We start from the raw sequence: 60,948 nt of genomic DNA, 5'->3' as shown, positions 1-60,948 counted from the left end.
GACCTGAAAATAGCTGTGCAGCGATGCTCCCCATCCAACATGACAGAGCTTGATAGGATCTTCAGAGAAGATTGGGAGAATCTCCCCAATTACAGGTGTGCCAAGCTTGTAGCAACATACCAAAGAGGCTGTAATCGCTGCCAAAGGTGCTTCAAGAAAGTACTGAGTAAAGGGTCTGAATACTTATGTAAATGTGATATTTCCAGGTTTAAAAATAAATAAAATTGCTAAAAATCTCAACCTGTTTTTCCTTTGTCATTGGGGTATTGTGTGTAGGTTGAGGGGAAAAAAACGATTTGATCAATTTTCGATTAAGCCTGTAACAAAAATGTGGGAAAAGTCAAGGGGTCTGAATACTTTCCAAATGCGCTGTATATACAGTATATTACAAATTGCTCTCATTAATGAAAACCTTGTGTCCATGGAAATGTTCCTACCCATACATAATTATTACAATCTAGTTTCTAACCTACGATTTGTCTGCAGGACTGTAGCTCATTGACTTTTGCAAACCAAATCATTGTGTTACATTTGGTATGTTTTTCATCCGAGCACTAGTGTCATACCCTTACTTGGTAACAATTACTTTGCAGATAGCGCTCAACAATTCTGCATTTTGGTTAGCTACAGTATATTTGACTATTGGCTACAATGCAGAACATATACTGTACTTTGTGGTTGTGGTCATGACGGGATGCGGAAACATAACAGGAACATGAGAAATGTTTTGAGTGGTTTTATAAATGGGGAAGATTTACACTTACTTGTAGTGTGTTCTGTGAAATAATTATAGACAAGACCTTGAGGTACAGCAATAATCTGTTACTATTGAATGGGCTACTGCTTTATCTTGGCCAGGTCGCAGTTGTAAATGAGAACTTCTTCTCAACTGGCCTACCTGGTTAAATAAAGGTGAAATAAAAAAATTACTGTCAGCATGTTCTTTCAAATAAGTTCCTCACAAGGTCAAAGTGGACTGGGTTACTCAAATTTGAAATGTATTCTATAACTAAGACCTAATCCAAGCAAATGTGCAGCCTTGGTTATTGGTCAGTACGAACTGTTATTCCCACTTTAGTGTTGTGTCAACATCCTCAGTGAGTGTTGTGACGTGGGTGACCTGTGGCTTACTGATTACATAGCACAGCCCTCTAAAAGCTAGGTCTCTCTAACCCAGTCAGATGTAGAATAACAAGATCGGTACTACAGAAAAAGATCACACAAAGGAATTCAAATAAGTATTTTTTTGTATAATGCCTTCATTACATAAAACATTTTTGAAATACAGTTCTGGATATTATTTTTTGTACGCATACTCAATTTGTATTTTATACATTTGTACCCACACATTTATAACTATGAGCATTAGAGAATTTAATCTTAACCAAAAAATATATATATTATACAAATTTTTCAAACATTTCAAGTAAGCTTATTGATGTTTGTAGCTAGATATTTACAAATTTGTACAAACTCAGTTTGGAGTATGAATAAAGTTTACAACACTGCACATATTTTACTAATTATTTACAGTCATGATAAAACAGAGCAGATGGTTTTAAAATGCATCTAGCAGACTCTTGGAAGGAACCAGGCCTAGCTGGACATGTGGGGTAGTAAAGCCCAATTGCTGCTTTTGGTTCAGCTCAACCGACAAATGGTCTCTGGCCCCTTTAGACCGGCTGGTGTAGAGGGGGCACTTGTTCTGGGCAGTTTTGAGCTGCGACCACCCCAACCTCCAAAAATAATTTATGTAGAGGGCTTTGTCTCCCTAATCTCCATGGGTCTATTGGCCTTACCCCTATCAGTTGTCAGTCACTGTCTTTCGGCCATGTCATTGGCTGATGCACACATCAGTCAACTCGGAGGCGGGTGTCCCTGAAGGGAGTAAGCGAGCAGGTGGAATCAGATCCCCTGTCACCTCCCCCAACTTGCCCCGCCCCTTAGCCGCCCAACCACCACTCTCTGTGAGGTGGAGATGGGCGACGATTCCAGACGGGTTTTCTTGTCATCAGTGGTGACAGTCTTATACGTCGATGCGGAAGGACAGCAGCTTCTCTGAGTGCATGTTGTTGAGTGTGCGCAGGTCGGGCATCTTGAGCAGCAGCTTGGTGAAGCGAGAGGCGTCGCAGGGGTTGCTCTTGCTGACCAGGGCACGCAGCGCTATGATCATAGACTCCTGAAGCAGCTCCACTGAGTTTAGGCTCTCGATGCCTGAGCGATCTGAAAGAGGTCAGAGAAGAAAGAGAGCACCGTTAGACTACTTTACACTTTAGTACAGACCATTACTATGCCATAATAGTGAGTGATTTTTGAAGTTTCAAGTGTCATCGTCAATGTTCCCCATCTTTTTCGGCGCTGAGCAAATTTCAGGTCCGCTGAGCGCAAACTTCAACATTGTGAAAATTCTGTGCAACTTCCAGCTCGCATTTACTGGGAACACTGAGGCCGTATCCGCTTTAAGTAACAGTGTCAGACAGTGATCAAGTAGGCTACTGTGGCTATTTGATCATAATGTAGGCCTACGAGAATGGCCTCCCATCAAAAACAATGCATTACATAACATTTTAACATGGAAATGGCTGTTCTATCATTCAGCCTAAAGTAGCAGCCAGTGTGTGGTGTTCAATGTAGGCCTACATGCATTGCTTGACTGAAAATGTTGTGTTGTTTGGTGAAACCACTTTACAAAATATTACAGAGAACCAGACAAATGATGCTACTGCCTATAAGGCTACTTAGCTTATTTAAGACTCTCTCAAAATACAACACTGCTCCTTTAAGACAAAAAAATAATATTTAACTCCCTCTTTAAAGATGTCTAGAAATGTACACGGTTTGTGCTCTTGTAGGAAGCATTCCCTCCTCCATTGCTGAATACATATGATCTATAACTGGGCTAATAACTTCTTAACTATCAAAGGATATGAACAAATGTACACACGTGGCTGCATGCAGCTCTTGCTTTGACCTCAAAACAAGCGCATCTACTCATGACCGCTCATGCTGTAAACACAGTCCAGTTCAAAGTGAATGGCACAGATCCATATATGGCAATGGTCTATTTGCATATAGGCCTACTGCAGCTCTGATTGGTTATGCCACACCGGTCTGTGTAGAGTATGGGCTGAGTTGTGCATGTCAATGCAATAGAATCCTACTCCGATGCATTCTGCCTACAACAAAATCTCTTGCATAGTTATTTTTGCATACTAAGTCTTGCATAGTTCGTTTAGTTTCGGTATGTTGCATTTATAATGGCTAATATTGCTTTGATTCCATCACAATTCCCACAGTAAATGGAAACGTTGATAGTGTTAACTAAGGGGGAAAACTCTAGAAAGTTGAGTGAAGTTCAATCTCACGCTTCTCTGCGCGGGCTGTTATTTCTTCTGCGAGGCAGTCCCGTGGGAACGTAGAGGGAACATTGGTCATGGTGATTTACTGGCAGGAGAAGTACAGTACTTGAGCTCTGACTGCTTAGGTAGATTTTAGAGTAATTAATAAGGCTTCTCATTGTTCTTACCTGCAGACACTAGCACTACAGCGGTGAAGAGACCCAGCTCCTCGGCCGTGAGCTCCAGGGAGTTGAGCTTCTCGCTGAATTCAAACATGGTGTCTAGCAGGCCTCCCATGCCCATGCCCTTCAGGGCCTCCAGGCTGTAGGTGGTACCCGAGATGAAGGTGACAGTCTGCTCCTTCACATTGAAGAGGGAGGCAAAGCGCACCATCAAGACCTGTAACAGAAGCAAGGGAAAAGTGAGTGGGTGGTGAGTCATTGTATCTTCTCAATACAGTACAGCTGTGAGTATTTTTGTTTATCACTGTATGACGTTTCTTTGCATATCTGTGTTTGCACAAATTTCACGGATGCCTACCTCAAAGGTGCCGGCCTTGAGCAGGGTGACTTGGTCGTTCTCGGAGAGTGCACTGAACCCTGGAATGTGCTTTGCGAACTCCACCACCTCACGCACAGCCGGCGTGAAGCTGAGCGAGAAGTCCTCCCAGATCTCCTGGGGGGTCTTGTTGGGTTCGGCTTGGGGGTACATGTTCATTGGACATGCCTGGAGGACCGAGGAGAACCGTAATCAGCATTTTCCTATATGCTATGACTACTTGCCACTATTATTGACAATCTTTGACATCAAGATCTTTTCTATGTTGCTGTTCTGTTCAGTGACTCACCAGCACAATGTCCTTGTGGTTTTTCCATGGGAAGTTCTGGCCCTGGGGGACGCTGCTAGTCTCAATGCTTTGGTGGCTCCCGAACAGGTTGCTGTTGTGGAACTGCTTGCCGTTGTTCTGGTGATGTCTGTCAGACATGGCCTGGAAGCCATGGTTCTGGAGGGCCACGTTGTTGTTGTGGTGATAGATTGTGTTGAGGCTGTTCTGGTGGTAGCCAGCAGGACAGTAGTTGGAGCCCCAGTTGTCCACCTCTCCGTTATGCAGTCTCGCGGAATCGCCCAGCTTGTCGTGGGCGTAAACAAAGGTCTCACGGTGCGCCCGGGCAATGGCCGTTATGGTGCAGTCCACCCCAGAGCTGGGGCACAGCGGTGGAGAGCTGGCCAACAGTGGCGGGCTTTGGTTGCATGGTGGGGGCAGAGGGGAAGCAGGGGCTTGTACTGGAGGAGAGGGGGAAGGGGCAAAAGGCAGGGCCTGAGGCTGGGGTGCCACAGTCAGACCCGGGCAGGGAGAAGAGGAAGTGGGAGAAGGGGGAGAGTTGTGAGTCAGGCTGGCCAGCTGGAACTCGTTTTGCATGTTGTTCATGCTGTTCATGGTGCTCTGCATCTCTGCCAGCATGCGCTGCTTCTCACGCTTGGGTATTCTGCCAAAGCGAACAGCTGGGGAGAGAGAAAGAGACATGTGGAGTCAACAGTCCAAACAGGGATGAGAGTGGATTAGAACTATTAAACCTTTTTTGTGGCTGCATGTGTCATGTTTTAGCATGTGAAGCTGTACTTACCATCGCGGGACATGCCCACGGACAGACACTTTTTGAAGCGGCACTGCTGGCAGCGGTTGCGGTTAATCCTCATGATGGTGCAGGTCTCGTTCTTCAGGCACTTTTTGTACTGGATGTTCTGCTGGATACTGCGTCGGAAGAATCCCTTGCAGCCCTCACAGGCATGGACCCCATAGTGGAAGCCTGAGGCGACGTCTCCACACACTTTACACAGCAGCACCATCCCATTCAGTTCTGTTACAACCATAAAGAGGACTTAAAGCTGTAGTTCCAGGAATGACAGATAGGGGTGCACAATCTGGATTCATATAAAGTATTGGGGTTCTGGTATGGGGGTCTACTCACTGGTAAGGTTTGCCAGGGACTTGCTGGGGGAGCAGCGAGAAATGCTGCTGTCATTACGACCCCTAGGCCTCGGGGACCCTCCGGAGCCGGAAGAGGAGTTGCCATCATCACCATTGGAGGAGCTGGAGCTGCCACTGCCGGAGTAGGCATTGGAGAAGCCCTGGGAACCGTTGGGGGAGGGTGGGAAGGAGGCTCCGAAGGAGTTCTCGCTGTACATAGACACTGGGCTGGTGCGGTTCGGTGAGCAGCCACTGGAGCCGATGTAGGAGATTACACCCCCTGGCGACAAGAGAAAGTAGCGAGAGGACTACTTGTTAGAATGGATGCGTGGTTTAAAAACAGTGAGATATTTTAATTTGTGACATTTAGTGCTCTGTTCTTTGACACTCTATCCATGGGACATCAGTCAACTGCCAGTGAGGACTGATGGAAACTAAAACAGAGGAGGTAAAGAGGAAGAGGGTTCAAGAGAGGACGCCCACTGGTTAGGATTGATATTGCGCCCAGTCATGTTCGTTGACAAAAAACGAGGGAGCGGCTGCAACTTTGTATAATTCTGTACATTCCAAATGTTCCCTTAGCTACCCAGGACAATTATGCAAGGAAACCGTGGCAATGTTATGATAACCATAGCAACAGAGTGACTGCAGAGAGTCCAAGAAGACAAGTGGCTGGGAAAAAACACTGCTTTCCAGGAAATGTTGTCAGGAAAGGCTGCCCTGACTGGCTTTCCCTTTATTTTTCTAGTTCAGAGGTGGTCACCACTCTTTCCAAAACAGAGGCCTTGATCACAGAGTACATTTTATAGGAAGCCATTAGGGCAAGATTGACCTGTGTGGGTTGTGCCATGTGAGCAAGCATTACCTACAGAACATTATTTACATTATGGAAGAAGCTATTGCAGCATGGAGAATGAGCACGTTCTTTTTGGATGCTGCCCAATAGCACAGACAGTGCTATTGCTGTTGTGCAGTCTCATTGGCCAGACATAGCCACCCACACGAGTGGATTTAGATACTCTTGCGCTCTCTCTCTTTGTTGGAACTCTCCTGACAACTTTTACTTGCCCTACTTCCCTTTCTCTCCAACTCTCCCTTTACACTCTCCTTGAAACTGTTATTCTCTCTCCACACCACCTGCCCTCTGTACTCTTTTTTTGCTCATACTCTGTTTCTCTTCTCCCTCTCTCACTTTCATTCTCTTTCTCCCTCCTGCTTGTTCTAATCCAGCGGTCTCAGTTTCTCCCGCTGTGAAGGCTAATTCTCACAAGTTCCGTCCAAGGATCACGTTTCACCACAGCTGGCCACCCACACACCAACTCGTGCCCGGTCGCCGGGGGGTGCCATGCACAAGGCTACCGGGAATGGCTAATCGCTTTTTAAATGCCAAATGGTGTGCCCCGCCCTTTGCCACACACAGCGTCCCTGCTGAAACCCGAACCTACAAAGCATGTGCCCAAGACTTTCTGCACTTCCTGTTGACTCCAATTAACCTGTGCTCTAATACCAGATCAACTGTATTGTGTTGTTGTTAGGAGATAATGTGTTGTTGTTAGGAGATTGTGTTTTTGTGAGGAGATAATGTGTTGTTTTAAGGAGTAATTTGCAGGACATTGTATTGTGTTGTTGAGGCTTTAATTGATGATGCCCTTAAACCGTCTTTATGATTTAATTTCCCTGCATTGATGGCAAGCTGCCCACCTACTGTATGTTTGGGTGTGGCCTATTGAAGGATGGGATCATTGTTTTGTGCTTAACAAAACCAAACTCTATACTTCTGTTCTGTGAGCCTGGCATTTAAAACTGGAGGAATTCCAATTTCCTGATTGAACAAACAGTGAGAGAATGTTTGTCTGTTCTGTTCTTTTTGAGACATTCCAATCTCAGAATCCAGCCAGCCAGGCAGCCCAGGAGGAGAAACATAATTCACTGTGGAATGGAACATAAGGTCTTATAGGGTCACTGGGTCAGGAGTCACCACAACACGTGCACTTCCTTGTCCTGCCTGGTGCTATAGTATTAAGGCTCCTCCCTCTCTCTCCACTGCATGTTTTCACTCCCTTTGCTCTGTCTTCCACCTCCTGACTTTCTATCCCCAAATAATGTATTACCCACAATAACCAATCAGTGAGTGGAAGATAAGATTGCTTTTGTATCAAAATCAATAACTTGCCATGTTAAACCAACACTTGTAAAGTCAACGTGAAATGAAGAAAACACATCAATAGATATAGCTCTGAATATTGAACTAGTCTTAGTGAGTAAACATACATTCAGAGTGAGGTATTTGAAAGAAATGTAATAGTACATCGAAAGCTATGCTTGGGAGAGCCATGGAATGAAAACAGGTTGGACTGCAGACTTGTGTTGCTCGAGGAGCAGCACTAGTGTAGGCTGACTGGAATACATTCTAGTCACGCCCTTACTCAACGTGCGCGCCTCCAACAGCAGGTTATTCAACGAGACTGGCAACCAAAAAAAAAAAAAAAAAGAAGACTGGCAAACTGACAGGCTGTGCAATACACCCTCCATGGAACACGCCAACTGTTTCTAGGACAGCCTCACGTTCCCTCCCGCCTGGCGCTATCCATGGTACCTAATAGACAGTCAATTCCCACAATATGCTCCTTAGATAATCTAATGTAATTTACAACATACTTGCTGAATATAACTGAAAAGCTTGGCATCTATGTTTTCACTTTGCTATGTTGTAGCTGTACAATATAATTGTATGTATTGAAAATGTATTTTCTCTGAACCTATATTCAAATGAATGAACCTATAAATGCTTTATTAGACATACTATCGCCTTGCCCTAATAATAATATAATAAAGGTAAACCCATTATTTTGGACATCTTAGATATCGAAAGGGAATATCCCAATCACCTTGCAAGTATTTGGTTATGGCTGTGTAATTATGTCAGCAACAATAAGTTATGATGCCTTACATAAATGTTCGTGTCCCACGTTTCAATCTAACACGTGACTGGATGATGTCCTGATCGAATCGCAATAATTACACCCGCTAGCTATCCAATAGCAGTACACACATGGCATCCAAGACCGCGTCACCCACGGGACTCTGACGAGAAATTATGCAATGAGCTTGCTCTCTATACCAATGGAGATTGGTGGAGAACAGTGGATGAAAACAAAACGCACATGGCTAGCTTGGCGGGCCATGTGAATTGGGAAAAAACATGCGCGGATGTCTGCATCAAAGGGATATCCGTCCACCTTACATGACCTACTTCCACCCGAACTATTTTAGCGCACTGTGTCTCAACCCACGATGTTCTACCTACCACACGTACACCATCAAACAATGTATAGTACTTTAAATATTTCTTTAATGAAATGTAGAGATAACTTATAGGCTATTACAAACTCCACGTTACAACATTTCTTAATTTGGCTTTTACTGAGGCCAGTAATTCGACCTTGACAATGACAATTATGAAGAACGGTTGGGGTAAAATATATAGGCGACAGTAATGATAACACACAATCATCAGTGAATTCAAAATAAACACTATGAGGGATAGGCCTACTTCAAGCCTCATCAGTCATGGCCTGAGGTTTGGCATGAGGAGAACTGTACAGAGACCCATTGAACTTTCCCCCATCTAGTGTTGCATCACAAGGATGATTCCATCAGCCACGTAAATTCCATATACAAAAGTGGCTCTACTTAATCGACAGGTGTACATCAATACAATACAACTCATCATTGATTTACGCATTACGGATTGATAAACAACTAAATGTAAAGAGCTTCAACAGACTTCCAACAAGCCAGGTAGCCAAAACAATATGCGTAAAACACATAACCCCATTACACACGCACAACAATATAATCCTGAATATTTACCTGTATTGTTGTTATTTGTGTCCATTGCTGTTGTTGCCATCCTGAGCTCCAAAACATTCATATAGATATCGGTGAAAATAGAAAACAGTTTAGGAAAGGATAATTTCCCTTCTGGCTAGGTTCTTGGCAAAAAGAAGGTCCTCTTCTATGTTATAACGATGTCATTATGTTCCTCTTTATAATAAAAGCTCTATTTGAGTTCGAATACTCATTACAATACTTAGAACCAAGGTTAATAAACTACCAAAGGATGCATCTGCTATCGAGCAAGTTCCCGCGTAATGTGAATCACTTCTCTGTGAGCACTGCCAGCGAAAACAATTACGAAAAGCGTCTATGCTGTCACTGGCTCTATCCGTGGAGGTCTGACCGCAGTTCCCAAGCCGGTCTGGTTTTTCTCAGTCTCCCTCATCCTTAGGAAAGGAACGAGGACGCACTGCATGCCTGCTCACACGGGGCTGAAAACGGGACCATGTGACCCCCGGGGAGTGCCTCGTGTCCCAGTGACACACTTTTTCTCCGAACACATCAGCTTTTCTTTTAAAACCCCTGCGCACATGGAGATGGTAACTCCTACTAAAATGGCTACAAAAAATGTGGGGAAATAATATTTTAACGCTACCATTTTTAACTATGGGACAGACATATGCACAATATTTAATATAACCAAATGCGCAAAGCCATGGCACAAGTTCCATCCATCATTCAAATGGCGTCTAATTTGGATCTAATTGGACGTGCCATTATATACTGGTTCACAAAGGGCTCCCCTTTTCATGTCTGGTGGGAATGTGGACGTGACCACAGCATTCACTTGATACAATGAAAAGAATAATGAAACCTGTTGTGAAGCGAGAAACATTGCATTTCAAACATCGTAATATGATCAATAACAACGATTAGCTTTTATTCAGCTTTTCTGGCAGCATTGCAAGCGATGGGGATGAGGTGAAGGTGGTATAGAATACAAAAATAAAACTGTCCAAATACTCTCCAGAATAATTGCAGACAGTATCATAACACCTTACTTATTACCATTTTATAACCCGTGTTTTTGTAATAGGAAAACTCTGCAGGATCAAAAGGAATACGATATGCCTGCATATAATGCGCACCATTTCTGCCAGACTGTTTACAGCGCCCCACTCTATTCTACTCTGTGCACATTGTCCTCACGCCCCCACATTGTGCTGCTGTACATGTAAAGATCACCTAGCCCAATTCTGCGACTGCCCCAGAAGATCTAATTTATTTCCCTTTATACGCAACTACAGTAGGACATTTGGTTGGTTGGAAGTTGTGAGAACGTACGTTTGTGGTTTCCAATTGGTTCTGGGAACGAACCCATAAGTTTCCTGCCTGGTAAAATTGAATGTTCAGTAAATATTCTGTGAACTTATTTTTAAGTTGCAGGGAGGTTCAGAGAACGTTTTGCTCTGGTTTCATTAACGGTCTGATAATGGAAGTTATTGGTTATTTATAGTTTTTTTAATAACTTCCTTAAAACTCGTTAGAACCCATAGCAGCCGTCAACTTCCTTTCTTTAAATTACTATAGCGGCCGCGAACGGCCTTGTTTTTCCAACAATAATACACTATATATACAAAAGTATGCGAACACCCCTTGAAATTGGTAGTTTCGGCTATTTCAGCCACACCCGTTGCTGACAGGTGTATAAAATCGAGCACACAGCCATGCAATCATCATAGACAAACATTGGCAGTAGAATACCCTTACTGAAGAGCTCAGTGACTTTCAACGTGGCACCGTCATAGGATACCACCTTTCCAACAAGTCAGTTTGTATAATTTCTGCACTGCTAGAGCTGCCCCGGTCAACCGTAAGTGCTGTTATTGTGAAGTGGAAACGTCTAGGAGCAACAACGGCTCAGCCACAAAGTGGTAGGACACACAAGCTCACAGAATGGGACCACCGAGTGCTGAAGCACGTAGCACGTAAAAATCGCCTGTCCTCGGTTGCAACACTCGCTACCGAGTTGCAAGCTGCTTCTGGAAGAAACATAAGCACAGTGACTTTTTATCAGGGGCTTCATGAAATGGGTTTCCATGGCTGAGCAGCCGCACACAAGCCTAAGATCCCCATCCGCAATGCCAAGCCTCGGTTGGTGTGGTGTAAAGCTCGCCACCATTGGACTCCGGAGCAGTGGAAACTCGTTCTCTGGCCATCACGCTTCACCATCTGGAAGTCTGATGGACGAATCTGAGTTTGGCGGATGCCAGGAGAACGCTACTTGCCCCAATGCATAGTGCCAACTGTAAGGTTTGGTGGAGGAGGAATAATGGTCTGGGGCTGTTTTTCATGGTTCGGGCTAGGCCCCTTCGTTCCACTGAAGGGACATTTTAACTCTACAGCATATGTGGCCGATGTGAAATGGCTAGCTAGTTAGCGGTGGTGCGCGCTAATAGTGTTTCAATCGGTGACGTCACTCGCTCTGAGACCTAGAAGTAGTTGTTCCCCTTGCTCTGCAAGGGCTGTGGCTTTTGTGGCGCGATGGGTAACGATGCTTCGTGAGTGACTGTGGTTGATGTGTGCAGAGGGTCCCTGGTTCGAGCCCAGGTTGGGGCGAGGAGAGGGACGGAAGCTATACTGTCACACATACAATGACATTCTAGACTATTCTGTACTTCCAACTTTGTGGCAACAGTTTGGGGAAAGCCCTGTCCTGTTATGGCATTCCAATTTTTTATTTATTTAACTAGGGAAGTCAGTTAAGAACACATTTTTATTTACAATGATGGCCTACCCCGGCCAAACCCCAACCAAGATGACGCTGGGCCAATTGTGCACCGCCCTATGGGACTCCCAATCACGGCCGGTTGTGATACAGCCTGGAATCAAACCAAGGTCTGTAGTGACGCCTCTAGCATTGAGATGCAGTGCCTTAGACCGCTGCGCCAATCAGGAGCCCCCTACACTGCGCCAATGCCCCGTGCACTAAGTGAGGTCCATATAGAAATGGTTTGTCGAGATTGGTGTGGAAGAACTTGATTGGCCTGTACAGAGTCCTGACCTCAACCCCATTAAACACCTTTGGGTTTAATTGGAATGCAGACTGCGAGCCAGGCCTAATCGCCCAACATCAGCACCCAACCTCACTAATGCTCTTGTGGCTGAATGGAAGCAAGTTGTCCTGCAAATATTTTATTGTCTCTGAACAGTTATGTTTTTAATATTCTCTCTTTATCTCTATCTAATACTTGTTGCATTCACTGAATTGTTGTCGAAGTAGGCTACTATTTCTACATTTTGTGTCAAGCCTGGTCTGTACTAAGTTTTATTGAGACAGGTTACCTACATTTTAAAATAGTCCCTGAATGGTTGTTTGCATTTTTTATTTGTTACAGAAGTAATAATCATTGTCAATCAAATAGCCTACTTTGTGTGGGTTTTGAAATACTTTCTGAATATTGTCCTCTGGTCACATTTAGGATATTTTTGTATTTATATGTAAATAATATTTAAGTATTTACTGAACAAAAATATAAACACAGCATGCAACAATTTCAAAGATTTGACTGAGTTACAGTTCATAGAAGGAAATCAGTCAACTGAAATAAATAAATTAGGACCCAATCTATGGATTTAACATGACTGGGCAGGGGCGCACTGGGGAGCCAGGTCCAGCCAATCGGAATGAGTTTTTTCCCACAAAAGGGCTTTATTATAGACAGAAATACTAATCGGTACCTCCCTCCTCAAACAATCCCGCAGGTAAAGAAGCAGGGTGTAGAGGTCCTGGGCTGGCGTGGTTGCACGTGGTCTGCGGTTGTGAGGCAGGTTGGATGTACTGCCAAATTCTCTAAAATGACTCTGGAGGTGGCTTATGGTAGAGAAATTAACATTAAATTCTCTGGCAACAGCTCTGGTGGACATTCCTGCAGTCAGCATGCCAATTGCACGCTCCCTGAAAATTTGAGACATCTGTGGCATTGTGTTGGGGACAAAACCGCACATTTTAGGGTGGCCTTTTTTTGTCCCCAGCACAAGGAGCACCTGTGTAGTGATCATGCTGTTTAATCATCTTATTGATATGCCACACCTGTCAGGTGGATGGATTATCTTGGCAAAGGAGAAATGCTCACTAACAGGAATGCAAACAAATTTGAGAGAAATAAAATTTCTTGGGTCTTTTATTTCAGCTCATGAAACATGAGACCAACACTATACATGTTGCATTTATATTTTTGTTCAGTATATTATACTTGCTACATTTTGAGTGAGTAATTTAGTCAAATGTATTACAATTTGAATACTCTAGTTTTTTGTTGTGTTGAGTGTTAAAAGTTTTTTTGATAGTGTCTTTACACAATGCAAGACAAAATGAGTGTTATTCCTATCGACATGAATGTGATGTCATATTAAAGAAGAGGTTGTGCTCTTTAAAAGTAAGTTGTAGTTGTCATTTGTTCTTGAGCTATGTCTGTGTTACGTCCGTCGTCAATTGAATGAGACCAAAGCGCAGCGTGGAAAGTGTTCATCGTTCTTTATTAAATGAACACCAAAAACAACAAAAATATAAACGAACGTAAAGCTCTGTAGCGCTAAACAGCAACTATACAAAGACAAGATCCCACAACTGAAGGTGGGAAAAAGGGCTGCCTAAGTATGATCCCCAATCAGAGACAACGATAGACAGCTGTCTCTGATTGGGAACCATACCCGGCCAACAAAGAAATATACAAACTAGAATGCCCACCCAAGTCACACCCTGACCTAACCAAATAGAGAAATAAAAAGGCTCTCTAAGGTCACGGCGTGACAGTCTGTTTGTTTGAAATGTGTGGGAAAATTAGATTTATCTTGTAAGTTCTCAGTAATCTACAGCAGCGTTCTAGAATTCTATTGGGGTATAAAGAGTTAAACGTTTCACGCAATATTTCATTAAGATTCTTATAACACATCTAGCTTATTTTGGGTCCTTTTTTAAAAATATTCCAAACACACATAGGACACATGGAAATATATTTTACTTTAAATAGAACCATAAGGAAACCTGTAGGAAACGTTATGCTGAAGTACTGACATTTCCACAGAAGTATGTTGTTTCTTAATGTTGTCTGAACTATTTGAGAACATTTCCAAAGTCAAGCCATGTTCTGTTAATGTTATGAAATACCAATAAAAATTCAGGTTCCTTAAATGTGCTGAGAATGTGCTAAAGCTAAGTAATTATCTTGCACCATTCCCAGAAAGTTGTGGGAAGGTAGTATGCAAAATAACCATAGGACAACCAGCTCTCATCAAGATCTAAAAAAACACATGGTTCTCAGAACGTTATGTGCTAGCTGGGAACTGTTCTAGACTCTTGATCAAGGGCACTGCTCAGGCTGTTGCCACCTGCAGAGTTATGCTACCTCCACGCATCTAGTAAATGCACTCCCCGTGATAAAAGTATTTAAAACCCAAAATGAGGAGGCCTACGCTACCCGCTGTGCTGCTGCTGCATATAGCGCGGGAGAGAAAGTAAGCCGAAAGCGGTTATCCAAGTTCAATAGACTATCATTAATTTTCAAAGCTAGAATCCCTAATTGAAACAATAACAAAGGGGTCACCCCCCTGTGTTTTGGTAAAAAGCTGAGCCATGAGCCTGAACAAATGTAACCACTCTCAAATTCATAGACAGAGCTATGGATGCAAGGACATACCAAAATCAAGCCTATAGATTTAACCATATTTTGTTTATTTAACCTGTATTTAACCATGTTTTGTTGACATTTAAAACACGCTTGTATTTTGGGTACGATAGTTGAACTAAGCTCATGATGCATTTATAAGTTAAATTCTTCAAGAAATAATGGGTATATATAATTAATTTATAAGTCCAAAAATGTATGTAGCAACTATATAAAGATTCCAGCTTTAACTTCGCTGTACACGTGTCCGAGAGAAATGTGATTTGAAATAGCGCATTACCAAGCAAGGGGAGGAATAACTTGATCATGTGTGCGTGCAAGCCAGTCGAGCGCACTTCTAACTATAAATTGTTAAGGCGTAGGCGTACTTACAAAGCTGTCACTCATTGTCAAATGTAAATGTCTGTTCATTTTGCATCTGTGGAGACATGCGACATAGCCTTAACATCAATATAACCAAGCGAGTCATTCGACTTCATGTATCATATCCGTGATTATTATGGCAGTTCATTAATCACACAAATGTGTGTTTATTATCCGTTTGCATCTGGTCTGTATATACTGTATATGGCCAATGATGCATACCAGGCGCACGTGGCTCCACCGGTGACTATTGTTGTCTTACTTGTCATGGAAAGACTTCATGGGTGTTGGTTTGGAATTCTTAGAAACGGTTTTACTGTATGCAGAAAAACAGATCCAGTAGACTGTTTATTGCCATGGCTCTTTAGACCCATGAGTACATTAGGGAGGTTTCTCTACAGTGGTGCGAATGCTGTGACAAGTTAATGAGCGGATGTAATTCATTCTGCAACTCTGGTAGACAGAGGGTAGATCAAGGCTAACGGATAGACGGGGCTTCGGGCGATTAGAGAAATTGTGTTAAGTTTTCGTCACGTTTACTCATCACGTTACTTATCTGGCCAGCCACCACGAGACAGCAGGGTTGGCGCACGAGTCAATTAGGCCTACAGGCTTGACAGTTTACCACGGATGTAAAATATATATATATATATATATATATTGTATTTATTTAACCTTTATTTAATTAGGCAAGTCAGTTAAAGAACAAATTATTTTTTACAATGATGTCCTACCAAAAGGCAAAAGGCCTCCTGCGGAGACGGGGGCTGGGATAAAAAAAAATATATATATATAGGACAAAACACACATCACGACAAGAGAGACAACACTACATAAAGAGAGACCTAAGGCAACAGCATAGCATGGCAGCAACACATGACAACACAGCATGGTAGAAACACAACATGGTAGAATCTCAACATGGTAGCAGGACAAAACATGGTGCAAACGTTATTGGGCACAGACAACAGCACAAAGGGCAAGAAGGTAGAGACAACAATACATCACGCGAAACAGCAATAACTGTCAGTAAGAGTGTTCATGATTGAGTCTTTGAATGAAGATATGGAGATAAAATGTGCAGTTAGAAGGCACAGATCACTGCGAACTTCTGTTAGAGGAAAGAGCTGTCGAATAAATAAATAAATACAACCTATTCTATCCTGTTATTTGCTGTATGTGTTTACAATATACAGCCTACCATTTCAGACTGTTCCATAAGATACAATAGCTGTATCCAATAGTGTGCGTGGGAACATCATTAGGCTATTAATAATTGGTCAGGCTTATTGAAGCATTCAAAACGGACATTTGGAACAATGTTATAGGAACTTTCTTTGCTCACTGTGTACCGTGCAGACAATTAGATACGTCACTCGATATACGCTATATTAGTGTCTTTACACGCAACTGTGTTTCATGGTCGGCCAGCCTATTATTTGAGTCACAAGCAAGTCTCGAGTCACAAGGTCTTAGTCTCAGTCGAGTCCCAAGTAAAACGTGTCGAGTCTCGAGTCAAATCGAAGTCGTGCATTCTTACGCTTCGAACACACCGACTGTGTAATTGCATCACTGCTGCATAACATTTTGCGCAGCTAGGCAACTATACTGATGCAGGTACCTTTTGCAAATGGTCGCAAAACTGCATTTTGGAGGGAAATTATATTATAGGCTCTCACAATTAATTTGAGGATGTCATCGAATAAATAATATACTTGGCAAATAAATTTATAAAAAATGTAAAGAAATTATGCAATCAAACTGTTTTTATGTAATCACAAATTTTTACTGAATGTGTGTGCAAAAAAAAATCTACATTCATATTTTGCTACTTTCTGTCAAGTCCACTCATACAATTTGATGCATACGTTCGATTTATCGAACGTATGCACCACACAGAACGCACTGCAACTGCCTCTGCAACGCAATGCTGCAAGGCAAATGCAGCGTTCCATTGGAAATGAATGTACTTCTGGTGTATCGAAACGCAATGACTCAGTCAGTGTGTTCGAAGCGTAAGAGCAAGTCAAGTCACACTTTTTTTCAAGTCAAGTCTCAATTCAAGTACTTTTTTGTATGTATTTATGCAACGACTTGTCTATTTTTTGAGGCTACCAGGCAGCCCTTTTCATTATTTTGGCTACAACACATTTCGATGCTGTAATTGTAAAATATGGACTTTGTAGCAGTCCTAAGGGAATTAAATCAGCAGAAGACAATGCAGGTTGAAGTGCAGATTTATTTACAGGTCTTGGTGATCCCATGTTGAAGGTACCATATCATACAAAATATACACTGGCAATAGCCCAAAAGAAATAACCTCTGTGTCAGGCAAAACAGGGACACAGGTAGAGGGCAAGACTGCACGGCCTCCCCTTGAGAAACCACATTGAATCTGTCAAACAGGTAGACTACATACAGTCGTGGCCAAAAGTTTTGAGAATGACACAAATATTAATTTTCACAAAGTCTGCTGCCTCAGTTTGTATGATGGCAATTTGCATATACTCCAGAATGTTATGAAGAGTGATCAGATGAATTGCAATTAATTGCAAAGTCCTCTTTGCTATGCAAATGAACTGAATCCCCCAAAAACATTTCCACTGCATTTCAGCCCTGCCACAAAAGGACCAGCTGACATCATGTCAGTGATTCTCTCGTTAACACAGGTGTGAGTGTTGACGAGGACAGGGCTGGAGATCACTCGGTCATGCTGATTGAGTTCGAATAACAGACTGGAAGCTTCAAAAGGAGGGTGGTGCTTGGAATCATTGTTCTTCCTCTATCAACCATGGTTTCCAGCAAGGAAAAATGTGCCGTCATCATTGATTGGCATAAAAAGGGCTTCACAGGCAAGGATATTGCTGCCAGTAAGATTGCACCTATACTCCAAATATTGACTCTTTGCATCAACTTCATGTAATTGTCAATAAAAGCCTTTGACACTTATGAAATGCTTGTAATTATACTTCAGTAATCCATAGTAACATCTGACAAAAATATCTAAAGATACTGAAGCAGCAGACTTTGTGAAAATGTATATTTGTGTCATTCTCAAAACTTTTGGCCACGACTGTACAGTGCATTCGGAAAGTATTCAGACCCCTTCCCTTTTTCTACATTTCATTTCGTTAAAGCCTTATTCTAAAATAGATTACTTAAAAAAAAAAAATCCTCATCCATCTACACACAATACCCCATAATGACAAAGCGAAAACAGTTTTTGGGATATTTTAGCAAATTTATAAAAATATAAGAACAGAATCACCTTATTTCCATAAAGATTTAGACCCTTTGCTATGAGACTCGAAATTGAGCTCTGGTGCATCCTGTTTCCATTGGTCATCCTTGAGATGTTTCTACAACTTGATTGGAGTCCACCTGTGGTAAATTCAATTGATTGGACATGGTTTGGAAAGGCACACACCTGTCTATATAAGGTCCCACAGTTGACAGTGCATGTCAGAGCAAAAACCAAGCCATGAGGTCGAAGGAATTGTCCGTAGAGCTCTGAGACAGGGTTGTGTCGAAGCACAGATCTGGGGAAGGGCACCAAAACATTTCTGCAGCATTGAAGCTCCCCAAGAACACAGTGGAGTCCATCATTCTTAAATGGAAGACATTTCAAACCACCAAGACTCTTCCTAGAGCCTAGGGGCGAAGGTTCACCTTCCAACAGGACAATGACCCTAAGCACACAGCTAAGACAATGCAGGAGTGGCTTCGGGACAAGTCTCTGAATGTCCTTGAGTGGCACAGCCAGAGCCTGGCCTTGAACCTGTTCAAACATCTCTGGAGAGACTTGAAAATAGCTGTGCCTCAACGCGCCCCATCTAACCCGAAAGAGCTTGAGAGGACCTGTGGATGAAGAATGGGAGAAACTCCCCAAATACTGGTGTGCCAAGCTTGTAGTGTCATACCCAAGAAAACCCGAGGCTGTAATTGCTGACAAATGTTCTTCAACAAAGTGCTGAGTAAAGGTTCTGAATACCTATGTACATTTGATATTTCAGTTTATTTTTTATACATTTGCAAAAATGTCCAATAACCTGTTTTTACTTGTCATTATGAGGTATTGTGTGTAGATTGATGAGGGGGAAAAAACTATTTAAGCCATTTTAGAAGAAGTCTGTAACGTAACAAAATGTGGAAAATGTCAAGAGGTCTGAATACTTTCCGAATGCACTGTATAGGCATTTGGCCCCTCCCAGGACCACACAATTACCCAATTGGCAATTACAACCAATAAACTAGTTCTACAATGTAAAATGCATATTCCACATCCATTGTTACATTAGAATTATGATTATTAATGATATTTCATCACCATTCATACATGGAACAATCATTTGATCATATTCAACGTACTGACTCCAAGGCATGGCGTGCAGCCCGCGTAGTCCTCTGCTCTCATCCTTCTAGACCTATCGGCTGCCTTTGATACTGTGAACCATCAGATCCTCCTCTCCACCCTCTCCGAGCTGGGCATCTCCGGCAAGGTCCACGCTTGGATTGCGTCCTACCTGACAGGTCGCTCCTACCAGGTGGCGTGGCGAGAATCTGTCTCCGCACCACGTGCTCTCACCACTGGTGTCCCCCAGGGCTCTGTTCTAGGCCCTCTCCTATTCTCGCTATACACCAAGTCACTTGGCTCTGTCATATCCTCACATGGTCTCTCCTATCATTGCTATGCAGACGACACACAATTAATCTTCTCCTTTCCCCCCTCTGATAACCAGGTGGTGAATCGCATCTCTGCATGTCTGGCAGACATATCAGTGTGGATGACGGATCACCACCTCAAGCTGAACCTCGGCAAGACGGAGCTGCTCTTCCTCCCGGGGAAGGACTGCCCGTTCCATGATCTCGCCATCACGGTTGACAACTCCATTGTGTCCTCCTCCCAGAGTGCTAAGAACCTTGGCGTGATCCTGGACAACACCCTGTCGTTCTCAACTAACATCAAGGCGGTGACCCGTTCCTGTAGGTTCATGCTCTACAACATTCGCAGAGTACGACCCTGCCTCACGCAGGAAGCGGCGCAGGTCCTAATCCAGGCACTTGTCATCTCCCGTCTGGATTACTGCAACTCGCTGTTGGCTGGGCTCCCTGCCTGTGCCATTAAACCCCTACAACTCATCCAGAACGCCGCAGCCCGTCTGGTTTTCAACTTTCCCAAGTTCTCTCACGTCACCCCGCTCCTCCGCTCTCTCCACTGGCTTCCAGTTGAAGCTCGCATCCGCTACAAGACCATGGTGCTTGCCTACGGAGCTGTGAGGGGAACGGCACCTCCGTACCTTCAGGCTCTGATCAGGCCCTACACCCAAACAAGGGCACTGCGTTCATCCACCTCTGGCCTGCTCGCCTCCCTACCTCTGAGGAAGTACAGTTCCCGCTCAGCCCAGTCAAAACTGTTCGCTGCTCTGGCACCCCAATGGTGGAACAAACTCCCTCACGACGCCAGGTCAGCGGAGTCAATCACCACCTTCCGGAGACACCTGAAACCCCACCTCTTTAAGGAATACCTAGGATAGGATAAAGTAATCCTTCTAACCCCCCCCCCCCTTAAAAGAGTTAGATGCACTATTGTAAAGTGGTTGTTCCACTGGATATCATAAGGTGAATGCACCAATTTGTAAGTCGCTCTGGATAAGAGCGTCTGCTAAATGACTTAAATGTAAATGTAAAATGTAGTCTATTTCTATGCCCACGTACTCCTATTACGCACAACCAGAAAGACAGAGAAGTAGGACACAGACACACGGAATTATGACATAGCCCGTGAAATATGAACAAAAGAAACCATACATAGAATTGAAATAAATTGAACTTCTACCTCATGAGTCTTGCTAATGTTCACGTGCACAATAAACATCGCGCCCACTCAGAGGGTAAGCAACGGTGGGCTAAATGAAAATGTATGGTATCAAACATGAAACGTGTTGAAATAAAAGTTACCGGGATGGAATGATGAAACGCTAACAATTATTGTAGGATTAGATGGAATATAGATTTACCACATATGCATTTATTTTACTTGTGAAAGCAACCACAAACTTTTAAACAAGCAAAGCGCTCTCCACTGGCAGGAGTTTGGAGAGTGCAAGTGGAGAGACGCACCTCCTGTGCGTCTTAAACACATTAATAATTTTAGCAACAAATTCCAAATGCATCAAATTATCAATTTAAAACAATTTTGACGTACCAAAAGACTAGTAGGCCTATGCTAGTAATTGTTGCTTGATGCCCAATTCTTGGTGAGCTTGCAAAGTAAATGGTTCATATTATTGATTCCAAACTATTTTTGGAGTTCCTTATTGTAGTTATTATGGCAATCCTCTCTCCCTACAATTTGACGTTTGTGCTGCACCGGATCCTATGGCTGTACAAATCAGCAATCTGTTTGCTAGCTCACCTGTCCTGTGTTGAAGGACAAGGATGATGCTGCGTGGAGAGTAGTCCATGGAGATTTTGTGCAACAAAATGAGTGACAAAATGTTCCAAAACCTGGCAACATAATTTCAAGCCATCAGTTCGAAGTCAAAGTCGAGTCCCGAATCTTGAGGCTCCAAGTCAAGTCTCAAGTTTTTTTAATTTGCTATCAAGTCCACTCTCAAGTCATCAAATTTGTGACTTGAGTCCATGTCATGTGACTCGAGTCCACAACTCTGCAAATTAGCATAGGCCTAAATAATTGGCCTTAAATTAATTATTTTCTATAGATTGATTATACAACAGGGTGGGTCTAATCCTGAATGCTGATTTGTTAAAACCACATTCCAGCCGGTGTCTATTCCACAAGTTACCACCGGCTAAATCTATGAAGTTAAAATGTTTATTTACTCTGTTCCATCTGACTGTGCAATCCACTGTTTTATCAGCCCAGCCAGGCACTTTATAAATGTCACTAGAAAACAGCTTAAACAAATGCAAATACGGCTACTTTGCTGTTATTCTTGCTGCACTTTATGACGTGACTGTAAGTTAGCCATAAGAATGTTGCCAGCAAGTATGGCAATTGGAACATTTAGAACGAACGACTGGGTCGCGTCCACAGATACAAATCAAAAAGACTGAACGACTCGTGACCAGCCGGCTTGGGTAGCAACCATAGATTTCTGCCGGTTTGCGTAGTTGTGTTGTTATGCGTTAATAACATTTAGACTACGTTACCCAGCAGGCTATGCGGGCGCGGGAGATGGTTAAAGAATGCCTTGCATGGCTAAACATGGAGTTTTCTAGCTGAAGTATATGTTCATTAAACCCACGCCCCGGTTTGTCATTATATAAGGAACAAACATAACAGTAGTAACCCCAGATTTGTGTCAAGATGATATCTTGTGGAAGGATGAAATAGTATGAATAAATTCATCAAAATAACGTTTTTAAGGAAAATATGTAAATCATCATTTGAATATGTTGGTAACCCGTTGTATAATGTGATAATGCCCTCGATGCAGCACCTGCCAATATATCCCTCAAACACCGGTTTCTCGGGCATTATCACTTAAATAAATGTATAACATTTGAAGTGCAGCAACTGGAAATCAAATACAAAAGGTTTGCTTAAAAAACACAATCCACCTTAAATACCCCAAACCAACATTAGTTATGTATTGACTAAATTGATTAACATAAGAGAACACACTATCAAAAATAGACCTAAACAGGAATGTCAGTCATGTCTTTTACGTGTGCATAATGAGCACTTGTCTGACCAAAATAAGCACAGGGAGATAGGTGGCCTATATTCGTAATGCTTTCTGTCTCTTTAATTGTGACCTCCTTATCATCTAAGCCATCTCTTACTACCTGTCACTGTCTGCCTATTTGGGCAGGGGTGCCCTTGGCCTGGAGAGCCAATGTCCCCATCATGCTAGTTTCCCAGACAGCATGACCTGAAAAGCCTATCTCATCTATTGGGGTAGGAAAGTTTGGTGTTCAGTAAAGGTCTGTACTATAGCCAGCAGCTCCACAAGATCTGTCTCAGAGATGAGATGAAGCAACCCAGTGCACGTTGCCAAACTCCATATTTGGGGATGATTGGGAGATGCACATTTTTTGCTCCAAGTTCTATTGCTATAAGTGAAATAATTTGAAGAATCATAAGCTACTAATAGGTTATTATTCCCTTTATAAGGCACACGAGTATCACACAGATTGGTGTATAGGCTTTAACTGGCTACTTGTTCTATTTGTTCAGCATACTGCTGTTTTCAACTCTCTAGAGATAGCAGGAGCGGTAGAGATACTCTGAATGATCGGCTATGAAAAGCCAACTGACATTTACTCCTGAGGTGCTGACCTGTTGCAGCCTCGACAACCACTGTGATTATTATTATTTGACCCTGCTGGTCATCTAAGAACATTTGAACATCTTGGCCATGTTCTGTTATAATCTCCACCCGGCACAGCCAGAAGAGGACTGGCCATCCCTCATAGCCTGGTTCCTCTCTAGGTTTCTTCCTAGGTTTTGGCCTTTCTAGGGAGTTTTTCCTAGCCACTGTGCTTCTACACCTGCATTGCTTGCTGTTTGGGGTTTTAGGCTGGGTTTCTGTACAGCACTTTGTGACATCAGCTGATGTAAGAAGGGCTTTATAAATACATTTGATTGATGATTGATGTTGCCATATCTGTTTTGAATCTAGGGCAGAGTATCACATTAAGGGTCAAACGGATAAAGAGCGTATCATATCTCGTGCCTTTAGTAATCAAGAGTTGTTTGTGTCGACCCATCCCCGTGCCGTGCTCTGGTTATCAGATGTGCCACCAGCGGTGTCAGTGTCCGTCTTTGTGAGGAAATTATTGTGTGCCATGCACGTGCATGCATGCTGCAGCAGTTCGGTGTTTCCGTCTTCTGCTAATTTTCTCATCGATGAAACATTTGATCTCCATATGTTGATCTTTTATCACCGGCTCGCCTTGAATGAATGACGTTTGAAAGAAAAACACTTTCAGCACGCCATGGCGACTTTTGAGACCATAATGAAAAAGGTGTCTTCACGATTTGATTCCTTTGAGAACCTTGCCGTACAGGCTTTTATGAGACACTCCAAATGATGACTTTGCACAGCCTTAATTTAGACACTGTATTGGGAATTGCACTTTCAAAATGTCAATATTTTGCTTGATGAGGTTGAGAATTCAGCCTACCTTCATTTTTTCCCATTTTATTTTTATTTTAATAATTCAGGCTATACTTTTCAACATGCTACCAATTTACCTCTTCAATTCTCAGGTCACACACCTAACCACTGTTTCGGTAGCCCATTCAATTGCTGTTGTTTTTTGTAGTGTTATGTTGCTGTGTTGCAGAGCTACAAAATGTAAGTGACCTAACATCGACGTTCCATGCTAAATATGTCAGTGGTCAAGTTATACAAAAAAGTTGTTATAGCTTATGCATGGTCAGGTGCATGAACTATTTCTTAATTTGCTGTGTCAACTGTGTCTGCCTGTCTCTGTCTTGTCTATCTGTCTGTTTATGTATGAATAGAATGGTTCCAACACTCTTCCTGGAGAGCTACCTTCCAGTAGGTTTGAGAGAGAGAGAGACTTGGCATACAGCCACCCCTTGTAAATGAGGAGGGCCACTATGCCCATATCTTGTAACTAACCACACCTACTTATGAGAGATGAATGTTTATGCATGAGTAGCCATATACAGTACCAGTCAAAAGTTTGGACACACCTACTCATTCAAGGGTTTTTCTTTATTTAGACTATTTTCTATTTTGTAGAAGAATAGTGAAGACATCAAAATGATTGAATAAGACATATGGAATCATGTAGGAACCAAAAAAGTGTTAAATAAATCAAAATATATTTTATATTTGAGATTCTTCAAAGTAGCCACCCTTTGCCTCGATGACAGCTTTGCACACTCTTGTCATTTTCTCAACCAGCTTCATGAGGTAGTCACTTGGAATGCATTTCAATTAATTAACATGTGTGCCTTGTTAGAAATAAATTCCACAAATTAACTTTTATCTTAATGCGTTTGAGCCAATCAGTTGTGTTGTGACAAGGTAGTAGTGGTATACAGAAGATAGCTCTATTTGGTAAAAGACCAAGTCCATATTATGGCAAGAACAGCTCAAGTAAGCAAAGAGAAACAACAGCCATCATTACAATAAGACATGAAGGTCAGTCAACCCTGGAAATTTCAAGAACTTTGAAAGTTTCTTCAAGTGCAGTCGCAAAAACCATCAAGCGCTATGATGAAACTGGCTCTCATGAGGACCGCCACAGGAAAGGAAGACCCAGAGTTACCTCTTTTGCTGAGGATAAGTTCATTAGAGTTACCAGCCTCAGAAATTGCAGCCCAAATAAATGCTTCACAGAGTTCAAGTAACAGACACATCTCAACATCAACTGTTCAGAGGAGACTGCGTGAATCAGGCCTTAATGGTCAAAATGCAGCAAAGAAACCACTACTAAAGGACACTAATAATAAGAAGAGACTTGCTTGGGCCAAGAAACACACGCAAAAGACATTAGACCGGTGGAAATCTATCCTTTGGTCTGATGAGTCAGTGCCTTTGTGAGACGCAGAGTAGGTGAACGGATGATCTCCGCATGTGTGGTTCCCACCATGAAGCATGGAGGAGGAGGTGAGATGGTGTGAGGGTGCTTTGCTGGTGACACTGTCAGGATTTATTTAGAATTCAAGGCACACTTAACCAGCATGGCTACCACAGCATTCTAAAGCGATATGCCATCCTATCTGGTTTGCGCTTAGTGGGACTATCATTTATTTTCCAACAGGACAATGACCCAGCACACCTCAAGGCTGTGTAAGGGCTATTTGACCAAGAAGTAGAGTGATGTAGTGCTGCATCAGATGACCTGGCCTCCACAATCACCCGACCCCAACCCAATTGAGATGGTTTGGAATGAGTTGGACCGCAGAGTGAAGGAAAAGCAGCCAAGAAGTGCTCAGCATATGTGGGAACTCCTTCAAGACTTTTGGAAAAACATTCCTCATGAAGCTGGTTGAGAGAATGCCTAGAGTGTGCAAAGCTGTCATCAAGACAAAGGTTGGCTACTTTGAAGAATCTCAAATATAAAATATATTTGTTTAACACTTTTTTGGTTACTACATGATTCCATATGTATTATTTCATCGTTCTGATGTCTTCACTATTATTTTACAATCTAGAAAATAGTAAAAAATAAAGAAAAACCCTTGAATGATGAAGCGTGTCCAAACTTTTGACTGGTAGTACATATATATATACACTACCGTTCAAAAGTTTGGGGTCACTTAGAAATGTCCTTGTTTTTGAAAGAAAAGCACATTTTTTTGTCCATTCAAATAACATCAAATTGATAATAAATAGAGTGTAGGCATTGTTAATGTTGGATATGATTATTGTAGCTGTAAACGGCAGATTTTTTTTAATAGAATATCTACATAGGCGTACAGAGGCCCATTATCAGCAACCATCACTCCTGTGTTCCAATGGCACGTTGTGTTAGCTAATTCAAGTTTATAATTTTAAAAGGCTAATTGATCATTAGATATTCTTGTCAAGAATGTAAATGAGGTTTTAATGTTTTCTTCTGTATGTCATATGGATGCTGATCCAATTGAGGATAGTGTGAGAGGTTTCCTCTATTTATTTTATTTAACTAGGCACGTCAGTTAAGAAAGAAATCTTATTTACAATGACGGCCTACCGAAAGGCAAAATGCCTCCTGCGGGGACGGGGGCTGGGATTAAAAGTAAATATATATAAATATAGGACAAAACACACATCACGACAAGAGAGACAACACAACACTACATAAAGACAGACCTAAGACAACAACATAGCAAGGGAGCAACACATGACAACACAGCATGGTAGCAACACAACATGACAACAGCATGGTTGCAACACAACATGGTAATAGCACAAAACATGCCACAAACATTATTGGGTACAGACAACAGCACAAATGGCAAGAAGGTAGAGACAACAATACATCACGCAAAGCAGCCACAACTGTCATTAAGATTGTCCATGATTGAGTCTTTGAATGAAGAGATTGAGATAAAATTGTCCAATTTGAGTGTTTGTTGCAGTTCGTTCCAGTCGCTAGCTGCAGAGAACTGAAAAGACTAGGGACCCAGAGATGTGTGTGCTTTGCTATGGACTGTGCATTATGGATAGCTTACAATGTTGTTATTTTATTGGAATAAATGAATTATAATTTTTTCCTAAGGTTATTGTGAATTTTAAAATAAACTTGATGTCCAAACACTCTAAGCCTATACAACATGTCCCTATTATTTTTGAGAAAAATAAGGACACATTGGATACGTTCATAAAACACTACTAGCTGGACTAATTACTTAGTATTTTGAGTATGAGACATGCTTGATTATAAACTGGGTGGGTCGAGCCTAAATGCTGATTGGCTGACAGCCGTGGTATATCAGACCATATACCAGGGGTATGACAAAACATGTATTTTTATGGCTCTAATTATGTTGGTAACCAGTTTAAATTAGCAACAAGGAAACCTCTGGGGTTTGTGGTTTATGGCCAATATACCACGGCTAAGGGCTGTGTCCAGGCACTCCACCAGTGTGTAAGAACAGCCCATAGCCGTGGTATATTGGCCATATACCACAACCCCTCGTGCCTTATTGCTTAATTATATACCAGAGAAGAGAGGTATAACATTTGCACCATTTGACTATACTGTTGCCCAATGTCTGCAGTATGGTTGAGCCCACCCATTTACTGTCGGTGAGTCACACGAACAGTAGGTTGGGTAGGCGGCAAGCCTCGCTATGTGACCTACTTTTACTTCAGTTACCTCTTCACTGAGACTTTTAAAGGATTCGAGTTTAACAATATACAAGTGGTGGTTTAGATGATGGAACGTTTAGGCAATTGAAAACTAGATTAGGCTTCTTCTAATTTTACATAGGCTATGAGAAAAATGATAGTCTTGTTGGCCAACTGTAGTTGACTATATATATATATATATATATATATATATATATATATATACTACCGTTCAAAAGTTTGGGGTCACTTAGAAATGTCCTTGTTTTTGAAAGAAAAGCAATTTTTTTGTCCATTAAAATAACATCTTATTGATCACAAATACAGTGTAGACATTGTTAATGTTGTAAATGACCTTTGTAGCTGGAAATGGCAGATTTTTTATGGAATATCTACATAGGCATACAGAGGCCCATTATCAGCAACCATCACTCCTGTGTTCCAATGGCACGTTGTGTTAGCTAATCCAAGTTTATCATTTTAAAAGGCTAATTGATCAGTAGAAAACCCTTCTGCAATTATGTTAGCAAAAAACTGTTGTTCTGAATAAAGAAGCAATAAAACTGGCCTTCTTTAGACTAGTTGAGTATCTGGAGCGTCTCAGTGAAGACGTAACTGAAGTAAAAGTAGGTCACATAGCGAGGCTTGCCGCCTCCCAACCTACTGTTTGCGTGACTCACCGACAGTAAATGGGTGGGCTCAACCATACTGCAGACATTGGGCAACAGTATAGTCAAATGGTGCAAATGTTATACCTCTCTTCTCTGGTATATAATTAAGCAATAAGGCACGAGGGGTTGTGGTATATGGCCAATATACAACGGCTATGGGCTGTTCTTACACACTGGTGGAGTGCCTGGACACAGCCCTTAGCCGTGGTATATTGGCCATAAACCACAAACCCCAGAGGTTTCCTTGTTGCTAATTTAAACTGGTTACCAACATAATTAGAGCCATAAAAATATATGTTTTGTCATACCCCTGGTATATGGTCTGATATACCACGGCTGTCAGCCAATCAGCATTTAGGCTCGACCCACCCAGTTTATAATCAAGCATGTCTCATACTCAAAATACTAAGTAATTAGTCCAGCTAGTAGTGTTTTATGATCGTATCCAATGTGTCCTTATTTTTCTCAAAGATAATAGGGACATGTTGTATTGGCCTAGAGTGTTTGTACATCATGTTTATTTTAAAATTCACAATAACCTTAGGAAAAAATTATAATTCATTTATTCCAATAAAATAACAACATTGTAAGCTATGCCATAATGCACAGTCCATAGCAAAGCACACACATCTCTGGGTCCCTAGTCTTTTCAGTTCTCTGCAGCTAGCGACTGGAACGAACTGCAACAAACACTCAAACTGAACAGTTTTATCTCAATCTCTTCATTCAAAGACTCAATCATGGACAATCTTACTGACAGTTGTGGCTGCTTTGCGTGATGTATTGTTGTCTCTACCTTCTTGCCATTTGTGCTGTTGTCTGTACCCAATAATGTTTGTGCCATGTTTTGTGCTATTACCATGTTGTGTTGCAACCATGCTGTTGTCATGTTGTGTTGCTACCATGCTGTGTTGTCATGTGTTGCTCCCTTGCTATGTTGTTGTCTTAGGTCTGTCTTTATGTAGTGTTGTGTTGTCTCTCTTGTCGTGATGTGTGTTTTGTCCTATATTTATATATATTTACTTTTAATCCCAGCCCCCGTCCTCGCAAGGAGGCATTTTGCCTTTCGGTAGACCGTCATTATAAATAAGATTTCTTTCTTAACTGACGTGCCTAGTTAAATAAAATAAATAGTGGAAACCTCTCACACTATCCTCAATTGGATCAGCATCCATATGACATGCAGAAGAAAACATTAAAACCTCATTACCATTCTTGAGAAGAATTCCATAAATAAAATACCGTAAAGACTATGTAACTACCCCGCGTTTTTATTATAGCATTATGTAAAACATATATATCATCCTTAGGTGCATATTTTGTCGCGAGGTCCCGGTGCTTCATGTGAGCGATATGGCACAGTGGACGGCTCTGCCAGCTCGAGAGCGTGAGAGGAGTGTCGACACGAATAAACACTGCAGCGGATATGCATGGTTACCGGGCTTGTCCACGTGACAGGGGCGCTGTTACGACCAGGCATACTTGAGTGGGAGCCGATCCTCTGCTATTTTCATGGAGAAAATACCACTTTAGATTGTAGCATCACTCAGTCATAGGCTACATCAATGTAAACACTTCTCAGAGGAGAGGTAGAGAGACATGTGAGGGAAGAAGCGCCACATAATCTTGGATTTGTATATCTTCATATTATAGGCCTAGGCTATAGTCTATTCGGGAAAAACGACCTAGCACGAGGCATACCTTTTTCTTTTTGAATGTTTCTTTGTATTAATAGGTTATTGTTAAAATATTGTAGTAGGCTATTACTTTTTGGCTGTTGAAGTTGGCCTATCCATGCATGCTTATGAAAAACAGTTTACTAAAAACAGGTGTTGCACCTGAATGCTACTTTACAATAATGGGTGGGACTGACACCCGTTTCAGTATGCCCTCTTGTGGTAAAAGAGCAGCATTGATCCACAGTGACTAACACCAATGTAACAGCCTGTGGTCTCCTGTAGAATATGTTGAGATATTAACTAATTTATAAGAAAAGTGGTAACATGTAATGGTTTATCTTCAACTAATCTTCAATAAACATAACTCCCTTACACGATAGTGAATTAGGGAGCCCAGAATTGTCCTCTCCCCAAATAGAGAAGAGCCCAAACTAATATCAAGCAAGCAGATGAAATGCCATAGCTGTACCCGTTCCACAGTATTTAACATTTTATTTTAAAAAATTGGTGGTGACTGAGCCAGTTGCCAATTGGTTGCACCTAATCCCAGTGTGAATAGAGAAAATATGACAAGAACTCTCTCGACCATAACAATTTTATCATGGTTGCATGATTGTACACGATATATTAACTACAACAAATTGTAACAATCATAAAAATTTGGTAGGAATATGCATTTGTCTTGGCATTTTTATTATTGGGAAATCTTTTGAGCTCAGTGCAACCGCTGGCTAATTGACCAATCAGAGGCGAGCATACAAGGAACGCATGCGCAGTATCATTATTTTTAAGCGACCTGAGAAGGGGGGCATCAAGGCGATAGGTGAGTTCGGATGAGTACAGAGAATATCAAATAGGTAGGTGGCATTTAGTCATAAGTGTAAAGCACAATGTGTTATAACGTTCAAGAGAAAAACGTAACTTTGTAAAGCGTTTAAAGTTAAAATGGCGTCAAATGAGACCGGGTTGGTTGAAGGCAAAGTGGCTGTCATTGTTTTGCTCTTTGCTGCGGACCTAAAATGGAGGACTTGGCTAACCAGTTAGCCAACTAAGCGACTGCAGCTCAGCTGTAACGTTTGTTATTCTATTACTGTTTCCCTTGTAATCAAGAAATTGCCAGTCCCAGCATAATGTTTTCTTCAAACACCGGCTAGGTCAATTATACACATCATTGGGTAGCCGACGAAACTCAACTCTTTAATGATTGTATAAGTTAGCTAACTACCTCCTCTGCTAGGCATGCCTGTATTGTTGAGATGCAAGTCAGTTTATCTCCGGGTTGCTCGATTGTTGTTATTGTGTCAGTTTGTTGGTTCATGTGTCAATATCATACAGATTATTCATGGGTGTATAGAAATGCGTGAGGGAAATTGTAGCTACCAGAGATTGAGAACGCTAACGTTATTAGCAAAGTGGCTTTCTTAGTTGGGCTATATCTGCTGTAAGAGAGGCCATTGTGGCTGATTTCCTGTCTATCTCAACATTTGATTTTTGTTAGTTTATGCCTGATAACCTTGTGTCTATGTTGAATTAACTGTGTGCCCATCTGACATCCCTCCCTTGTATTTCAGGCTTGCATGGACATCTAGACAGCCCACTGCTGAGGAGAAACGGCATCCACGGTGTGAGATCAAGCTTTTTGTGCCACCAACGCCCCTGTCAGGAGGACATTGGTGGGCGTTGGTTGGCAAGGGTTCTGGCGGTGGGGTTGCCACGACAATGACATCCACTGTGTTCACAAGTGGAGGATATAAGCTAGACACAGTAGGGAAGATTGATTTGGTCAAAGCTCCAACAGGAGGAACACCAGATTCCTTCATTGGCCTGAGGAGGGAGCCAAGTGAATATGTCATCGGAGTCCCAAACGTGCTGGGCAGTATCCACAACAGCAGCGGCCAGCAGCTCCAGGGGAAAGCCAAGGTGGTGCCAGGACAGGGACCGATTACCTGCAGGCCTGGATCTGGACAGAACCCTGGGCTTGGGTCTGGGCAAGAGGAGAACTGGGTGATCTTTGGAGCCCAAACTCCCCATGGCAAACCAATGGGGGGCGACGGCACCACACCAGTCAAGAGCAAGACACTACTAGGACAGACAAACAGCAATATGGGCAAGACAGACCTGGCAGTGCTCAACACTATCAAACAGCCCCGGGACGATGCAGTGTGTGGCAGGGAGGTCAGAGGGGCTGCTACTGCATCAATCATGGTGGCACAGTCATCAGAACACAGCCCAGATGGCAAAAGAGGGAATATTAGGAAAGGACCTGGTCACTCCCCTACACAGACCAGCTGCATACGCCAGATCCTCCTCCTCCAACTAGAACTCATTGAACAACAGCAACAGCAGCTCCAGTCCAAGAGCAAGGAGATAGATGACCTCAAAGCTGAGAAGGAAATGGTATGCTAGCAAACACAAATGTATAACATTTCAATTGTCAAACCTGGTCAGCATATTTTGTGAAAAATTGAATTTTCCAGAATAACCAGCAGCAGGTATTTTCCCTCCAACCTAGGCCAGCTCCACAATGCCACCAGTGGTATTGTGATGTAATAGCAGTGCAGCACTATTATGACATCATTGTTTCTATGAAGTGTAAGGTTATTGAAGTCAACTAAATCGGCCTCAAGCACATATACTTTTTTTGTTGTACTCTTGTGGACTGTAAATCTCACAAGTGTTGAAGAGAATAGGCTACCCTTCAAGACAAACTATTTAAATGCCAAATCATAAGGGGGTATAAACCTCACTTTAGCCCCACTGACGTGACGCGTTTTATCACTACTGCAGCTCATGGCGCGGATCGAGCGCATGGAGCGCCGTCTGCAGCTAGGTAAGAAGGATGGGTGTGACCAGCGCCCCAACCACATCCCTAGCCGGCAGGAAGACCAGGTGGCAATGCCAGGGACACCAAAGGGGCAGGGGCTGTCTGAGTGCTGCAGCAGCCATACACCCCGAATGCTGAATTTTGGCAGAGGAGGCAAGGGCCACAAACGGTAGGGCTCCACATTCAGTTTTTTTAACAATTTTTTTTTTTTTTTTACTTCATGATATGACATACTTCCTAGATCAGGCCTGGGCAATTCTTTTCCATGGAGGGCCACATTAGAATATATTTTGCCATTGCGGGCCAGAATCATATTACAAGCTCCTTCCACAAACTCGGCCATCTCACGTTTGTGTGTTAGGGGAGATCTGCATGACCTGACTCTGTCTTCCAACAGTGAGACAAACTGCCTGTGGTTTAAAGATTTTGCAGTTTTGAAGTTTACCACTTTAATGACTGTATCCACAACATGGCTCATTTTCAGAACACATTTACAGAGCACCCCCTGATGGATAATGCAATGCAGGAAAATAATTTTCTGATCTGGGTTCAACTCAGCTACTTGATCTTGTATCCTTTTGAAAAGGCCAACATTTGTTCCTGTCAAGTTTGGGCAAGCATCAGTGGTCACACTGGATAACTTTTCAAAACTCAGTCTCAGCTTTGCCACACACTTATTAACCTCCTCCAATAAATCTTTCCCTGTGGTTGTGCTCTTCGTTGACTGCACTGAAGCTCCTCTGTAATTTCAAAGTCTGGGGTTATGCCTCGTAAAAATATCAACAACTGCGCCGTGTCATGTGAACCTCTCATCCAGCGCCAAGGAGAAATAGGTGAAATCCTTGTCTTTCAACTGTTGTTCCATATTCTCTGCAATGTCCTTAACACGCCGTGTCACTGTACATCTTGACAGGGAAACATTTTCAAACAGCTCTTTCTTGTCGGGGAAAAGTATTGTTGCAGAGTTAATTAAACATTATTTTAATGAATTCACCCTCAGTGAATGGCTTGCTATGTTTAGCAATTTTGTGGGACAGTACATAGCTAGCTCTCGCAATTCCATCATTTGCTGAATGCAGTTTTGTGAAAGGTCCTTGCTGCTTTTGCAACTGAGAAAGCAACTCTTTCGATGCACCTGCCCTCTGCTCAGAAGACATATTCCTATATTTCTCTGCATGCTTCGTCTGGAATTGTGGGGACAAGTTGCAGTCTTTCAAGACAGCGATGCTCTCTTTGCACACTAAGCACACAGCTTTCCCTTTACCTCAATAAAGAAGTACAGTCGTGGACAAAAGTTTTGAGAATGACACAAATATAAATGTTCAAAGTTTGCTGCGTCAGTGTCTTTAGATATTTTTGTCAGATGTTACTATGGAATACTGAAGTATAATTACAAGCATTTCATAAGTGTCAAAGGCTTTTGACAATTACATGAAGTTGATGCAAAGAGTCAATATTTGCGGTGTTGACCCTTCTTTTTCAAGACCTCTGCAATCCGCCCTGGCATGCTGTCAATTAACTTATGGGCCACATCCTGACTGATGGCAGCCCATTCTTGCATAATCAATGCTTGGAGTTTGTCAGAATTTGTGGGGTTTTGTTTGTCCACACGCCTCTTAAGGATTGAACACAAGTTCTCAATGGGATTAAGGTCTGGGGAGTTTCCTGGCCATGGAGCCAAAATATCTATGTTTTGTTCCCCGAGCCACTTAGTTATCACTTTTGCCTTATGGCAAGGTGCTCCATCATGCTGGAAAAGGCATTGTTCGTCACCAAACTGTTCCTGGATGGTTGGGAGAAGATGCCCTCGGAGGATGTGTTGGTACCATTCTTTATTCATGGCTGTGTTCTTAGGCAAAATTGTGAGTGAGCCCACTCCCTTAGCTGAGAAGCAACCCCACACATGAATGGTATCCGGATGCTTTACTGTTGGCATGACACAGGACTGATGGTAGCGGCTCACCTTGTCTTCTCCGGACAATCGGAAAGGGGATTCATCAGAGAAAATGACTTTACCCCAGTCCTCAGCAGTCCAACCCCTATACCTTTTGCAGAATATCAGTCTGTCCCTGATGTTTTTCCTGGAGAGAAGTGGCTTCTTTGCTGCCCTTCTTGACACCAGGCCATCCTCAAAGTCTTTGCATCACTGTGCGTGCAGATGCACTCACACCTGCCTGCTGCCATTCCTGAGCAAGCTCTGTACTGGTGGTGCCCCGATCCCGCAGCTGAATCAACTTTAGGAGACGGTCCTGGCGCTTGCTGGACTTTCTTGGGCGCCCTGAATCTTCCTTCACAACAATTGAACCGCTCTCCTTGAAGTTCTTGATGATCCGATAAATGGTTGATTTAGGTGCAATCTTACTGGCAGCAATATCCTTGCCTGTGAAACCCTTTTTGTGCAAATCAATGATGACAGCATGTGTTTCCTTGCAGGTAACCATGGTTGACAAAGGAAGAACAATGATTCCATGCACCACCCTCCTTTTGAAGCTTCCAGTCTGTTATTCGAACTCAATCAGCATGACAGAGTGATCTCCAGCCTTTTCCTCGTCAACACTCACACCTGTGTTAAGGAGAGAATCACTGACATGTCAGCTGGTCCTTTTGTGGCATGGCTGAAATGCAGTGGAAATGTTTTTTTGGGGGATTCAGTTCATTTGCATGGCAAAAAGGGACTTTGCAATTCATCTGATCACTCTTCATAACATTCTGGAGTATATGTAAATTGCCATCATACAAACTGAGGCAGCAGACTTTAAAAATAAATTTGTGTGTCATTCTCAACTTTTGGCCATGACTATTTTGATGTCCACTTTTGCTGGAACATCCTACATTCATTGTCTACTTTTCTTTTCTTTTAAATCTTTGAAACTAATTTTTGCGCAATTTCTAGCTAGCTATTGTTTGTGACTGTGGTGTGTGTGTCAGCCTGTCAGTCAATGTATGTCCTCGTGCAGTTATTTATACGTACCTTCAAAATAAATGTCCCACCAATGTTGGGAGTTAAATCATTACACAAAGGCAATTATTCATTGGGCTTTTAGTTTGCATAACAAATAAGTATTTCAAAACTTTACTATGGCAAATTCTTTGATCTGAGCATGATTCCGCGGGCCGTGTTGAATCAGGTCGCGGGCCCAGGCCTGTCCTAGATCCATACATGGATAGATATACAGTGGGGAGAACAAGTATTTGATACACTGCTGATGTTGCAGGTTTTCCTACTTACAAAGCATGTAGAGGTCTGTAATTTGTATCATAGGTACACTTCAACTGTGAGAGACAGAATCTAAAACAAAAATCCAGAAAATCACATTGTATGATTTGTAAGTAATTAATTTGCATTTTATTGAATGACATAAGTATTTGATACATCAGAAAAGCAGAACTTAATATTTGGTACAGAAACCTTTGTTTGCAATTACAGAGATCATACGTTTCCTGTAGTTCTTGACCAGGTTTGCACACACTGCAGCAGGGATTTTGGCCCACTCCTCCATACAGACCTTCTCCAGATCCTTCAGGTTTCGGGGCTGTCGCTGGGCAATACGGACTTTCAGCTCCCTCCAAAGATTTTCTATTGGGTTCAGGTCTGGAGACTGGCTAGGCCACTCCAGGACCTTGAGATGCTTCTTACGGAGTCACTCCTTAGTTGCCCTGGCTGTGTCTTTCAGGTCGTTGTCATGCTGGAAGACCCAGCCACGACCCATCTTCAATGCTCTTACTGAGGGAAGGAGGTTGTTGGCCAAGATCTCGTGATACATGGCCCCATCCATCCTCCCCTCAATACGGTGCAGTCATCCTGTCCCCTTTGCAGAAAAGCATCCCCAAAAAATGATGTTTCCACCTCCATGCTTCACGGTTGGGATGGTGTTCTTGGGGTTGTACTCATCCTTCTTCTTCCTCCAAACATGGCGAGTGGAGTTTAGACCAAAAAGCTCTATTTTTGTCTCATCAGACCACATGACCTTCTCCCATCCCTCCTCTGGATCATCCAGATGGTCATTGGCAAACTTCAGATGGGCCTGGACATGCGCTGGCTTGAGCAGGGGCACCTTGCGTGCGCTGCAGGATTTTAATCCATGACGGCGTAGTGTGTTACTAATGGTTTTCTTTGAGACTGTGGTCCCAGCTCTCTTCATGTCATTGACCAGGTCCTGCCGTGTAGTTCTGGGCTGATCCCTCACCTTCCTCATGATCATTGATGCCCCACGAGGTGAGATCTTGCATGGAGCCCCAGGCCGAGGGTGATTGACCGTCATCTTGAACTTCTTCCATTTTCTAATAATTGCGCCAACAGTTGTTGCCTTCTCACCAAGCTGCTTGCCTATTGTCCTGTAGCCCATCCCAGCCTTGTGCAGGTCTACAATTTTATCCCTGATGTCCTTACACAGCTCTCTGGTCTTGGCCATTGTGGAGAGGTTGGAGTCTGTTTGATTGAGTGTGTGGACAGGTGTCTTTTATACAGGTAACGAGTTCAAACAGGTGCAGTTAATACAGGTAATGAGTGGAGAACAGGAGGGCTTCTTAAAGAAAACCTAACAGGTCTGTGAGAGCCGGAATTCTTACTGGTTGGTAGGTGATCAAATACTTATGTCATGCAATAAAATGCAAATTAATTACTTAAAAATCATACAATGTAATTTTCTGGATTTTTGTTTTAGATTCCGTCTCTCACAGTTGAAGTGTACCTATGATAAAAAATTACAGACCTCTACATGCTTTGTAAGTAGGAAAACCTGCAAAATCGGCAGTGTATCAAATACTTGTTCTCCCCACTGTATCTATGTACTGTAGATACATGCAAAGCCCCTTATTGTCCCTCACGTAATTCCTCTAAAGGTTGTTTTTGTTCTTGCCAGTAGGCGTTTCCTCTTCCAGGACCCCAGGGCAGCCAAACGACGTGCCCAAGCCAAGGCCTCCCAGTCCCCACACAACGAGGCGCTGCTCCCCAAAGAGGAGCCTCTGGACGGGGAAGAGTTTTCAGATGGGTTTCCTGGGACCAGCTCGGCCGCCACTGAGGAACTGGACTACCTGTCCACCACAGACATGTACCTGTGTCGCTGGCATGTGCCTCCTCTGTCACCAACTTCGCGGGAGCCCTCACCCAAGAAGGAGGAGCCTGTGGCCAGTGAGTGTTACAAACTGTCATGAAATGGTTGTTTTGGATCCCAAAAAATAGGGAAAAGGGCAAAATAAGTATGAACAGCACATAAAGGCTGAGACTTGGGCCTAAGTATTTTATAATAGGCCACATGATTACTTTTTTTTGCTTTATATTTTGTAAAATGTGTGTTAAACAGGATTTGTAAAATTGCATGGGTGGTGGAATGACCTTCTCCCTCTTGTACACAGTTCCCTCATGGAAGGAAAACCTTATGGAGCCCCTGGGAGAGGAGGAGGCATCTGATATCCCTGAGGTGGGTACTTGTCTTGCACTGTTTGAAGCCCTAGGCTGGTGGAAGTCCAGATTGGACCCCTGGTCAGGAGGTCTAAAGTCCAACTGTTTTCTCTTACAGAATCTGGATGACAATGTCTTCCTGAAGCGCCACTCGAAGCATGAACTGGATGAGAAGAGAAGGAAGAGGTAAGGGAGGGCTGGAGTTTTCACTATGTTCTGTTTACATGTCTGACCAACTCTTGCTATGAGTCAGTATGTTTCTCTGGCATACCTCTTCTGCCTTTCTCCTTATTTTTGTGTTCCTTATTTTGACCTTCCGTCGCTGTGTTCTTCACTCTCCTTCATTCTCCTCTCGTAGATGGGACATCCAGCGGATCCGTGAGCAGCGGATGTTCCAGCGACTGCAGCAGCGCATGAACAAGAGGAAGGGTATCCAAGAGAGTGAGCCAGAAGTGTTCTCCTTCTACCCAGAAGCCGAGGATGGTAAGCCCACCTATACACTGAATTGTTAGATACTACTGCACTGTTGGAGCTAGGAACACAAGCATTTCACTACACCCGCAATAACATCTGCTAAATATGTGTATGTGACCAATAAAACATTTTTTTTTTTATAGATCTGTCCAAAAAGCAACTATCCCATTAGTAATGTCTGTTGAGATGAAATGTAGTCAGTTGAAATACTGAGCAGGATCTTGGACTCATCACTTATGAAGGTGTTCTTTCTCTCTCAGTGGAGTCCCTCATGATCACCCCCCACCTTCCAGTGGTGGTGTTTGGCCGACCTCTGCCAAAGCTGTCAAGACGGTGAGTTGAGTCATACACACTGGTTCTTAAATAACACCAAGCCAAACATCACTTGAATACAATCAGAGTGCTTGCTTCCTAACCTAAACCCCTGTGTTTCTCTATTCACCCTTGAAGGAGCTTTGACCTGCCCTGGCTGGACGAGCGGAGCCGCTGTCGAGTAGAGGTGCCCAAAAAGCAGACCCCCCACCGGACCTGCCGAAAATAAATCTGTCCTTTCCAGCTGAGTCCAAGAGAGGAGACACCGGCTGGATTGGTGCCAGGCAGCACCCCTCTGTGTGAACGTCTGCCTTGTTATTTGGGAGAGCACTACAGACGGGTGGGGGAATTGCATGCCACAATCCCCTAAAATCAAAAGATGCACTGTGCCACAGTTTGGTCATGGTTGCTGGACTGCAGAGCGGATCCTATTGTTTGTTCATAGTAGGGCTGGTTTGGAAGAAGACTGAGGGTGGTGTGGACTATCCAGGAAGAGCAGACATGTTTGTCTCCTCTAGATTCCCACTGGGATAATTTGAGGACAGTTTTCCTCTTTGCAACTTCACCCCAAAAATTCCCAAGAAAACAAGCTAAAGTTTTACAAACTGTTGACGTTGTCATTCACATTGACATGCCTCATATTTGAACAGAGCAGAGTGACTCTGTCTCCCATCTGTATGTGATTGCTGTTGCATCCTATAGAAAGGAGACCTGTTGGAGATAAAAGGAAAAAAACATTGGTCATTAGGAGAGTGAGATGTGTTGAAAGCGCTTCAGCAGCACTTATGGTTTTGTTTCAAACAAGATGTTGTAATAAAAAAAAAAAAATGCTTTATGCCCATGAACATGACTTTGTTTCTTTTGGATGGTGTCTTTGCCTGATTTGATAAATGTAGGAGATAAAATTAATTTGAAAGCACTGGACCATAATGGGAATTAGGTATGAGTGAACGTGAATATTACTATCAATATGTCTCTGGATAATACTTAATATTCATTCAACTCTGAGCAGATTTCAGGGAATATATCATTTTGTTCACAGGTGTCATCATACTGACTTAATCGTTACAAAATGCTTCAACAACCAATTAACGACACTTGCTAATTGAAACGATAACTTGCCAGAAAGATTTAAGTGCGCGAGCATCGCAAAATAAATTTAGAAATCCATGTTATTCGATTATTGCACCTACACTGCTCGAGCGCGCCAACGAGCGTCTGCGACGCCAAGGGCTAAAATAGAACTCATTCCTATTTCTGACGCAGATTGCGCTGCAAGTCCTGCCTCTCCCATCTCCTCATTGGTTTATAGAAGCAGGTGCCATCTCCTCATTGGTTATACCCATGTGGGTGATTGAAAGACGAACTGTTTTGGTAGTCTTGGTAATACAATGAAAGTTTAGATGCGATCACCATATAAGTTAAACGATGAAAAATCCTGGAAGGAGGAGAGATGACTAGAAACGATTCGGTTGGTTGTTTTATGTGTGGATTAATTGTCGGAGTAGAGGTCCTTGTGCATTTCAGGTAAAATAACGCAATGTTTATATCCCAGCACAAATTAGCTAGCAACAGCAAGCTAGCTAAATAGGACAAATTAACGTTAGCTAGCAAGTGCAAGCTAACTAGCTAAATTGCCATACATGTTTAATGCTTTTCGACCTGTCCCCAAATGAATGTAATTGGTTCAGAGTTTGTTTTGATATTTTAACCTGCGTGTCGTGATCGCGTTTGGTGTGGGGGGGCAAAATAAATGTCTGCTTGATGGCGCACGCGTGCAACCGGTTTGGGTTTCGTATAAAAGGCGGAATTGCGTAACTAGCATTCACCCACAATTCATGGCATTCTTCCGGTTTCCTTTATATGATTTCTAAGATGGCGGACCGGCGACGGCGAAGGAGACGCGCGTCCCAGGATAGCGAGGAGGACGATGAATCTGGTTCGGGATCGGAAAGTGGAAAGTCCCTTTCGCCAACGACAAAGCCCCGAGTACGGGATCCTGAGCCAGTTGAGGCACCAGCTGTTCGTGTGGTGCCGAAAAACGATGCTGAATCCGAGTGTGTGAGTGTCCTGTTTTCTCGAGACGCAAAGCCGATCAATTTAATAGTACTTGATTAGTTGGCTAGCTAGCTAACGTTAGCCTGCTCACTACTATAATTAATGGCTGGGTCAACAAGTCAGCCGGCTATGGTAATGAAACTACCGCGCGGATGGTTGTCCAGTGGTTAGGCCAAGCCGCATCCTCATGTTTTGCGTTTGCTGCGTCCAGCTAATGTTGCTCATAAATCAACCAACTCGCTCATGTTTGGCCGGGAAACGTGTGAAGGGCCAACCCGTGAATTAACTAGACAAGCCAGTTCGTTTGCGCTAGCTTACTTTGTTTGGTAACGCTAACTAGCACGTTTACCACGATGGTAACGCGTTAGCTAATGGTTAGCAATATGAAAGTATTTTAATGTCTAGTTACTGTACGATCGGTGTTTAGTTAAGCTTATAAGTTAGCTAACGTTGGCGCACGTTCTGTCAGTTACTTACTAACTGCTGTAGTAGTTGAGCTAAAGCCACAGGGAGCTTTGATGTTGTTGGGTTATTTAATCTGACTGGTAAAATGTGCCGTCGTTAGTTAGATAACGTTACAATATTTGCCTTCAGTCACACCTCATCTAGTAATTTTTCTTGACCAGTAAAGATCTTGACTTCACCCTCTGGTTTTGAATGGCCACCACTACGACAAAGCTTGTTGATATTTATCGAAATCCCAAGTGATGTGACGAATCCATGTTTAGCACAATAAATTGTTGTTTTAGCTTATTTTTTACAGGGACAGTGTACATTAATCAACGTTTAGGTAACAGTGCCGGTTTTAGCCAGCTGGCTAATTTTCAACAGCAGGTCCTGGGCAGGTTATTAAAAACAATTACAATAACAATACAGACAATCAGTGAGCACATGCAGAGCAACATAGGACAGTCAACACATAGCATGCAGAGAGAGCAATAGCACAAAAAGCAACAAAACAAAATGCATTAAAGCAACAGTGTTTCCACACCACAAGCAACAGACATGGAAAGCGGCAATACACAGTTTGGGATTATGTTCCGAAGTCTGATTGGCCTTTAGCCATGTCTTAATGTTTTTTGTTAAAGTGTGATAGATGGTGCAGTTGTGTGTTTGATAGCAGTGTGTTCCAGACATGGGATGCTCTCATGGAGAAAGCCAATTGACTACTAGTGCCATACAACTCTCCTTCCGTGGCCTCCAACTGCTCTTAAACGCCAGTAAAACTAAATGCATGCTATTCAACCGATCACTGTCCGCACCTGCTCGCCCGTCCAGCATCACTACTCTGGACGGCTCTGATTTTAGAATACGTGGACAACTACAAATACCTAGGTGTCTGGTTAGACTGTAAACTCTCCTTCCAGACTCACATTAAGCATCTCCAATCAAAAATTTAATCTAGAATCGGCTTCCTATATCGCAACAAAGCATCCTTCACTCATGCTGCCAAACATACCCTCGTAAAACTGACCATCCTACCGATCCTCGACTTCGGCGATGTCATTTACAAAATAGCCTCCAACACTCTACTCAACAAACTGGATGCAGTCTATCACAGTGCCATCCGTTTTGTCACCAAAGCCCCATACACTACCCACCATTGCGACCTGTACGCTCTCGTTGTTTGGCCCTCGCTTCATACTCGTCGCCAAACCCACTGGCTACAGGTTATCTACAAGTCTCTGCTAGGTAAAGCCCCGCCTTATCTCAGCTCACTGGTCACCATAGCAGCACCCACTCGTAGCACGCGCACCCCATTATTTCAATTTCTACTTTGCACATTCTTCCACTGCAAATCTACCATTCCAGTGTTTTAGTTGCTATATTGTATTTACCTCGCCACCATGGCCTTTTGTTGCCTTTACCTCCCTTATCTCACCTCATTTGCTCAAATTGTATATAGACTTATTTTTCTACTGTATTATTGACTGTATGTTTTTTTTATTCCATGTGTAACTCTGTGTTTTATGTGTCGAATTGCTATGCTTTATCTTGGCCAGGTCGCAGTTGCAAATGAGAACTTGTTCTCAACTAGCCTACCTGGTTAAATAAAGGTGAAAAAAAGTGAATAAAGCTGCTTTTCCTTAAGGGAACCAACATAGTCGCCTCATGTTAGACCTTGTGGATCTGCTGCCATGGGTTTGGGTTTTCTGTGTAAAAAAAGTACTAAGTGGGAGGGAGCAAGGCCATTTAGGATCGTGAATACAAGACATGCGTCGGTGTATTACACAAGATTTTTCCAACTCAGGAGCTCATGCTTTCTGAGGATGTAACAGTGATGATGGCTATTGGGCTTTCTATCAAGCACTTTGAGAGCCTGTTTGTAGAGAGACTGAATTGGTTTTAATGTTGTACAGCAAGCTTGGGCCCAACTAGTTAATAGATAGATTTGAAGTACAGTTTTGCTACCTCTGCAGTTAAACAATTTTGTATGAATGGAAATTAGCTAGGTTGAATTAGGTTATTTGAGTTACCTTTTTCACCTGCTTTTTAAGAGGTTGGAATCAAGTATGATGCCAAAGTACTTAAAATCGGATACCACCTGGAGCTTCTCCCCTGACACATCTGGCTCAGTAGCATCAGTTGCCCTCTTTGTGAAGAACATGCAGACTTTTTTTCTTAGAAATGAGATGCAAACATGAGTCACTGAGACGCTTTGTAACCTGGACCATTACAGTAGTGAGTTCTTGTGCAGCTTGTTTGCTCTTTGCATGCACATATATCACTGTATCATCTGCATACATTTGAATGTAAGACCCAGTACAGACAGAAGGCAGATCATTAATGTACAGGCTGAACAGGAGTGGCCCCAGTATTGACCCTTGGGGCATGCCCACATCATAGCTGAGAGTGAACAATGAGCTGTCGCCCAATCTGACACGCTAAGTTCTGCCTTCACGGTATGATTTCATCCATCTCAAGGCATCGGGGGGAAAGTTGAACTTGGACAGTTTTTTTGATGACAATCTCATGGTTAACAGTATCAAAGCTTTCCGTAGGTCAAGAAATACAGCCCCAACAACACCCCTTTGTCCATCTTGGACTTCACATTTTCCAGAAGAAAGCAGTTTGCTGTTTTCATGGAGTGTTTTGCTCTGAAGCCAAACTGCATGGAGTGTAATGTGACAGGGCTGTTGAGGTGGGCAGTCAGTTGCTCTGCTACACACTTCAGCAACCTTCAACTCCACAGGTAGTATACTAATGGGACTGTAGTTACTCATGTCAGCAGGGTCACCTGATTTAGATGGCTGTTATTATGGCCAACTTTCAGGCCCTTGGAAACACCCCCTGACCAATAGATGTGTTGGTGACCTTAGTAATGGGGCCAATGAGGGACTCTGTAGTTTTTAAGAAAGGTAGAGTCCAGCCCAAACATCTTTGGCTTTAGTTCTTTAGTGAGCTAATCACCTTGTTCACCTCTGACTCAGAAACATCCCTTGTGATGAAGACCGGTTCGGTGTCATTCAATTTGCGCTGAGCCCAAGAAACCAGTGGAGGGGTTCTGTGTCAGTACCTTGATAGTCAACAAAGTAGAATGGTCGTTAAGACACTAACAGCTTAGACGGTAGGAAATTATGGTCACAGTTATGAAAACTTAGGACACTAAAGAGGCCTTTCTACTTACTCTGAAAAACACCAAAAGAAAGATGCCAAGGGTCCCTGCTCATCTGCGTGAACGTGCCTTAGGTATGCTGCAAGGAGGCATGAGGACTGCAGATGTGGCCAGAGCAATAAATTGCAATGTCCGTACTGTGAGACGCCTAAGACAGCGCTACGGGGAGACAGGATGGACAGCTGATTGTCCTCGCAGTGGCAGACCATGTGTAACGACACCTGCACAGGATCGGTACATCCGGACATCACACCTGCGGGACAGGTACAGGATGGCAACAACAACTGCCCAAGTTACACCAGGAACGCACAATCCCTCCACCAGGGCTCAGACTGTCTGCAATAGGCGGAGAGAGACTGGACTGAGGTCTTGTAGGCAGGTCCTCACCAGACATCACTGGCAACAACGTCGCCTATGGGCGACCGAGGTGGAGGGTCCTTCATGGTCTTGGGCGGTGTGTCACAGCATCATCGGACTGAGATTGTTGTCATTGCAGGCAATCTCAACGCTGTGCGTTACTGGGAAGACATCCTCCTCCCTCATGTGCTACCCTTCCTGCAGGCTCATCCTGACATGACCCTACAGCATGATAATGCCACCAGCCATACTGCTCATTATTTGTGTGATTTCCTGCAAGACAGGAATGTCAGTGTTCTGCCATGGCCAGCGAAGAGCCCGGATCTCAATTCCATTGAGCACGTTTGTGACCTGTTGGATCGGAGGGTGAGAGCTAAAGCCATTCCCCCCCAGAAATGTCAGAGAACTTGCAGGTGCCTTGGTGGAAGAGTGGGGTAACATCTCACAGCAAGAACTGGCAAATCTGGTGCAGGCCATGAGGAGGAGATGCACTGCAGTACTTAATGCAGCTGGTGACCACAACAGATACTGTTACTTTTGATTTTGACCACCCGCCCCATTGTTCAGGGTCACATTATTCCAATTCTGTTAGTCACATGTCTGTGGAACTTGTTCAGTTTCTGTCTGTTTAACTTATGTTCATACAAATATTTACATGTTAAATTTGCCGAAAATAAACGTAGTTGACAGTGAGGGGACATTTCTTTTTTTTGCTGAGTTTACGTCTTTCATGCTCTAATTTGGACTTCAGGGCTGTTTTTAGAGCATGATCTCGTTCTTTCATCAATTTCCAGATTTCTCCATTTAGCTACGGAAGAGTGCTCTTTTTCCCAGGTTTGGATTTTCTTTTCTTTAGGAAGTCATCAATTGTAGTCTGGATTGTGAATAGAAAAACTTGACTGTCAGCTTCCACATCTGTATAGGACAAGATAATTCCAGTTAATTCCCTCAATCATTTAATTCACTCAATGGCCTGGTCATTTAACCTCTTTTGGCGCATGAACTGCTAGCGGGGACACCTACAACATCCGGTGAAATTGCAGAGCACGAAATTCCAAATAATATAAAATATAAAAATCGTAATATTAAACATGCATGAAAATACAAGTGTCATACATAATTTAAAAGCTTAATTTCTTGTTACTCCAACCGCATTGTCAGATTTCAAAAAGGCTTTACGGCGAAAGCATACCATGCGATTATCTGACAGGGCCCCACACCAAAATACTTTTTCAACCAGCCAAGGTATCACAAATGGCGATTTTAAATTAATCACTTACATTTTGAAGATCTTCCTCTGTTTGCTATTTCAAGGGTCCCAGCTAGACAATGAATGGTCGTTTTGTCCGATAAAGTCCTCCTTTATATCCTAAAAAGTCAGTTTAGTTGGAGCCAATGATCTCAGTAATCCACTCTTTCAACATGCATACAAACAAATCCAAAAAGTTACCAGTAAAGTTTGTCCAAACAAGTCAAACGATGTTTCTAATTAATCCTCAGGTACTCTAATCTAAATAAACAATATTTAATTCACGTGTTAAAGACCACTGTTCTAACGAGACACCTTGTAGTTCTTCCAACTACTTGTTAATTTTTCAAAAAACAAGCCTGAAACGTTTTCTAAAGACTGCTGACATCTAGTGGAAGCCATAGGAACTGCAATCTGGGTCCTATCTATTTGTATTTCCAATAGGCAAGCACTGAAATGGCCTGTGACATTAAAAAAAAATCTGGATGGATTTTCCTCTGGTTTTTGCCTGCTATATCAGTTCTGTTATACTCACTGACATTATTTTAACAGTTTTAGAAACTTCAGAGTTTCCTATCCAATGCTACCAAGTATATGCATATCCTAGCTTCTGGACCTGAGTAACAGGCAGTTTACTTTGGGCACGTCAGTCATCCGAAATCAGTATGCTAATGATTTGAGGGTACATTCATAGTGACACAGATTCCCCCCACCCCCCGCTACTAAATAATTGACGTACGGGTTGGTATCATGTCTGCGTGACAGTGGTGTGTGTAGGCTACATACTGTTGCTATTTGTTGTCAATTCATTCACATTGTTTGACTAGTGTTATTCTTTCTTAACAGGAAAGTGAAGATGGCGTAGGAGAAGGTGAGTCAATGTTTGGTGACGCAATCCAATGGCCTATCTAGAATGACATCTGAAGCATTTCCCATTTGGATCACACCACTGTTAAACAGTTGATGTACTTGTTTCAGACACATTTGAATGTTTGTTTTTGCAGCTGTCCTTTCTGACTATGAAAGTGCAGATCCTGAGGAGAATGGCTCCCATTCAGAGGTGAGTTGCCACTGCTGAACAGAGTTATGCTGTAGGGTAAAATGTTAATGTCATTTTTATGGGTTTTATTTGCATGGACTCTTGGGCAGCATAGTATTTGACGAACCAAACTTTTTAGAATTTCAGTAATGCAGGCTTCATGAGGCTACCGCAAGGTTCCTCGTTCTCCCAACAGAATAGCCCAACTAGTGGATTTTAAAGATCATGATGTATCTAACTTCCAAAGTATTTGAGACACACAATTCAATCACCATGAAACAAGAGTCCCTCCAGGATGTAGCTATTCTGCGACCCATATTTTTTGTTGCTAAATCAACGATTCCCAGTATATTATGTGAGGGCTTGCAAATTTGACCAATCCTGCACTATTACCTCATAAAACAGTCAAATTATCGCATACAACTGACTGATCACCACACTAACCAATCACTGCAAATTTACTGCATAATATGGTTCAGTTAAGCACACATCAACAAACCTTTTTCCCTCGTCAGTGCATTTTTGTAACAAATTGGACAAAATCATCACATATTGCCATGTAAAATGTCAGAATTGCTACAGTGAAATCCTGGATGGACTGAAGAGATGAGCAGGTTTCAACCATTGATACAGGTACCGGTATTTCGGAACACAGACCTTCTGCACTGTAGCAGCACCTAGATGCAAGATACGGACAAATACATTTTTAAATAATCTACAATTGATGTACTCATGCATTGCAATGTCCATGATGGCACTGGAATCCTCTTAATGAGGTCTTAACTGTGGTTCGGATGAGAAGTTTAATTTGTCCACTCTGCATGGACGCTTTTGACTGTAATAAGTAGGACTTTAAGGATATTTGCATTGATCTCTCTGACAGCATTTTGATAATGATACACATGAAGCAAACTAACTCAAGTCTTGTATTGTCTCTCTCAGGGAGGTGAAGAAGAAGAAGAAGAGGAGGAGGTGGTCCCTCCACCGGCTGCAGAGCCCAAACCCAGTCCTGCTGCTGACACCCCTGCTGCAGTGGGGGAACTGCAGGAAGGAGGAGGGAAGGAAGAGGGTGAGAAAGGTGTGAGTAAAGAAGTGAAGTGTGAAGATAAAAGCAACCTGGCAGGGGAGCGGCAAAGCGGGGATGGACAGGTAAAATGGTTAATTGAAAAGAAAATACAGTTGAAGAATTGCATACAAATATAGGCCTCTTGGTCAATCATTTTGAGTAATTCTACTCCGTGTAACCAGGAAAGCACAGAAGACTCTGAGAATAAAGGTGCTAAACCAGGCCAGAAGCTGGATGATGACCAGGATCGTAATAACCCAGCCTATATCCCCCGTAAGGGAATGTTCTTTGAGCACGACGTCAGAGGAAATGCACAGGAGGAGGAACGGTAAGGGGGAACGGAACGTTTTCCCTTTTTATCCGTTAAATGTTTGTCGTTCAACTGAAACTATCTAAACGTGACCAACAACCACACAAAGGATGGGTGACTCCTAGTAATAGACGGTTGTCGTTTCATTGGTAAACCTGTTTATTGGTATATTTGCGGCTTCTTTCCTGTCATCCAGGCCGAAGGGTCGTAACAGGAAGCTGTGGAAGGACGAGGGTTGCTGGGAACACGATAGGTTCAGGGAGGAGGAGCAGGCGCCTAAGTCACGTGAGGAGCTGGTTGCAATCTACGGCTATGACATCCGCAACGGAGGTGTCTCCAATGAGCGGTCCTATAGACAGCGCAAGCCCAGGTACTACTAACCCTCAACTCTACTAACCCTCAACTCTACTAACCCTCAACTCTACTAACCCTCAACTCTACTAACCCTCAACTCTACTAACCCTCAACTCTACTAACCCAGTGTTCAAATTCCCATGTCTCTGAAAGCCTGTAACACTAACCACCATTACTGTCTATTGTGCCAATTTATATTAACGGGCAGAATATAAAAATAAATATGAAAAAATGTGAGCAGAGTCGCACAGATTTTTCCCTGCCCGATTTGTTAGTCGAAAGCTATTTGCGTGTCTGAAAAGGATAAATGATTTGAAAATATATAGGTCCATTATAGTTTCTGTATACTTTCTACCTTGTTCAAGAGTGGCCTGGAGTGTTTATAAAATAATCAAAACATAATCTGGCCCATGTACCATCTACTAGCAGCTTGTCCTCACACTAGCCTCCTCTCCTCCCCCTACAGACACAGCACCTCTCCAGTCCGGGACAAGCGCTGGCGGGACGGAGACGGGGAGAGGCCCATCCATACCTCCTGGCAGCAGGGAGGGAACCCCAACAGCCGTAGCGCTCCCCTAGCCGTGGCCCTGCAGCAGTCTGATCCTCCCCCCTCAGCAGCCCCCAACACCCAGCGCAACAACAACCCCCCCAGGCCCTCCTCCCACCCCCCACCCCGGGGCTTCCAGGGCAACCGCCCCCCCCAGGCCCAGTACAGGAATGACAGAAACCAGGAGTCTCAACGGCCAGGCCCCAAGGCCCACCCCGCCGAGGCTCTCCAGACCCGGAGCCTACCGCCCATGGACGGGGAACGAGGCCCCAGGGGCCGGGGGAACAGAGGGGTCCATACGGAGCGCAGCTCTTCGGTGGTGGTTGAAGAGATCCGCAGCGAGGAGGATGACGAGCGCAACACAACTACAGTGACAACTTCTCAGTCCGTCTACCACAATCGCCACTACAGTGGCAAGGGAGATCGAGAAAGGGACTCTGCGCCACGGCGACAGGAGCAGCAGCGAGGGGGATCTGCTCCTCCGGCGGACAACCCGGTTACCCGCGATGCCTCCCCGGCTCCGGAGCGGCCCGTGGAGAAGAAGTCGTACTCCCTAGCCAGGAGGACTCGCACCCGGGCCACTGAGCTGGACAAGCAGGCCTCTCTTGAGGAGCCTGCCTCCACCGTGTCTTCCTCGGCACTGACGAGTGAGCCGTGGCAGGGCCCCGGTCAGAGCCAGGGGGAAGCTGGAGACAGTAGCCAGGTGACGGTACTCACAGGGCTGGACCAGGACCTGGCCAGACTCAGCCTGGCCGGACAGAACTGGGCCCAGAACCCATCTTCGTTTCTACGAGCTGAGATGAGGGGTGAGCCTTCTCTCTTTTGCCCTCGCTCTACCCCGTTCTACCCCTCTCTCACTTTTTATTTTGAGTATTATGGAGTGACACACATCCTCTCATAGTTCCAGCAGCACTGTTACAAGCAGCTCAGTCACCACTGCACCAGCAGCCCAGGTGAAGCTAAGCAGCAGCTCCCTGGTGCAGCACTGAGTCAGTGACCGTTCAGTGAGGCTGATTGACATAATGAGGCCATTAGTCAGTGTGGAGCAATGGGGGGGCCGGCAGTGTGTGAATGGCAGTATCTCTTTTAAGCCAGCTAATCCACTCAGTGCAAGTGGTGCTGCGTCCTTGCATGCAGTCTGAAGCCTGGGAGGTTTTTATCATGCAATACATTGGAAATTAAACCTTTTGGTGCAAAAAGGACATTTTAAATGCCTCAAGTACACATGTTGTCAGGACAGAAACCCTAGTCAGAACTACACGTTGGTAGCAGGTTTGACATGAAGCTTATAAGATGTAACCAAACAGCAGCAGTTAATCAGTTAGTTGGATATGTTTTGATTGCGTGTTGTCGACCCTTTTTTTCCCGTCTCATTGCAGGCATCCCTAACTCTATGCACATGGGTGGAGCACCTCCACAATACAGTAACATAGAAGAGCTGGTGAGTAGGCCTACTTGTGGTGACTTATGTACAAAGATGGGTTTCTGTCGTTTTATATGTTGCCTTCAAGGAGAAGTCTGGTGTTTTTTACCTGACATTGAGTGGTTCGGTCAGCTCTCATCCTATTTCTCTCCATCTCAGGGAGCTGGTAACCGGGCAAAGCGGTACTCGTCCCAGCGCCAGAGGCCAAGCCCGGAGCCCGCTCCTCCTATGCACATAGGGGTCATGGAAAGCCACTACTACGAGCCCAGTGAGTCAGTGCCGCACACTACCACCAGAAGGCAGGGCACAACTGAAAACACACACTAGCCGTTGTCTCTTTGTCCATAGGCTCAGAGCCAGGCTCTGGTAGAATCAGTTCTAAACTACAACATGTTGTAGCTGCATTAGAGTGCTGTCTTAAAAAATGGTAGGGTACACAGGTATCTGTAAGCTATAACAAAACAAGCTACATGTTTTAACACATGATTACATGATTGCCACATCAGATACTTTTGTATCTATAGTATATGTGGACTCCCCTTCAAATGAGTGGATTTGGCTTTTTCAGCCACTCCCTTTGCTGACCGGTGTATAAAATTGAGCACACAGCCATGCGATCTCCATAGACAAACATTTGCCCATAGTGAAGAGCTCAGGGACTTTCGACGTGGCACCGTCATAGGATGCCACTTCTCCAACAAGTCAGTTCGTCAAATTTCTGCCCTGCTAGAGCTTCCCCGGTCAACTGTAAGTGTTGTTATTGTGACGTGAAAGCCTCTAGGAGCAACAACGGCTCAGCTGTGAAGAGGTAGGCCACACAAGAACGGGACTGCCGAGTGCTGAAGTGTAATACATTGTCAGTCCTCAGTTGCATCACTCACTACTGAGTTCCAAACTGCCTCTGGAAGCAACGTCGGCACAATAACTGTTCGTCGGGAGCTTCATGAAAGATCTAACATAACCATGCGTCATGCCAAACGTCACCTGGAGTGCCGTAAAGCGCGTTGCCTTTGGACTCTGGAGCAGTGGAATCGTATTGCCTGAAGTGCTGTCTGACGGACAAATCTGGGTTTGGCGGATGCCAGGACAACGCTACCTGCCCCAATGCATAGTGCCAACTGTGAAGTTGGAATAATGGTCTGGGGCTGTTTTTCATGGTTCGGGTGAAGGGGAATCTTAATGCTACAGCAATGATATTCTAGACGATTCTGTGCTTCCAACTTTGCGGCAACAGTTAGGGGAAGGCCCTTTCCTGTTTCAGCATGACAATGCCCCCGTCCACAAAGCAAGGTCCATACAGAAATGTTTTGTCCATCGGGGTGGAAGAACTTGACATGCCTGCACAGAGCCCTGACCTCAACTCCATCGAACACCTTTGGGATGAATTGGAACGCCGACTGCGAGCCAGGCCTAATCGCCCAACATCTGTGCCTGACCTCACTAATGCTCTTGTGGATGAATGGAAGCAAGTCCCCAATGTTCCAACATCTAGTGGAAAGCCTTCCCAGGAGAGTGGAGGCATAGCAGCAAGGGGGGGGACCAACTCCATAGTAATGCCCATGATTTAGGAATGTTTGACAAGCAGGCCATGTCGTGTATATGGTTTGGTTGTAGAATGATATATCTGACTGTAGAGCGCAAACATGAGTGTCAATGCTATATTGTCTCCTCCTGCAGTGTCTTACCAAGGACCAATCTATGCCCACGGTGACAGCCCCGCCCCCCTCCCACCCCAGGCCATGCTGGTCCAGCCTGAGATGCACCTCCCCCACCCAGGACACCCAGGTTAGTGTCTGTCACCTTGCTGCCAGGGGACCCAGGGAAAACGTGGTGTGGGCAGCAGTTGGCCTCAACTACGACGATAGATATGAACTCGGCCTGTGTCTTCTCTGGCAACAAAAAAGGAAGTCAATGACAAGCTTTCTTGATCCTCACCATGCAAGTGAAGACCTGTTCAATCAAATCTGTAATAGTATTGCTTAAATTCTCTCTTATAAAACTCAAATGAATTGTTATTCTTACTGGTTTAATGAATAACTTTGTATAGTGCTTTTCAATAAGTGTTTCACGCCATTAAAAAGTTGCCTCAAGTGCCTCCAAACTAGGGATGTGACAAATGTGCAATTTGTCTTTTTTAAACGATAAGGAAAAAAATCCTAAAATGACATGTGAATTCACAATGCAGATATGGTTATTCATGACTGCTAGGGTGCAATGGCGCTCAATCGACCCCAGTCATGGCTGCCAGCAATGATGGTAGGCTCTCTGTGTGCCTCCATGCTCTGGTCAGTACAGGGGGCTTAATGTCCCACTTGTCATCAATGTGATGGCTCGTGACAGTGATGTATGACAGCTTGTTCAGACGTCCAACAATCTGGTGTTTTGAGAGCTCACGCTTTGTACTTACAGAGCAGTCATTGTATAATTTCTCCTTCCGGGCAAATCACGTTTTTTCCCCTTTGGTTCTAGATATAGCATCAGGGCATTGAAGCCGATATCCTCTACCATTGCAATGGCTGCATATTAACTGCAATTTCTGTAATCGGGGCTGTTATTTTAGCCATCCCTTATCGCACTTTCTTGTGAAGATCCCGTGTCTCTTGTTTAAGGGTCCTGTGCTGCTGCCAGCAATGTTTCTGGTCTCACGGTGCCTCCCTTTCAGCATTGCACCTGTACTGCCACTGTAGCTCAATTCCACTTTGCAAAGTTTGCATTTCACCACCTAATTTAACCTCTAAGTATTGCCATACAGGACTGTCGCTTCCCTGTCTCACACTCTGCCATTTTTCCAACTGTTAACAAGGATGACGTTCAAAGTGCTTTATATTCTTTGAAAAGAATATCTCCTAACGTTGCAGCATTGTTGCGTTAGGTATGTTTATTTTTCCTTTTGATGATGATCGGGATGATAATGGTCGTTTTGTGATAACTAACTGCACTGTGATTATAATTGTGTGGTGGAGGGGTAACAAAAGTTTTCTTCTTCATTTAAACGGCCCCACTCCTGACCAGAAATGCTGTTATGGTGTTGGCTACTGTATGGGCCTCAGTCTGTCTGGTCACACCCGTGAACCCCTCCCGTCTCCCCCCTCAGGTCTACACCCCCACCAGTCGAGTGGCCCCATGCCCAACCCGGCTCTCTACGCTGCTCCCCCCGTCTCCATGTCCCCTGGGCAGCCCCCTCCACAGCAGCTGCTGGCCCCGCCCTTCTACCCTCCGCCAGGTGTCATGACCTTTGGGAACACCAACTACCCCTACCCGGCAGGAGCCACCCTGCCCCCCATGTACAACCCGCCGGTGAGACCTCTGCCCTCAAGACACCATAGCTACCACATCAGCATGTCAAATGTTGCTATATATTGTACCCAATGCAACACATTACTGTTGCAATATGCTGACAGCGCTGCAATTCTATGCATATTTAGAAGTTATTCGACACCCTTAACATTTAGGAATGTGTAGGACATGCTACAAACATACAGGTATTTACACACATGCATAAACCATGTAACCTCCTCTCCCTTCAGGCCCAGTCGCAGGTGTACAGCCAGTCGCAGGTGTACGGTGGGGTGACCTACTACGATCCGATGCAGCAGCAAGCCCAGCCCAAACCCTCGCCTCCCCGGCGCTCCTCCCAGCCCGTCACCGTCAAACCTCCCCCACCAGAGGTAGGGTACGGCCCGGAGTGAGCCCCAAACCCCAGCGACCCAACAACCGGCAAGTCTTCCCTCTCTCACCCACTCACCCAATCAAAACGCCAAGACATCGACCTGCCTCAGTCCTGACTGAGTCGGTGTGAGAGTAGGACGAAAGGGAAGGTTATGTTTTTAAAACATTTTGATAATGTTGAAAATCTGTTTTGGAGAGTTGGGTGGGGGAGGAGTACAGAATAGGCCTATCCCAGAGAGTGTTGCTGTAGGTCAAGTCATACCATTGCCATAAAGGTGCTTGCTTTCCTCATTTTGTTTTTTGAGCTCCTATTCAAAAGTAGGCAACGTGTCTAAATCAAATGGTGTTTTTGCCTTGGACACACGTGAAGGAAGGCCAGTGGCTCTGAGTCGGAGTAAAGCAGCTGAATGTGTGTTTAGATCTCTGCTCTCCAGGTCGTTCTGACAGACGAGCTCCTCTTATCCCCTAGAGCTCCTCCTAAAAGCCCCCAGGCAATAATACTGTCTTCAAACTGATGTCTCTTTTTGAGATGTGAGTGGACACACACACACACACACACACACTCTATAAAGACGCAATTCAAAATCCCAGCAGAGAAATGCTTTGTTGCAGAGGTAACCTTCAAACAAATTAATGCCGACCACCTAGCTGCATGACAGCCTCAAGACTTTTCAACTCAAATGTATTGGTCACATACGTGTTTAGCAGATGTTACTACAGGTGTAGCGAAAGGCTTGTGCCTCTAGCTCTGACAGTGCAAGGACATTTAACAAGTAATTAAGTTTCACAGCATATACACGTACATCTAAGTAAGGAATGGATACATATGTCAGAGCGGCGTTGGACTAAGATAGTGGTGTAGAATACATTATATACGTATCAGATGGGTGATGAGTAATGCTAGGTATGGAAACATTATTAAAGTGGCCAGTGATTCCTAATCTGTCTATAGGCAGCTGCCTCTGATGGGCTAGTGATGGCTGTTTAGCAGTCTGAAAAACAGCTTCTATCTCAAGGCCATCAGTCTCTCGGTCCCAGCTTTGATGCACCTGTACTGACCTCGCCTTCTGGATGATAGCGGGGTGAACAGGCAGTGGCTCGGGTGGTTGATGTCCTTGATGATCTTTTTGGTCTTCCTGTGGCATCGGGTGCTGTAGATGTCTAGGAGGGTGGGAAGTTTGCCCCGGGTAATGCGTTGGGAAGACCGCACCGGGTAATGCGTTGGGAAGACCGCACCACCCTCTGGAGAGCTTTGCGGTAATGGGCAGTGCAGTTGCCGTACCAGGCGGCGATACAGCCCGACAGATGCTCTCAATTGTGCATCTGTAAAAGTTTTAGGTGTTAAGCCAAATTTATTTAGCCTCCTGATGAACTTGACGCTTTCCACCTTCTCCTCTGCGGTCCCATCGATGTGGATCGGGGGTGCTCCCTCTGCTGTTTCCTGAAGTGAGCTCAATTGTATTGCTGAACCATGCATTCTTGCCTCCTCCTTCCAGCCTAATCCAAAGCTCGCGCGACAGAATAGTTGTGCTGATTTGGTCCCGTTTCTGCTATTTTTCCCTTTTCTCCAGGACCGGAGTGAGAAGCCCAGTCAGGAGGTCAGATCCTAGCACGGCGTTCCGAACGGCTACGCCAGTTGGAAGAGGGCGACGGACAGGGAGACTGGGGTCTGCAATCGAGGACCAGCACCACGTGTGGAGCGGATTATGATTTAAATACAATGTTATCTGGGATGTTATCCGCCTTGTGTTCAGGTGCCACGTTGGTTGGTCGTCCACAATACTGAAGGGTTGTTGTTTTGGTTCAACTACCAGTGTTTTGCCTCTGAGGAGTGCGTTCTTTAAAACCCTATAAAACGTAACCATATAAAACCGTTAAAGAACGCCCTGAATAACAACTCCTCTGTAAACATTACGTGACACCCGACACCAACGATGACATTCGTAGACATTTGTTCCTTCTAACAATCTGTCGTTCAACTGTAGGTATATTCATGCAACAAAAAAAACGTGTTTTTTAAGCTCGAACAAATGTTTAGGACTGGCTTAAATGTGTCGTGAGTATTATGGAGAGAATCTAACTGGGATAGTTGGTCATTTATATGGGCTAGCTAGAGCTGTTTGTCCCACCCACCAGACAATCCTGCTAATTTTCTAGCTAACATTTACACTCCCCTACGTATTTATTTGGACAGTGGAGCAAAACTTTGAATGTCTCTACTCCAGCATTTTGGATTTGAGATCAAATGTTTCATAGGAGGCGACAGTACAGAATGTCTTTTTTTGGGGGGGGGGTTCTTTTCACAAATATATTTTTTTCCTTTTTAGAAATGAAAGCCAAACATTTTGAAGATGTCATAAATATTTGGCCAAATTCACTTGTGTGGTAAAGTAGTCAGGTTTCTGAACATTTCTACATGAATGTGGATACTACCATGATTACAGATACTCATGAATGAATCTTGAATAATGAGTGAGTTTGAGCAACAAAGATCTTGCTAACCTCTCACCATTGCCGATAAGAGGTTTAGCATTTTTTGGGTGGTTATGATATGCATGCCTCTTAAATTTCTTAGTCATAATTATTTAAGATTTATTTGTGATTATCCGTAATCATGGAGACATCCTTATTAATGTTCCAAAACATTCTACTTTTATTTACAATAAGTGACTCCCAAAGTGACAAATTATTTACCATTCATTTCTATTGGGCACAACATAATCTGAAACGCAACCAAAACAAACTGTGAATGCATCCAAGTTTGTAGCTTAACAAGCTTGATGTCATTGCGTGCTATGAATATGGGACCAAGTACTACACTTGACTACTTTTAATACACAAAGTGAATTTGTCCAAATACTTATGACATCTTCAAATGGGGGTACTAGATGCGTAAAGTGCTTTAATTTCTAAACATAACATATTTGTACGGAAATACTTTCCAGTTAATGGTAACATTCTTTAGTCATCGTATAAAACATTTAAATCTCAAATAAAAATGCTGTAGTATAGAGCCGAATGGGGGGGGGGGGGGAAATCCTTCACTGTCCAAATAAATACGTAGTGTCCCATTTCATCTCACAACAGCATCGTAGGTCTTAGTTTTTATTTTATGTTTTCGAGTCTTGTAAACGCACACTTTTTAGATAAAGAATAAAACCTATATACAGATGGTGCTTACCTATAGCTAGTACCCTACAATTTCAACTTATTTTCGAGTTCTCTTGATACCTTCCACATTGCCCAGTTTTTTTTCTTGATTTTTTTTTTAACATAATACTGTATTACCAGAGAACCATTTAACCTTGCCTGAAACTGATGTACTTGACAGTGCTACTGCTTTCTAATGTAAGTGTATATAGATAAATGTATATTAAAGCCTGTGGTTTAAATAAGCAGAAATACTACCACCTTATCAAATTAGTACTGTCACTATGAACAAAAGTCGTATACATGGTTATGAATGGATAAAATTAAAATAAACTAGGATAACTCTGGCTTATGAAATGGTTGTTTGGAAGTTTGCCATTTCCTTTATTTCCCCCTCAGAATCCTTTTTGTGAAAGTGGAGAGACTGGTGAGGCCACTCTACCACTAAAATGGATCTGATTTGTCTGTTTGCAGAACGTACTGCTGATCCCAAATGATTTTCCCTAAAGACAATTCTGTTAACTTAGGCTGCATTTCACCAGGCAGCCAAATTCTGAATGTTTTCCACAATCAGATATTTTTCAGGTCTGATTGGTCAAAAGACCAATTAGTGTAGGGGTGGGTGTTAGAATGGGCTGCCTGTCTAAAAGCTGCCAAATAAACCTAACATGCATGTTATACATACATATATAGATATGATTGTGAAAGTAAATCAGTTGTTGCTGGTGGCTGCACACTGTTATAGTGAGTCTGCCCAAAAAGGACAAGTTATTGATGCATCTTTAAATTGGCTTTTTTCTCTTTTTTATTTTTTTAAACCTTCTGAATCAGTATAATCTGAATTGAGTTGTATTCAAAGTTTTTTTTTTGTTTAGAAATGGCTGGTAAGAATGTTTTAAATGTTTTATTTTTTCTGCCTTAAGGATAAATTGGTTTGACATGTTTAATTTGACTAGACCTGCCAACACTGTGAGGGCTTGTTTGTTTCATATATGTTTGAATATATACAAGTTTTCCTGATTGTGGAGCAAATTTTGTTTAGACCGAGGAACATTAAACAGAATCTAGGAAAAAGATGATTGTCATGTGGTTGATTGAACGGCTACCACTGGATGGCAACATTGTGCCAAGCCTTCAAACTAACTGCATCTCTCACATAGGACTATTATGTGAGACATTGCTTGCTGTTTGGGGTTTTAGGCTGAGTTTCTGTATAGCACTTTGCGATATCAGCAGTGCTTTTTATAAATACATTTTGATGATTAAACATCTGAATCATCCACAAATTTTAGCAGACACTGATCCAGAGCAACTTACCGTATTGAGTGCCTAGTTTTCATACTGGTCCCCCATGGGGATCAAACCCACAACCTTGGCGTTGCAAGCATCCTGCTCTACCAACTGAGCCACACGGGACTACCCGAACTCATACTAATACTCAATGACACAATTTTTCCTTTTCAGTTGACTAGTTAAAATGACTTTAGTCCAGCCATCACATTAACATTTTATTAGTTGCATTTCACTGTTGAATTATAATGGGGCCATTAATGGATGGTAAAAATGGCCCATTTTATAATTGCTGGGGCCAGTACTGAGACTGAAAGACTTCTTGCTGTAGAGCTACAGAGATGAGTGACAGCTTGAGGGCAAGAGACATTAACAGTGGTCGATTTTGATTCTTCGAGTGGAAAATATGGTTTGTGTTTCAAAGACGAGGTGAACACAATTGATTCACATCTGAATAAGAGGACAAGGCATGCTGTGTTTGTATAGTTAACTATAGCCCTTGTTAGGTTAGCTACGTTGTATAGGACAGGCTACAAAGGAAATGCACTTGCCTGCCATCTCTTTACCAGGGCCCCCCTGTCTGTCTCTATGCCAATCTTTTGCAGACATTTCCAATAGAGATTCTCACTTTTTGCCATGTCGTAGCAAATTGCAACGTTTCTGTCATGACATCTGGGGAATGTAGGCGTGCGGAGTACACATTGGAAAGCCGATGTGTACTAGCCACAGATAGCCACAGTGGCATTATCATCTACTCTCTTACCAATGCGGTATAACTCTCATACAAGCACTGATGAGAATGTATCCATTTAAATGTATTTGTAGTACTTTCCATGGTCATTTCTCACAGACAGCCATATATTACAAAAAAACAGACGTAAACATACTGAAGGTGACATTTGGCATTGAAATGAAACACTTGTGGAAGAAACATTGAGAGGAACCAGACCCTATGAAAGATTTCAAATGAGAGCTGAGAGAGTTGGGCGGCATACTGATCTGGTGTAAGAGGAGTGCGGGAGAGAGGAGCTGAGGGAAGCCTAGGGGTACTCAAGTTTATACATCAATAATTGTGTTTGAATGAGGTAAAAACTCTGAATATTGCACAGCCAGGGGACTAAAAGCTTAACTAATTCAAACTCCCTAGACCGCTGTGGAGGTTTACTTTGATCTTGATCCATGGCATAATACGTATATTTTAGCTGAGAGTTTCAGCGTTAAGCCCACAGTTAAAAATTCAACCATTCTTTCTTTGAAGGTTAGTTCGGATTGTGGAGAAATTATGACCAAAATCATTTTTATTGGTAGTTTACCATAACTAATAGGTCTATTTGGGCCACGTTCCATCAGAATTCAGGTGTTGGAGGACAAGCAAAGCTAATAGGATGTGTTTTTCCTCAAAAAAGTGGTTTGCTTCTTTTGTTTAGTGAACTTTGCTTTCGATACACTCATCCCTTTTGGCACAAATATATAGGAGGTA

The 60,948-nt window shown here is 43.3% G+C and overlaps 3 protein-coding genes across 8 annotated transcripts; 2 read left to right on the top strand and 1 right to left on the bottom strand.

Annotated features, from left to right (window-relative positions):
- Positions 1–1,241: 1,241 nt before the first annotated feature.
- Positions 1,242–9,547, bottom strand: LOC139579669 (nuclear receptor subfamily 1 group D member 1-like). Its single transcript, XM_071408521.1, has 7 exons — positions 9,181–9,547; positions 5,309–5,587; positions 4,964–5,197; positions 4,186–4,841; positions 3,879–4,064; positions 3,527–3,737; positions 1,242–2,223 (listed from the first exon to the last, which is right to left on the bottom strand). Exons 1-7 carry the CDS (start codon positions 9,239–9,241, stop codon positions 2,027–2,029), a joined length of 1,824 nt encoding a protein of 607 aa, XP_071264622.1. The 5' UTR covers positions 9,242–9,547; the 3' UTR covers positions 1,242–2,026.
- Positions 9,548–31,050: 21,503 nt separating this feature from the next.
- Positions 31,051–40,185, top strand: LOC139579644 (male-specific lethal 1-like 1). 5 transcript variants are annotated; one of them, XM_071408509.1, is made up of 9 exons: positions 31,051–31,152; positions 31,901–32,726; positions 33,117–33,322; positions 38,019–38,284; positions 38,509–38,573; positions 38,673–38,740; positions 38,913–39,037; positions 39,289–39,361; positions 39,479–40,185. In XM_071408509.1, the coding sequence occupies exons 2-9, from the start codon at positions 32,049–32,051 to the stop codon at positions 39,567–39,569; spliced, it is 1,572 nt and encodes a 523-aa protein (XP_071264610.1). In that variant the 5' UTR covers positions 31,051–31,152; positions 31,901–32,048; the 3' UTR covers positions 39,570–40,185. The 5 variants fall into 5 exon arrangements, with proteins under 5 accessions (XP_071264610.1, XP_071264594.1, XP_071264603.1 ...); XM_071408493.1 differs by having other exon boundaries at positions 38,016–38,284; XM_071408502.1 differs by having other exon boundaries at positions 31,071–31,186.
- A 931-nt stretch (positions 40,186–41,116) lies between these two features.
- LOC139579636 (protein CASC3-like) lies at positions 41,117–58,055 on the top strand. Of its 2 annotated transcripts, none has more exons than XM_071408461.1 (13): positions 41,117–41,401; positions 47,467–47,491; positions 47,625–47,680; positions 48,602–48,808; positions 48,908–49,053; positions 49,232–49,405; positions 49,856–50,742; positions 51,316–51,377; positions 51,519–51,627; positions 53,037–53,144; positions 54,454–54,656; positions 54,887–55,027; positions 56,600–58,055. In XM_071408461.1, the coding sequence occupies exons 1-13, from the start codon at positions 41,204–41,206 to the stop codon at positions 56,636–56,638; spliced, it is 2,355 nt and encodes a 784-aa protein (XP_071264562.1). In that variant the 5' UTR covers positions 41,117–41,203; the 3' UTR covers positions 56,639–58,055. The 2 variants fall into 2 exon arrangements, with proteins under 2 accessions (XP_071264562.1, XP_071264571.1); XM_071408470.1 differs by having other exon boundaries at positions 41,129–41,401; positions 54,887–55,076.
- The last annotated feature ends 2,893 nt before the right edge of the window (positions 58,056–60,948 follow it).

Source organism: Salvelinus alpinus, chromosome 1 (assembly GCF_045679555.1).
Source record: "Salvelinus alpinus chromosome 1, SLU_Salpinus.1, whole genome shotgun sequence".
In the NCBI taxonomy this organism is placed as follows: Eukaryota; Metazoa; Chordata; class Actinopteri; order Salmoniformes; family Salmonidae; genus Salvelinus; species Salvelinus alpinus.
Note: the sequence above shows the minus strand (reverse complement) of the source record. Positions and strands in the feature narration are given on the sequence as shown.

Coding starts and splice junctions, on each gene's coding strand:
- LOC139579644 (XM_071408493.1), top strand. CDS start 32,049: ATGACATCCACTGTGTTCACAAGTGGAGGATATAAGCTAGACACAGTA. Junction 38,741..38,912: donor GATGAGAAGAGAAGGAAGAG/GTAAGGGAGGGC, acceptor CTCCTCTCGTAG/ATGGGACATCCAGCGGATCC. Junction 39,038..39,288: donor CTACCCAGAAGCCGAGGATG/GTAAGCCCACCT, acceptor TTTCTCTCTCAG/TGGAGTCCCTCATGATCACC.
- LOC139579669 (XM_071408521.1), bottom strand. CDS start 9,241: ATGAATGTTTTGGAGCTCAGGATGGCAACAACAGCAATGGACACAAAT. Junction 5,198..5,308: donor GTCCCTGGCAAACCTTACCA/GTGAGTAGACCC, acceptor TGGTTGTAACAG/AACTGAATGGGATGGTGCTG. Junction 4,842..4,963: donor CGTGGGCATGTCCCGCGATG/GTAAGTACAGCT, acceptor CTCTCTCCCCAG/CTGTTCGCTTTGGCAGAATA.
- LOC139579636 (XM_071408461.1), top strand. CDS start 41,204: ATGATTTCTAAGATGGCGGACCGGCGACGGCGAAGGAGACGCGCGTCC. Junction 53,145..54,453: donor CCCCCACCCAGGACACCCAG/GTTAGTGTCTGT, acceptor CTCCCCCCTCAG/GTCTACACCCCCACCAGTCG. Junction 54,657..54,886: donor CCCCCATGTACAACCCGCCG/GTGAGACCTCTG, acceptor CTCTCCCTTCAG/GCCCAGTCGCAGGTGTACAG.